The sequence below is a fragment of the Poeciliopsis prolifica genome, unplaced genomic scaffold, assembly GCF_027474105.1.
Source record: "Poeciliopsis prolifica strain line A6 unplaced genomic scaffold, Auburn_PproV2 SCAFFOLD016, whole genome shotgun sequence".
Lineage (NCBI taxonomy): Eukaryota > Metazoa > Chordata > Actinopteri > Cyprinodontiformes > Poeciliidae > Poeciliopsis > Poeciliopsis prolifica.
Genome location: NW_026562391.1, coordinates 8441 through 69388, shown reverse-complemented (window position 1 = coordinate 69388; position 60948 = coordinate 8441). Strand labels below are relative to the sequence as shown.

At 39.7% G+C, this 60948-nt stretch overlaps 1 protein-coding gene, 1 long non-coding RNA gene and 1 pseudogene across 2 annotated transcripts; 1 reads left to right on the top strand and 2 right to left on the bottom strand.

The window, feature by feature from the left end:
- Window positions 1-11414: 11414 nt before the first annotated feature.
- Window positions 11415-20909, bottom strand: LOC129366892 (uncharacterized; annotated as a pseudogene).
- A 6964-nt stretch (window positions 20910-27873) lies between these two features.
- LOC129367201 (uncharacterized) lies at window positions 27874-29087 on the bottom strand. The gene is made up of 3 exons (XR_008606685.1): window positions 28853-29087; window positions 28649-28773; window positions 27874-28278 (listed from the first exon to the last, which is right to left on the bottom strand). It is a non-coding gene; the product is annotated as an uncharacterized LOC129367201 (long non-coding RNA).
- A 9524-nt stretch (window positions 29088-38611) lies between these two features.
- On the top strand, window positions 38612-47451 carry LOC129367359 (protein FAM83F-like). Its single transcript, XM_055041733.1, has 5 exons — window positions 38612-39242; window positions 42275-42442; window positions 43379-43500; window positions 44577-45292; window positions 45871-47451. Exons 1-5 carry the CDS (start codon window positions 38769-38771, stop codon window positions 45915-45917), a joined length of 1527 nt encoding a protein of 508 aa, XP_054897708.1. The 5' UTR covers window positions 38612-38768; the 3' UTR covers window positions 45918-47451.
- The last annotated feature ends 13497 nt before the right edge of the window (window positions 47452-60948 follow it).

The window sequence follows — 60948 nt, the reverse complement described above, 5'->3', positions numbered from 1 at the left end:
ACGTGAGGCGACGGTTGCTAGTACCCCGCGGTGGCAATAGGCCGGAGCGGCGCTTGGCTGCGAGGGCCGTTCGAGGCTGCTTGCAGCTTTAATTAGGCCCGAGCAGCTAAGCGCTGCGAAGGCCTATTGTTTCTGTACTGTTTCTTATTATTATTATTATTCTTCCACCCAAATGAATTGGCTTTTTGAGGGCTTTATCATATTCAAAAAACTCACCAAACTTGGCGGACGCGTAAAGGGAGTTTCAAAATTTTGTATTTTAAGGTCATTGCAAAAATCCCATAAGAAATGACTCAATAGCGCCACCTAGAAATTTTCAAAGGACCCTTTGCTATTCACTTACTTTATCCTAGAGACATGAAATTTGGTACTCTTCTAGAGCTCCCCAGGACGCTCAAAATTTACAATTAATGTCATAGTGCAAGTATCACAGCAAGTCGGCCATTTTGGATTGAAGGTCCAATTTTGAGGCCATTTTTGCCGTTTACAGCCTTCGTATTTGATCGAACTCCTCCTAGGGATTTCGATTGATCGGCTTCAAATTCGGTCAGTCTGTTCATAAGGCATGTCCCATCTAAAGTTATCAAAACTGTGAGTTTTTGAGTATGCTGAAGGGGGTTTAGCAGGGGTCAAAGTTCACCTACTCGCCATAAAAACATAAACTGTTATATCTCCTACACAGAAACTCACAGAGGCACCAGAGTTACTGTGATTAATCATCATTGGCTGCCCTACAATACCCTGTGGTCGAATGATGACATCACTTAGACCACGCCCCCTGAGAACAGGAAGTGTCATGTTTTACTGAGAACGGTCGCTATCTGACCCTTTGACCTCATCAACATGAAACTGTGCCAAGACACAGAGAACATGTTGGTGTTGACGATTCCAACCCCGACCAGCTTTGATGGAGCAGATGGGCGTGGCGGCGTGGCGAAGTGACCTGTAACGCCATCGCCATACGTTTTGGCTCTCAATTCCACATTTTCAGGCCCAGCTGCTCCAAACTCACAAGGATGGTCCCTCATCTACTCCCCTACAGGAATCCATCACAATATTTGGTGGGCGTGGCCTAATTTTTCTATAGCGCCCCCTAGAAAACTTTAAATGATCAGCCCCAAGCCATGCTTTAACCTACAATTACGAAACTTTGTACACATTTGTATCATGTCAGGACTTAAAAGAAAGTCTCTTGGAGCCATGGTCTAAACCCCACAGGAAGTCAGCCATTTTGGATTGAAGTTCAGATTTTGACCCCATTTTTGCCGTTTACAGCCTTCCTATTTGATCGAACTCCTCCTAGAGATTTCGATTGATCGGCTTCAAACTCGGTCAGTCTGTTCATAAGGCATGTCCCATCTAAAGTTATCAAAACGGTGAGTTTTTGAGTGCTGAAGGGGGGTTAGCAGGGGTCAAAGTTCACCTACACGCCATAAAAACATAAACTGCTATATCTCCTACACAGAAACTCACAGAGGCACCAAAGTTTCTGGGATTGATCATCATCGGGTGTCCTACAATACCCTATGGTCAAATGATGACATCACTTAGGCCACGCCCCCTGAGAACAGGAAGTGTAATGTTTTACTGTCAATGGTCGCTATCTGACCCCTTTGACCTCATCAACATGAAACTGTGCCCAGACACAGAAGACATGTTGGTGTGTTAAGGATTCCAACCCCGACCAGCTTCGATGGAGCAGCTGGGCGTGGCGGCGTGGCGAAGTTACCTGTAACGCCATCGCCATACGTTTGGCTCTCAATTCCACATTTTTGGGCACAGCTGCTCCAAACTCACAAGGATGGATCTTCATCCACTCCTCTACAGGAATGCATCACAATATTTGTAGGGTGTGGCCTAATTTCTCTATAGCGCCCCCTAGAACATTTTAAATGATCAGCCCCAAGCCATGCTTTAACCTACAATTACGAAACTTTGTACACGTGTGTACCTTGTCAGGACTTACAAAAAGTCTCTTGGAGCCATGGTCTAAACCCCAGAGGAAGTCGGCCATTTTAGATTGAAGTTCACATTTTGATCCCATTTTTGGCGTTTATAAACCATTTCAGTAATTCGCCACTTGGGGTCAGTATTGCTCCACAAATGAAACAGCAGATAAACAGGATGAAGAACAATATCAGTATTTCGCCAGTAGGTGTCAGTGTTCCTCCACCAATGACAAACAGATCCACGGGCGGATGGGCGTGAAAACTTTGTGAGAGCGTTGCCATGTCATTTCTAAAGGATAGAAATGTCTCAGATAATTTTTGTTGAATTAAATCATGCAGTAAATGTAGCGTTTTCTTACTTCTTACAAACCATTTCGGTAATTCGCCACTCTAAGTATTACTCCAACAATGAAATAGAGTGCTTTAGAAACACAGCTGAAAATGATGAAAAATGACGAACTGTAGTACTTCGCCATGTGCATATGATCGGCTGTAAATGACACGTGGATCATCCGACTGACGCCAAATTGGATACGTATGACCTTTGTTGACATCTAAAGAGAACAACAGCATTGAAATATATTTTGACTACACTGCGCGTCCTACATTAATCCGCCAGCTATATTTCCTCGCTAAACCAATGAATCTGCACCACATTTTTTGCATCGTCAAGGAGCGACTCCGAACGCATAGATGCGTACCGCCTGGTGGACGGGCGCGGAAACTGCGCAACAACTTCTGTCTTAGCACGTGGCCAGCGTTGATGGAAACTGAGCAACAGCTTCCGCGGTGCGGGCGCAGGCGCTGAAAACTGCGTGAGAGCTTCTGTGGTGGCTGGCGTGAGGCGGCGGTTGCTCGTACCCCGCGGTGGCAATAGGCCGGAGCGGCGCTTGGCTGCGAGGGCCGTTCGAGGCTGCTTGCAGCTTTAATTAGGCCCGAGCAGCTAAGCGCTGCGAAGGCCTATTGTTTCTGTACTTATTATTATTATTATTCTTCCACCCAAATGAATTGGCTTTTTGGGGGCTTTATCATATTCAAAAACTCACCAGACTTGGCGGAGGCCTTAAGCCTGTTTAAAATTTACGTATTTTAAAGTCGTAGCAAAAATTGCAACAGAAATGTCTCTACGGCGCCACCTAGAAATTGGAAAAACACCCTTTTTTACCCTCTGCTATTCACTTACTTTATCGTAGACACATGAAATTTGGTACACTTGTAGAGCTCCCCAAGACGCTCAAAATTTACAATTAATGTCATAGTGCAAGTATCACAGGAAGTCAGCCATTTTTGATTGAAGTTCCCATTTTGACCCCATTTTTGCCGATTTTTGCCGTTTACAGCCTTTGTATTTGATCTATCTCCTCCTAGGGATTTTGATTGATCGACTTCAAACTCGGTCAGTCTGTTCATAAGGCATGTCCCATCTAAAGTTATCTAAACGGTGAGTTTTTGAGTATGCTGAAGGGGGGTTAGCAGGGGTCAAAGTTCACCTACTCGCCATAAAAAATAAAACTGCTATATCTCTTACACAGAAACTCACAGAAGCATCAAAGTTTCTGTGATTGATCATCATCGGGTCTTCTACAATACCCTATGGTCGAATGATGACATCACTTAGGCCACGCCCCCTGAGAACAGGAAGTGTAATGTTTTACTGTGAACTGTCGCTATCTGACCCTTTGACCTCATCAACATGAAACTGTGCCCAGACACAGAGAACATGTTGGTGTATTTGAGGATTCCAACCCCAACCAGCTTCGATGGAGCAGGTGGGCGTGGTGGCGTGGCGAAGTGACCTCTAACGCCATCGCCATACGTTTGGCTCTCAATTCCACATTTTCGGGCCCAGCTGCTGCAAACTCATAAGGATGGACCCTCATCCACTCCCCAACAGGAATCCATCAGAATATTTGGTGGGCGTGGCCTAATTTCTCTATAGCGCCCCCTAGAAAATTTTAAATGATCAGCCCCAAGCCATGCTTTAACCTACAAATACGAAACTTTGTACACATGTGTACCTTGTCAGGACGTACAAAAAAGTCTCTTGGAGCCATGGTCTAAACCCCACAGGAAGTCAGCCATTTTGGATTCAAGTTCGGTTTTTGACCCCATTTTTGCAGTTTACAGTCTTCATATTTGATCTATCTCCTCCTAGGGATTTCGATTGATCGGCTTCAAACTCGGTCAGTCTGTTCATAAGGCATGTCTCATCTAAAGTTATCTAAACGGTGAGTTTTTGAGTATGTTGAAGGGGGTTAGCAGGGGTCAAAGTTCACCTACTAGCTGTAAAAAATAAACTGCTATATCTCCTACACAGAAACTCACAGAGGCACCAAAGTTTCTGTCATTCATCATCATCGGATCTTCTACAATACCCTATGGTCGAATGATGACATCACTTAGACCACGCCCCCTGAGAACAGGAAGTGTCATGTTTTACTGTCAAAGGTCGCTATCTCACCCCTTTGACCTCATCAACATGAAACTGTGCCCAGACACAGAAAACATGTTGGTGTATTGAGGATTCCAACCCCGACCAGCTACGATGGAGGAGGTGGGTGTGGCAGCGTGGCGAAGTGACCTGTAACGCCATCGCCATACGTTTGGCTCTCAATTCCACATTTTCGGGCCCAGCTGCTGCAAACTCACAAGGATGGATCTTCATCCACTCCCCGACAGGAATCCATCACAATATTTGGTGGGCGTGACCTAATTTCTCTATAGCGCCCCCTAGAAAACTTTTAATGATCACCCCCAAGCCATGCTTTAACCTAAAATTACGAAACTTTGTACACATGTGTACCTTGTCAGGACGTACAAAAAAGTCTCTTGGAGCCATGGTCTAAACCCCACAGGAAGTCGGCCATTTTGGATTGAAGTTCAGATTTTGACCCATTTTTGCCGTTTACAGCCTTCGTATTTGATCGAACTCCTCCTAGGGATTTCGATTGATTGGCTTCAAACTCGGTCAGTCTGTTCATAACGCATGTCCCATCTAAAGTTATCTAAACGGTGAGTTTTTGAGTATGCTGAAGGGGGGTTAGCAGGGGTCAAAGTTCACCTACTAGCTGTAAAAAAATAAACTGCTATATCTCCTACACAGAAACTCACAGAGGCACCAAAGTTTCTGTGATTGATCATCATGGGGTCTTCTACAATACCCTATGGTCGAATGATGACATCACTTAGGCCACGCCCCCTGAGAACAGGAAGTGTAATGTTTTACTGTGAACTTTCACTATCTGACCACTTTGACCTCATCAACATGAAACTGTGCCCAGACACAGAAGACATGTTGGTGTATTGAGGATTCCAACCCCGACCAGCTTCGATGGAGCAGGTGGGCGTGGCGGCGTGGCCAAGTGACCTGTAACGCCATCGCCATACGTTTGGCTCTCAATTCCACATTTTCGGGCCCAGCTGCTCCAAACTCACAAGGATGGATCTTCATCCACTCCCCGACAGGAATCCATCACAATATTTGGGGCGTGGCCTAATTTCTCTATAGCGCCCCCTAGAAAACAGCAGTCCATGAAATATAGGTTTTGTGGGTGAGAGTACAAACGTTCATTCATTTTGGCTAAAAATACAAACGTGTGATTCAGAAGAACTGTTTATAAAGCATTTCAGTAATTCGCCACTTGGGGTCACTATTGCTCCACCAATGAAACAGCGGATAAACAGGATGAAGAACAATATCAGTATTTCGCCAGTAGGGGTCAGTGTTAATCCATCAATAATAAAGATTGAGGGAGAAGTGTAGTTTTTACAGAAATAACTTGATTCACACAGATAGCTATCGATCATGAATAACTACTACAGTAATTCACCAGTAGGTGGTCAGTATCACTGATTTACTTTTGTGAACCTTGACAGAATATAGCATTAAATTGCAATTTCAATCCACTGTGCCCCCTAGATCACTTCAACACTTGTATCTCCCTCATATAAACAGGTGTTATATTTCTTGGCTTTTTAGGGTTCATTGCGCCACAAATTTTTGTTTGGCGTGGAGTCGTCACATCACTAAAACTGTACAAACTCAGAAAATATTGAGATTATCGTCTTATTGCTTCTTTCTCACCATTTATATGATGACATTAAAATTGATTCAAATAACTTTTCATGACAACACTTTTTTCAAACACTGCAGGAAATCCTTGGTAATCCTTCAATACTAAACAGGAAATGAGAATAAAAGATCTCCTCGAAGTAAAATATGAAAGTTCTTTAACTTTTGGTTCAGCTTATACTGAATTGATAACTATTTGGAAGTCTTGCTTGTGTAGGAAGTTGCAAATATTTGTTATTCTTTCACACACAACTTTACGATATTGCATTTATTTCTAAATAATTATTAATGCTGCTTTATAGAACTGGAAGACATCTCTATCACATGAACTTCCTGAGGCTTAGCTTCATGGACTAAATACATAAAAGCCTTATGAGCAGCAAAGTCATGCATAGACATACATTTGTTTGATAAAAAAAAAATTTGTAATTTGTGGGCAACTTTAAATATGCCAGTTTGTGCAATGATTCAAACTCATTACATGACTTTAAGTACTATATCTAAATAAGGAAATAAATATGAAACCAAAAACTTGATAAAATGATTCATGCGTAAAAATTATTTTGGAAATTTTCCTTTAACAAAGAGAGGGAAAACAGTTTCAAGAACGAAGGAAGCAGAGAAAGAATATTTTCTTAATCTGTATTTATTCCAAGTCTCTACTCATTGATCGTCGTCTGGAGAAAGATTCTGGAGAAGAACACGCTTAAAGTTCTAAATGAATTGAAGGGAGACGTACATTTCATTAACCTAGTTTAATAATCTTTGTTACAGAACAGAGACCGAGCAGATGTGACGTTTTCTTTCACAAGAACCCATGACAGATAAAAACAACCCATTGACTTCATTGTAATGTTGGACCCACAGAAACTAAACTACTGAACAAGCCTGTTACGATTCACTAAATATCATTTAAAAAAGGGAGACCATGCAGTGGTTAAAGTGCATAAAAATAAATATTTATTAACAAAAACAAGAATCGATTGTTGATTTCACAAACAGTTGTGTAATTCTAATCCTTGGATGTGGTGCATCAGTGCAAAAACAGTCCGCAGGCGTCAAGCAGCAGAGTGGATGCCGAAGGTCACTCAGAAGGTGGAGATGGCCAGGTTCAAATACGGATGGGCAGCACCTGCAAAGAAGAGGAAAACAAAGCCAGAGAAAAGCAACACCTGCAGCCTAGCCCTTAATGTCCAGGGCCATAACAATAACTTTTTCTGAACTCATGCACCACACAAGAATCATAATACTGCTTCACTTAATAATTGAAGTAACCTTAAAATGTTTCCACTACTTTAAGTTTAACGTTTTAAACTTGTACCTTGAATTACCAGCACAGTTAAATGGCAGTCCAAGGACTTGAACCTCGTTCCACAAGTGGAGTTCCCACAACGACTGCCTTTGCTTTTTTTGTGCTGTTTTACAAGGTAAAGCAAACCTGCATCAAGAACAGCTTCAAAGATTTAACATGCATTTTGTTTGTTATTATTAAAATTCAAATATATTTTATGCATCCCAAAGGGAAACAAAATAATATCAATACAAATAAATAAGATTCCAGTTATTATTACTCTTGAATGTGTATCTACCAATTTAACTGTCCGACTTTCATCAAAGCTGTCTTAATGCAAGAAACGAAACCCCTAAATACATGATGAAATACATTTAAATAATTAAAAAGGTTTTGTTAACTTTTCACATAAAGCTGCATTAACAGCTAATAAGATACTTTTCATTAAATTGGAATACTACTTTTTACAATATAAAGGGATTTCATTCACATTTTACAAAAAATAGATTTTCATCTCTTAAAGCTTTAAATTAATTTTCATAAAGAAAGCAAAACCTTTTTTTAATGTTCGTAATGTCAATGTGAGTGCAAATTGTCGACGCATGATTGTAACAACTTAAAACCACACATTTCACCCTTATGATTACAAGGTAAAACCACACATTATACCCTCATGATCACTAAAATATGTAGGCACAACTATTGCCTCCACTTTATATGTCCTTGATTTGACATATACATGATCTATCAAAGTATCTTTTTCAGTGGTTGCTTCTCCAACCATTTGTAGATATCCTTTATCACAAACAAATTTTTTTATAGTTGATGACTTCAAAATATCATCATTAAAATCTCCAATCAGTGCTATTGTTTCACTTTGTTTCTCAAGCCAATCAAGTAACTTTCCCAAATTCTTTTTAAATAGTGAAAGAGGATATAGTGGTGGTCGGTAAATTACCCCAAGAACCATGTTAAGACTACTAAACCGATAAACTAAACACTCCAAATTCAGCTCTGGTTGCTGCAGTACATTAAATTCTACATTTTCTGCACAATAGATGCCAACACCACCATGCTGTTGGTCTTGCAACGCAATCAATTCGGGATGTCTGGTAGAATACGACAAACATCTTGGACGGTTAGTGAAACTGTAACCATCTATTTTTACTGTATCTGTATGGGTTGAAGAAATCCATGTTTCTGTAACAGCAATGCATGCAGGTTTCCAATGTTCAGTATAAGAGGCCAAATCTTTTACATGCCGATTTAAACTTTGCACATTCATGAGGAATACAGTAAAAACAGATGTGTTAAAGCGATCACATTGAATTGATCCACTTAAAAGAGGCGTCATACTCTGAAGTGCAACCAAAATGTCGTCCTTACAATATATCCTTTTTTCATCAAAATCTTGAATTGTCAACCCTGAAAGAGTTCTTACACGACTTATAGCAACATAAGCCTGTCCCGGTGAAAATATTTTACGAAAAGAAACAACTGCTTCATTAACAGTTAGTCCTTGAACTTTGTGTACTGTACATGCCCATGCCAATTTGAGAGGAAATTGTCGACGCAAGCCACCTTTAACAGTGGCTTTCTCCTCCTCAGGTCCAATGGGTGTGGACCCAGCCAAATCTGATGATGCATAGTGGCAGCTCTTCCTCTTCTGCACGCCTACACGATCATCATCAAATTTAACATAGACCACTTTAGGAAACTTGTCCTTTTCTGGTATTAATATTTCTGTAACAGTACCACAAACACCATTAACCAAACCATCAACAACATCCACATTTTTACACAACATAACACGTGCTCCTTTACCCAATAACAACACTTCTGCTAAACAAGTATTTGAAGCTCTCGCATGATGTCCTTCCAACAACCTCAATTTTCCTGTTTTTTTATCGTTTACATAATCCTGTGCCCCAATACTTACAAATTCAGGACAGGTCTCATATAAACGATGAATATTGTGCTCATTTACTTGTTTATTGGTAGCAAATATGTGCAAGGCTGAGCTGACCTCACCAGTTTCACAACGTTTTAAAATCTGTAAATCATCAGATAATAGTGGTGTGCCTTTAGAGCGTGTTCTCATCCGGTTTAGCAGTTGAGAAAACAGAGCATCTTTTTGTCTAACTATTTCAGTTAACTCTACAATTTTAAATAAATCTGACCATATATTTGTGGCAACACCATCACAATATAGTGCCTTCCCTTTAACGGGAGGAAGTTGATAGAAATCACCTACCAGAATTATACTAATATTTCCATATGATTTTACGTTTTGTTTTATCTGACGCAAACGACCATGAACATATGATAACAGATTGTGATCAACCATTGATATTTCATCTATAATAAGAAGCTGGAGATCACAATATTTGACACGCAAGGAATTTAGCTTTTCTTCGCCCAGAGGAGTGTACGGTAACCGAACATCTTTACCAATAGAAAATGTGGTGTGGATTGTGGTTGCTTGTAAATTATATGCAGCGATGCCGGTGGGAGCTGTCAGGAGTACGCATGTGTTGTCAGGATACTGACACACAGTGGACAATAATCGTTTTGATTCATATTCAATTGCCCTTATTAAATGACTTTTTCCTGTGCCAGCACCACCTGTAATAAAAACATGCAGCGGTTCAGGATTTTTCCCATTAACTTTAGCTAAACACCACTGCCTGATTTGATAAAAAACAGCGAGTTGTTTTTCATTCAAAGATCTAATCAATGAAAGGCCTTCATTTCTCGTAATTTTTTTCTTCTCAAATACTGAAGACTCTTTAAACTGCAAACTTAAATCTGGGATTTGTTCTTGATCAGTGTTTTCTATTTGTCTTTCTTTTGTAATTCCACACACTCCAATCGTTCCAATTCAACCTCAGGACAAAGTTCAGCCCATGCATCTTCAAGCATAACATCACCAGTAATATTGTCCACAGCCTCATAATGATCAGATTCCAACTCAAATTCACTTCTATTTAAATCCACAACAGCCTTTACTGAATGTGCTGTTCCATCAACAAACCTAATTACACCGGTTCTATAAAAGTCACCAAAGGTTTCAAAATGTGCAGGTTTCAGTTCATGATCAAAGCGATAAGGCATAAATAGCTGCATTATGCTTTGATGAAACTTTTCTGGCTCTTTTGTTTCAGAGAAACGCGCATATCGAACAACTGCTGGTTTTGTCCGAGTTCTTTTCACAACAAATCCAAAATCCTTATTCAATTTTACTGAATTTTTACACTTCTGACTTTTAGCCAAAACGCGATACTCTGAAGCAAACTTAGCCAGGCACATATCAGAAAACACACCATCATTTGGTCTATTTTTATAGCGGTCAACGATTCCAGTCATCCACATATCTTCTTGGGTAAGATCCTGTAATGCAGCTTTTTGTTTTAAAACAGAAATGGGCAAACTCATTTTCACGATATTATCACCCGTTGGAATAAAAACAACTTTCCGGGAACATTCCTTTAAATGCATGTTTGTGAGTCTATAAACTGCTTCCTGAGCACAAACATCACGATTATGCAAATAGACACTACCAAGTTTCTTTAAAGCCTCTTTAGCACTGAGATTACCGTCTTTTGCTGCTTCTCTCTGTGCATTTCCCAGAAGAAGACCAACTTCACGTTCACTTTTTGACATATAAGAAACAATATAAACACAACATGCATATGCATCAACACAATACTGGATATCAATATTTGCATTCCAAGCTTTTAACAGCGATCTACTATATTGATTAATCCAGACTTCGTTAATTTGCCTTTTCAACACCACATGTGTATTCCTACTAGATCGTTTATATGCCGTTTCAAATAAGCCTTGACTGATGCACAAGCCCTCAAACATTTCTTCCACAGTATTATATGGACAGTTTTCATCTGAAATGGCATTTTTTATCCTTGTTAAAATATTGCTTGCTGCATCACTGTCCATTTGTTCTGGACCTCTCTTATTGTTAAGACATTCACAATCTGCACTACCATCAGTTTTATCCAAATTGCATTTACAAGTCTTGACTGGATCTTGATATTTTTCGCCACGACAAATAAAAGTGCGACAAGATGCAGGCCGAGGGAAATTAAATCGGCAAACAGTTTTTTTTTTTTTTACAAGTTTTTGAATGTCGTTTTGAATGCTGTTGTACAGATGTAACTACTTCAGACAACGCATCTTCTTCAGATGGAATTTCACATGTAACATACTCATCAATAAATGCAATAACCTCTTCATCTGTATTTTTGTCCAAAATTGGAGCACCAGCAATCCAAAAAAGGCAATGGCAATGAGGAGACCCACGCTGCTGAAATTCGACCCGATAATAGTAGTCTTCAATTTTTCCAATGGGATTGGCAGGAGACATGAGGACTTCTCTTACAAAAACATGCCATCTAAAATCAAACATTCTAGCAGCAGTAACAGGGTTTCGACGCAACAATTCACACTTATCTGCCCATTGCAACTGTTCCAAAGTCTCCATTCGGCCTTCCTGCTTTAAGATGCTATAAAGCAGATTAGTCCATCTCATATCTGCAGAAGAAAACGAGGCAAACCATGTGGGTTTCCCCAACATTCTAACACAAGCTAGCAAGTCGCGTTGAGCCGTCTGCCAGAAAGCTGGTGTGCCTCGAATGGGTTTCAAGAAACGATACCCATCGTCAAACTCCAACAACTTATTTATAGACTGGTCATTCTTCAGAACCTCAGTCATATTTTGAGGTGTAGAACTTGATCCTTTACGTAAAGCTATTGAGACTTTAGAGACAACCTGCTCAAGTTCCGACATGTATTGAGCAAAGAATATATATTCCACATTACGTGCAAATCTACCATCAGCATGAAGAAGCCTGTTATTAAAATAACGACTCAAAGTTAAACGATACTGCCGCTTTTCATGGTATGTGTTAAAACCTGATGGGAACAATACAGGAAAACATTTTGCTTCATTAGTACAATCAGAAAGCAGTTTTATAGGGTTATTATTTTCACTCGGTGCTACATTCAACACGTTGTCAACATATAAATCCAACGCTTCTTGTCCTACATCTACGGGCATAAGACAAGTGTCCTGGAACATGCAGTGTTGCTGTCTGTCATGTAAAAGGTCATCATCATTGTCATCTATGGACACGTCATCTTCTTCTTTAACAATATTACTGTTTAAAACAGAATTATTATCTTCCTGAGAAAACTCATTGATCCAAGATTCATTGAACTCCACATTTTTATAATGCAAGTTACAATGTTTCAAGTACCAAAGAGCTTCCTGGACATGCATTGAGTCAACATATTGATAATCATAATGACCTTTATATGTTAATTTACGCTTTAACTTAACAGGTAACAAAGATCCTTCCATATTACTACGTGGTAGCAAACTGCAGGTTTCAGCAACATTTGCAGGGACACAAGTAACCGGACCATGCACGCCATTCTGGCCACCTTTGGGTAAAGCCAACATCTTCATAAATGGTATATGTAAAGCTATTAAATGTTGCTCCAAACTATTCAAACATGCCAACTGAGGTGGGATGTCATCAACAGTCAAATTATTGCATGAACTTTCTGGTGGCATTTGACCTTTCCTAATTTTGTAATGGCAACAGTAACAGATATATAACTTATTTCGACAGGTTTGGAGATTGCATGGTGATATGCAGGCATTACTACATATATGCAAATAATCATCACTTATACATTTATCTGCAATTAGAGACATTTCTTTAGTTTTTCTGTAGGAATCTTTGTGACAATTCAAGACTTGATGTTTGAATAACAACCGAAAGCACACGCAACACACAAAATTAGGCCCCTCTTTTACTTTGTCTATAAATTGCGCAACAACAAAATCAAATTCCTTCAACTTTATTTTAATGTCACGTCTTTTTCGCTCTATATTTGATATTATGTGGATCTTATGTTGTGGATCAAGGTATTGCTTTCTACTTAACTGTTTAACTTTTTTTCTGTGAGTCATGTCGTTTTTATACTTGGCAATGCTCATTTGCTTTAATTTTTCGCAATGAAAAATATCCGTTTTATATTTAGCAATGCTCATTTGCTTTAATTTTTCGCGATGAAAAATATCCGTATTATATTTAGCAATGCTCATTTGCTTTAATTTTTCGCGATGAAAAATATCCGTATTATATTTAGCAATGCTCATTTGCTTTAATTTTTCGCGATGAAAAATATCCGTATTATATTTAGCAATGCTCATTTGCTTTAATTTTTCGCGATGAAAAATATCCGTATTATATTTAGCAATGCTCATTTGCTTAATTTTTTCACGATGCCAGTTGTCTTTTTTATACTTAGTAATGCTCTTTTTCTGAAGCCGTTTTTGGTAAGTCTTATCTTCACAATACTATTTATATCCATTTTTTCTTTTGTTCCTTGTATAGCAAATTTTTTGCATATGTATTTCTTTTATTAAATTTTATTTTTTGCCTATATGCCAGTTTCGTTCTATATTTTACGGTATTTATTTGATTCTTTTTTTGTCTTAGATACATAGAAGAACTGTAATTGGCTTTACCGCTCAAAAGAGTTTGCTTTGCATTTTTCTCGACTTGTGAAGACCTCGTATGCCTGTGTTGTGTCTTTAACGAAAGATGTTCTTCACAAAGTTCAAAGCAAGAGGCTTTATGACCTTGCTTTGCACAAATAACGACATCAAAATGCTCATCAGAGTTCTGCAAATATAGAGCTTGATTAGTCAAATGACTACTTTTTGATTTATTTGGTCCACTGTGTGCCATTAAATACATATATATCCAGTCCTAACATATTGGCCGCAGATTTAAACTCAATTTCTGTAGCACAGTGACCCACATACTTCATCTGTGACTGGTTAATATATTCTGTCACAGAACAATCTTTTGCCAAAAATCTTTCGCATTCTTCTGCATTATTTGTCATGTGTGAAATAACAGCGAGTCTAATTTTACGGTGATTTTTCTCAGAACCACTAAGTGAATACGCTACAGCTGAAAAAACTATTACTGTCATTTATAATACTTTTAGTCTTGCACACATTTCCCAAAGGCCCACGCAATGTTACTTTTTGAAAATTATGTTCTTCAAAGTCTATTTTTAAATTTTTACACAGAGTTTTAGCAGTAACATCACAGATGGGCGTAAATACTAAGGTATTTTGGTTATCTTTTGAAAAATCGACGCACTTTTCTTTAATGGAGTGGTCAGTTTTCACTGTCTTTATACGTGTAACTTTTTGTTCTGTTGTAGCTTGCCGAGTTTTAAAATCACCAGAAACATCTGTATTCATGCAATAACCATGACATGTTTGTGACTGAGGCTGCTTTACACAAGTAACCGTCTCATAATGATTTCCGCCAATATTTTGCAAATAGAGACCATGATTGGACAAACTACTGAAAGAACCATATTCAAGCCATTTATCATTGCAAAATGTGAAAATATTAACACCAAAATAATCAGCTGCAGCTTTAATCTCTACTTCAGTTGCCCAACTGCCAACATATTGCATCCTTGAAATGGCAATATATTGTGATATGGAGGAATACTCACTTCTTAAAATACTATCATACATGTGAGAATTCCTTTGCAACTGATTTACAACAGCAAGCCTAATTTTGCGATGATATTTCTGGGTGCCACTGATGGCTTGACTAAGTGCTCTGAAAAAGCAGTTTCCATCCCCAACAATTTTTTCTGTCATACATGGCGCACCTAATTCCCCAAACACGCAAGATTTAGAATTTGCCCGTTGAAACTCTACATTCAACTTTCCACAAAGTGATCGTGCAATCTCGTCAGAGACAGGTTAAAATACAAAACCTTACTTTGGACATCAGTAACAACAACATCATCATCAACATCATCCGTATCTAACATGTGAAGTTGGGATGAATGTCCTCCGCAAGAATCGTCCTTCATCTCAACACTAGTAAAGGTGTGATCAACAACACCACTGCTCCCTGGTACAGCAACTGCATGTTCAGATACAAGTTTACTTGAGTCCATCTTAACGATATGAACTCCGCTGATTTCAAATAATTGGGAGAGTAATGGAGTTCACCAGAAAACCTTCTAATGTACAAAAACAGATCATCAAGAGTATTGAAGAAAAGGACAACACTCTTTCCATGTGCATCTACCATGCCGCCAGTGTTGCGTGCATGAGAGTCTACAACAGCGTAACGTCCATTATAACTGATAAGGGCACAAGTACTGCCACTTATTGTAATAAAGCTAGTTTCATATTTTGCACACATTTTACTGAGTGCATCCCAAAGACTAGTGTGCACACCTCATCAATAAACTCTCCTTCCAGTACATCGACATCCCCAGCAACATAGTCCCCATAAGAATACTCAAAACATTGTCCATCAACATGCATCTTTTTAGGCAAGTCTGGAACAGAGAGAAGCTGACTTCCACCACTGATTAAATTGTTATCGCGCAAAAATGTGTATAGCTCATCACCTAAAACAACTACATCATCCAATATGCCAGCATTCCATGAAAAAACGCGGTCCAGTGTGTGCTTTGTTAAAGCAACAGCACTTATGGCTGCACACTGAAAGTCCAGCATATTTAAACCGATCATCCCCCTGATGAAACGATCCACTGAGTGATGCAACATGGCTACTTGCACTATGGCATGCATTTGTAGCCTGTGTGTCAGCAGTTACTGCCGCACATGTGTCCACATTACTGTACACCTCTTGTACAGAAATAGGAAAGACTCCATACTCAGTTGCATTTAATTCCCTGAGGTTAATAAGGTGAATCATTAAATCATTTAAACACGTGTTAAACACGACTACAGAGGTACCGAATTCTGATGCTAAGCCCTGTGAATCCGTGTTCCACAGTCCACAACAACAAAATAGTCTCCATGCTGGATCACCAAGATAGTTGCCATGAAGATTAAGGATACACATTCCATCTCTTAACAAGTACGTATTTAATATTTTATACAGTTCCTCCTCCTGCTCAAACCAAATGTCCCAAACACCATGTCTCCAATTACAACTTTCCACTTTCGACCCAAAAATAGCCTGATCTTCAACCAATTTACACAACTCTGGCTTAGGGCCCCTGTTTGGTCTTTCTCGTGCAATATATTCCGCCAACTTCTGACCTTCTACACCGACTTCATCTACATCAGATGTCTGCCAGGTACAAATGGGTGAAATGTTGTGTTTTATTGCTGCTACAACACTACATGACATTAAGGAATGAGAACTACAGTGATTATTATCCAAAAATGTCCCTGGAACAAGAGACGATGGAGGCCCCTTTGAACACCTGCAAGGAACGGGGTTAACAGCCTGACCTTTGGGTGAGGTCTGCACGCGCTGTAAATCACCCATCTCCTCAGGCGTCTACAATGAAAATATGGAAAATAAGAAAAATGATATTTCTACATCCTCATTTGATAAAGGCTTTTCATTAAATGTAATATCATTAACAAAACTGCAACTTACAATTATCCAATATTTCTATAAAATTAGAAAAGAAAATATACACATTGTGCTAATGTTGTTTTATAATATGTAAACCAAATAAATTAAGACTATTGTAGTAAAATTCCAGCTAAAATATGTATTATTGTTGGCCTGTAATGGCTTTTAGCACAGGCTAATGGTTGCCTGACAAGAAACTTTAAATTTCTCTGTCTAAACTCTGCTGTAGCGAATCAAACGATTCTCTACCAAAAGCTTATGAAACACATTACAAAGCTAACAGAGAAATTATTCTTTTTATTGTTTTAGCTTAAATGGAAAAAATATTGATTTTCATACAATGCATCTTAAATTACTACTCCAAATGTTTTTACTTTACAGCAAATGGCCTTTTTTTACCCAAAATAGTCCAGTTAATGACTATTTACTAAATTTGTGAATTACTTCAGAAATTGATTCATTGTGAGCAATCGCTTGAGCCTTAATTATTATTTTTAGTACATGTCTTCGCAAAAAACATCAAACCATCCAGTTTCTTACGCTTATACGGAGTCTGCTCACAGGCTTAGCAGCTTCAGAAAGTAAGCCTTAAAAAATATCTACATTTAAAAGTTTGAATCTCTCCTGACTGCAAATTGATGCTTTTTTATTTATGCACAACAGATTTATTACATAACCCAATGGCAATAATTTGGAAGAGATTTGAATTATGTGATGAAACTTTTACAATGAAAAGAACAACACTGAGAGAACATTTTTTTATTAATACAAATAGCAGGACATTTCTATACAAACCTCCCGGCCAGCAGGAACCTCCAAAGGACAGGCAGCCCCCACTCCAGGACACTCAGACGCCACACGAGGAAAGGCAGAACGCGCGTCAGACAAACACACCCTGGGTCGCTTGAGTACGACCTACAAAAATGAAACAAAAAACAAAACATGAAGTTGATATTGCACAAAATCCATATATAATGTCATGTTTTCAATAAAACACTTCACACTGTTCAACATTCATTAACTACACATTTAACTTTAATGTGCAAAACACTTACAGTGTTTTCAGCCGGCACAAATTCCGCATCTATGGCAGGAGTTACAGGAGATGCAGCTGAAACCTAGAGAAAAAAATTAAATAAAGTCATGTGCACTAGAGATCATTAATTAACTTATGATTTTACATACCTTCTGTCTCACACGCCTGGGCTTTGAGACAGCTGGTTTTTTTGACTGTTCCACAGGCTTTGTCTGTAACATCGCAAACAACATTGCAGGTTTGTGTTATTTCTAAAAAGAAAAATAATAACACTGCTAATTGTTGCAGTATTCTGCAAATTACCTCGGTGTCTGTGTGAACATCTGAAAGGGCCGATGGAGAAACCGTTTCCATGGCAACCAAGATGGCGGGTGAGAAACGGACAGGATTGGACGGGATTGGACACTCCGCTACGGCCACAGGAGTGTGGTCCCTCTATAAGACCAAAATTTTAATTATTACCAAACCAATGACATTGACATTATACATAGCTGCAAGCCTCACGCACCTGGGAATGAACCACTCTTTTCTTGGGTGAACCAGAAAAAGAGTCTGATTCTCCCGAGTGGTTCCTCTGCAAAGGTAGATCACATATAACATTTTTAGGATGACTAGCTAAAGTTAAACATCTTTCTTCCACTGCAAGCAAAAACAAAATGTCATACCTTCCTGCCGGATCTCACAAGCATCCATTCAGTAGGGAGTGGAGAAGCAGGACGAGAACGCTCCTCTCCCTTCACAACCACACGGGGCACAAACCTTGGTTTATACGGAGGAGTTGCCTGACTTTGCACCAGTGGCTGTGGTGCTGACAACTCCATGAACTGATAGGAAAACACCCAAATCAGTTGCTTCAAGATGTGCATTCCGTGGTCATCACTGAGGTGGATCTGGACATATTAACAATAATCAGAGATAAGGTCAACATTTCATATAAATGCAAAATTGTTCCTTAGTGTGTTTGAAATGAAGAAGTACTCACGCCATCGCGGCACCACAGATGAAGACGGTTCAGAGAGAAGTAGTCAGCAAGAGGATAATACGGAATCCCTGAAAACATCATGAAAAAATTACATTACATTTTCAAATACTCATGAAAAGATAACATAAAAAGAGCTGCAATACATTTACCAAACAAGAACATAATAACAAATATTTTAATACCTACCTAGCTTTGCCGACCTGCGGTGGAATTCTTGTTGAAACAAGTTCTGCTTCTCTCTGGACTCGGTCAAACGAGGAACGAAGCCGGTACAAAAACCTATAAAAATAAATTTAGAAATTTACATTACGTACGAACCTATTAAGAAATTGATGTTTATATCACTGTTTCTCGATTACAGTCCTCAGTGACCATTGCTCTGCATGTTTTATGTATGTCTGAAGGGAAATACCTAAAACATGCAGAGCAGCAGTTTCTGTGAAACAGCATTGAGAACCTCTGGTTTTCATGAACCACAGTGATTACAGTACCTTCGGCCAACAGCTACAGACAGCCTTGAGGTATCTCTCAAATTCCTCTCCGGCTTCTTCTGGGTGACGGCTGGCCGTAAGGTTATTTGATGGAGCCATGACGCAGACAGCATCAGGCTCCCGCGGTACAACTGCATTTAACACCTCGAGACGCAAGTCAGCTGCGCAAGCAGGAGTGGACATGAACCCAAACTGGATGCAGCCGCTTGCCATCTCAACAATGTTGTCCGCAAACGATCTCAGATGGGATTCTCCGATCAGAAGAACGAACTAAAATAGAAAAAACACAGCAAAATAACTAAACCTATATATTCTATTTGAAACCATTGCTGATTTTACTTACTTTCTTATCGGGCAGTCCCTCTGGAATGACCAGCTTGTGACAGTGGTTGGTCACTTCACTAGCTGGCCACGGCCTCACAGTATGGCGCCAGCCGGTACCACGCCCTATTGAAATGCAAAAAAGAAAGAAAAATTATTTAAATATAGACTGTGAACTCTGGATATTTCATTTGAAATCCAAATAAGACATTCAATTTAAAGAAATGTAATTAAACTAAAAACTGACGTGGAACAAAGTCGTTGGAAGGCCTTGATGTCCCTAAACGCAGAGTCTGAGCGGCGGCCATTCGTTTCTTTCCAGCTTCAGACCGGCGATGGGACTTTTGACGAGGCATCTGGAAATCAGATAAATTCTGTGATTTAATGAGTCTATGCTTATTTTCAGGCCCAAACAAGTAACTTCACGTTCAAATACTAGACGAAAAATGAGCAATCCGCGACTTAATATTACATTTACAAGAGACTTTAAAAGAAATGAAAAGACTGTTACTGTTATATAGATAAATACCAATGAAATCTACAATGAAAAAGTGAATAAGCAGTTCTCTTTGAGATGTGTCTTGTTCTAATTTAGGAAAACAACATTTAAAACAACTACATACTCTCCGTTTTCTTTTAATTCAGATATTTTGTAAAAGCCGTAAAACACAGCAGCTAACAGCCTGAAGACTGTTCAGGCTGTTAGCTGCGAGCACGAGCTAACAGTCTGATGATCGTGCTAGCAGCTGCTAGTACGAGCTAACAACCTTAAGGAGCTAACCGCCTAAAGTCTGTGCAGAACTACGAGCACGAGCACGGAGCGATTTGAATACTTGAAGCACTAGAGGCCCCACAGAGAGAACTAACAGTAGAATAACGATTAACAATGAGAAAAAAGGCTATAAAAACCCCTGAACTTGTGATTAAAATTTAAAACTAGAAATTTGAACAAACCCGCCTGTGTCTGGAGCGCGCTCCCGACACAGATGAACAGAATTTAGCTCAAGACCCTCAATAACATCTCTGGTTGAAACCTAACCGACGTTTAGCACGTGTTCAAAACTTATATTTAATATCAGTAGAAGATATTAGGTACATAGCCTGAACTTACGTCATGTTATGCATTCGTTTAAATTAGTACCGCAATATAGCGCTATTTTAAGAAAGTCACATTCATAACATCTTTATCAGATATATGCAAAAACTTACGTCGAACGGAAAAGGCTTGACAGCAGTCAGTCTCCTGGTTTCAAACTTGATGTGAAATCTCTCACGAGCAATTCACTCCAACAGTTTGTGAAAGACTGATTGAAATCTCAGCGTACAGAACGTTCAAGATGTCAACCAACCAATCAGATTTAAAAAATTAAAACAAGCCAACCAATATTTGCTGACGTCACTGCGTATTACGTATTGAGACGTGCCATACAACATAAAAATAAATACGTATATGCTATGGCAGGCTGATTTAACATTTATTATCTATCGTTTGAGTATCCGTAATTGAACTCTAGATATCTAAAAATCTATGTTCAGTAAAGAAAACTAGATTTTTTATTTAAGATATCTCCAACCTACTACCAGCTACTTATTATTAAAATGTTAGAAATCTAATTCAAGGATGAAGTGTAACATCCTCTATGTTGAGCTCCCCAAAAAGTTGCCTGCAGAATGTAATATACACTAAGCAATTTTAACATCAATACAGATTAGTCCGCTGTCCGTAATTACATTATAATTATTTAAAAATGCATTCACTGAGAAAACTACATTTCAACTATTTTTAATGTAAATGAATTTATCTAAATGTACATTGTCTTTATTAAAAATAATCATTTATGACATCTTAAATTACATTTTGACGGCTGAAAGTTACTGTAAGATATATTAAATGATGTCACTGCATCTATTTGAGAGGATACACACGATTATCATAATTTAACGTATGTGAAGGTAATTAATTTAAAATATTTTAAGTGGTAAATGCATCTAATTAAAGATATCTCTAATTCATTTGGAGATATCTTAAAAGGAATTTTGAGTTGTTGTTGAAATAACTCAGAACATCCCACAAAAATGAATGTAGGGTATAAAATACCGACCTTTATAAAGCATTGTTATAAAAAGTATTATAACTTAATGTCTGTCATTCACACCCATATATATTTGGAGGAAAGTAAAGAAAGTAAAGTAACATCTCTAACTTTAACAATACTGTTGAAACTAAAGATAACTTTTCTAAATTTTGATGCAACTATTTAGTTGTAGAAAAGCACAGCATTTATATTTTACCTAACTAATTCTAATCACTCAATTTTATTAGCTATTTCAACAAGTCATAATTAATTAACATTACTCGATTTAAAAAAAAAAACGTTATAAAACCTAATAACAGCTTATAATCTTTTATTACTTTACTTGGTTAATTTAGTAACATAATTTTAAGGATTCTATGTTGAAATTCTATTACATTTTTTTCTTTAAATTTATACTACCTATGTTCATACATAATTGGAGGATCTCTAGCAGTGATACTTTTGTTAGGGATTTACAGTTAACAGGAAAAAATTGATAATTGATATAAAATTAGACATCACAGGTGAGTAAGAAAATTATTTCTACATATATAATTCATATATTTGAACTGGTTTAGTAAATAAGCAAGTATTTGTTGTACTGGCCAGTATATGTATGTTATCTTGGATGTATCCTTTCTATGTCAATTCTCAATCTTCCACTTGCTGAGAATGTTCCTGCAACGTAATACTCCTCCCTCTCTCCAACAGCTCCTTACTTAACCCAGTTAGTTCTTTGTGTTGTCCATACCACTCTTTACCTACCATCCATGTTAAAACGGTAAAACTAGAAACCAAATAAGTAAAATCTCACCTTACAACTGAGCTCCGTGAAAAACCACAAAACAGTTGTGTAAAATGAACATTTATACCAAACTCTATTAATATCCCACTTGGTCCTTCTCTAAAAATTTAACTCAACTTCACATTAAACTACATTTAACCCGAGAGGGGTAAATTTCTTTTATCATGAAAAAAAGTGAAATAAATGAATTGACAATACAATAACTTCTCTTTATTAATAAACTTTTGAAAAACAAAACAAAAATTTAAATCTTACAAATATGAACTCAACATATACTTATAAACTTATAAACTACTTATAACTTAAAAACACTTATAAACTTCAAAAAAGGAAATTAATCTTCAGTTGCATCATTTTCTTGCCAGCTCATGTGCTGTGCCTCATCTTCACTCTCCTCTGTTTGAGTGATGGCATCCCTTTTATCTGAAAGATTTTAACATAAAAAAAACATCAAAACATATACAAATTCAAAATATTTTTACAATTACAAACAAACATTAAACATTTAAAAAAAACAAAGAAATGTAATCCTTCTTTGAAATTAAAAATATTGTCTCTCAAATTGTGGTAGAAAATAGAGAAGACTATAATGCTGAAATAAGCAGCTTCACAGAAACAAATACAAACAAACTCTGCTTGAAACAAATATGAAGGGATACCTAGTACATGCTGATTAGAAGGGGGTAAAATTCATAAAATCGTTATTTAAAATCTAAATTAGTGAATGAATGTCCTTATATTGTGAAGCTCAATTTTAGTTTCAAATATAATTTTTTTAATCAAAAGTTGATCTTTTATTAACAATGTATTTGTAAGATGAACTAAATAATAAAGAATCCAACAACAAAAAAATACTTTCTGTATACACTACAAACACCTCATGAAATACCATTGTATCATATGTTAATTAAGATTACAATATAAAAGAGAAATAAAAGCTAAAATGAACATGATGTACTATAAATATGCCTACCATCACTATAAAACACAGCACAGTCTTCCAAGTCCTCTATTTTCTGCTGAGCAGCAGCAAGTTGGTCTTGGTAAAGCTTTTCTTTTTTTTTAGATTGATAATTTCTGTTTTTTCATCCTCCAATTGCTTTTGTAGGTATTTCAATTTTTGTTCAGCTGCCCTCAGCTGCCTCCCACGTTTTTCTATGGCCTCCAGAGATCCCTGGAAGGCCTCATGGACACTCCGTTCCAGAGCTTCCGAGATACAGAGGTATCTCTGCAATGGTACTGTAAGAAAAAAAAAGATGAACTATTAAAAATATTTTAAAATGAAAACTAATAATTAACTCAACAGCACAATAAATAATAAAAGCTATTAAAAATCTAATATGAAAACTATTCAATCACTGTAAATGGTTAATGCTACACATGCTTAGTTTGTGAACAAAAGTTTAAAATAAACAAAACATCTCAAGATAACTTAAAACTTGAGAAAAAAAAATTAAATCCTTTAAGAAGATAGTAACATATCAAATATGTGAAAACTGACTGTCGCTGATATTGTCACATTATATTGTCGGTCACACAACAAGGGACGTAGAGGGAAAACAATTAAATAATTGACCTGTCACGATAAACGATAAATCTATTAATCCCACAATACATTAAAATTATCAACCTTATTTCAATTATTGGCTATATCGTTTCTTCCTCTCTTTTTCTCTTACTGTTGATGACACTGAATGAAAAAAGGCTCAACTCCGGTGCTCTCCACTGACCCTCCCTTCCTTATTTCTTAGTGTAATGCCCAGCGCGTGCTGCACGATCTTATGTCGCCTATTGTCGGCCCTTTATCAAAACCTGAGACACATTAGCCGACAGAAATCCTCACTATAACGGTTTGATTGAAACCGTGTTGTGTCCAACAATGGACACAAAATGATAAGTCCAGTTCACTAACTTTGAAACCAGGCATTAATCAATTCCTTACTACAATCTTCCTGCAATGCATTTGGCTAGTGTCAGTCTGACTGAATGAAAATTATTAGAACCTATTTATGTCACGTTAACGAAGAACAGCTGAAAAGTTACCGGGTTTTCTGGTAGACATTTCGCTCCAACTACTGCCCTAGTTATTTATATTTTCTTTGCACGAAATGTTGCAGAAACATTCATGTTTCCACATATCATCTCCGATGTCTGCTGGACTTCGGGTTGCACCGTGTCAACTGTTTAGGATTCCCTCCGTGTTTCCTCTCAGAAAACAGGAGGAGAATTCGCACTTTAAGATTGGCTACCAGTCATATTAAACAGAATGTGTTAAGCTCCAAGTCTGGATAAATCACTGATTTACATCAAAGCAGGAACAACGATCTACCATAATACACAACACAAGTGAAAATCTCATAACGAATAATGTTCTAAGATTGTCGTTGAGGTTAAAAAATCTTGTAGTTTGAACTATTGCATCAGGCAGTCAGATTCTTCTCTATTTAAATCTAATTATTACTGAAGAGCAATAAACTATACAGACCTCAAAATCTGCACTCTTTTGGTTGAATGCAGTATTTATTTCCACTTTGGCTTCATGTTGTATAGTTTTTATTCAAATACATTTATTGTTAATGGAGACTGAGAATCTATTTTATATTTGGTTATGGTTGTTTTATTTATTTTGTGTATCAGTCCCAGTATGTCTTTTGAAAGTAAAGTGTATCTATCTTTGACAGGAAATCGCATGTATTATTATGTAATTTCCATTAAATCAATGTAAAAAGGTCTTCAAACAATATTATCGTTTATCACAATAATTTTTTTAGACAATTAATTGCCCAGCAAAATCTTTTATCATGAGAGGCCTATTAAATAACAAAAGAAGATAGTAACGCAAAGTGTTTTTGAAAAGTAACTGTAATCTGATTATTGGATTTGAAATACCAACGCGTTACATTACTTGTTACTGAAAAATGTGGTTCCACGTCGGTGATGCGTTACTTTAACGCATTATTGAGAACCCTGGCTGTGAAGCAACATTGTAATGCATTTAAATTAAACAAGAACACAAAAACCAGAATACCACAATGTGGTGAAAAATATGTATTCCAGGAATAACACCAAGAAATAAATGCATATCACATGAACAGCTACCCTCATTAAAATACACAATTAAAAATTGAGAACTAAAACATGTTAGTATTTTCTATTTAAATCACTCAAACAATTCTATGAATAAGAAGTCTTCATCAAAACAAACTATACAACTTGAACATCTTGAACATAATATTAATTAAATAAAATTATAAAAAAACAGAAAGTTAAAACAATATAAACTATTTAGAAATATTATTTATGACTACAACAATGTAAGAGTTTTAATATTGCCTTATCAATTCATAGGTCTTCTCTTTTGCTTCATTTTTAATAACAATTGTACCAAAACTTAAATAATTTATTAGATATCAATATTTATGTTCCCTTTATTGATGAATGTTAGGAAAGCAGAAATTGTGCACTTTTGAATGTCTTAAACAAAATGTTGAAATTGTATCTTTAATTAATATCAACAAAGAATGTAACTACTTCACTTCAAATGAAAACAGTCTTACATAAACATTTAAAGCTGTGTTATATCAACGCATGTGACGCCTGAAGTTAAAAAACTAGCCTATGCACAGAACACGCCGATGTTGTCAGGTTTACATTAAGTGTCGGACGCGCTGTAAGCATTGCACGCTATACACAGTTAAAATCGTGTAACGCTAACGAAAACAAACGTCCCTGAAAATTAAAACGCAACATTTATATTACCTACACAAATCCGCTACGCACTTAGCTCCTCGCACTTAGCTTTCTGGATTCCATCATGATTTATACCTTTTATGAACCCACCGCTTCGTTCCTGGTCCTACGCTCGCTCTCCCTGCCACATTGCGTACTTTCTTCATTCTGTATCCCCGTCTGTAAGGTAGTATAATGGCGCCCCCCCTCCCCCCTCTTTTTTTTCTCCATTTTACATTGTAGTTCACGAGTGCCCGCTCTGGCCGAAAGTTACTGTATTTTCTAAACTAAAACTTCACAACTATGCTTTTATATCCAAAAAAAATTAGCATAATTCCAACTACTTAAAACTATACAACCTCAGAGAGGAACTTCCAAACAAAATACTTTTTAAAATTAGTTACCAACTAATATACTTACACAAGCAAGCTGGGCCGCCTTCTGCAGGCCTTTCAGCTCAGGGTCGCTCAATTGAGGGAGCTTATGTGGGGAGTCTGCCATGTTCTACAAAGCACAAAACATATAGTTAACAACTTTATAAAGAGAAAACACAATTAAAAATCAATCAACAAATAGCATAAAATACCTACTTCTTTATCTCTGGTAGAGGAAGACAAAATGTCCGAAAAGCAACTGACTAGCCTATATATAAGAAAAAAGCTGAAATGGGCGGTACTAACAGAAATGCCCACCCTTCTTCAAAAATTTAACTGGATAAATGTGGTGATGGACGACAGAAGTTATTTTATTGATAACGCCCATTTAAGCGTTTATCCTTATAATTATAACAGTTATATTTTTACAAAATTATAAAACATATAAATTTAAAATTACTGACAAAAAAGAAACATTGATACTTTCTAATCAATAATTATATATGATTGGAAATCAAAAATTCTTACCTTTAAAAGAAGTATTTTACCACTTTTGCAGGTGACTCTTCATAATTCAGCAATTATATATATTCCAAAAGTACTACAATGTATATTACACACCACTTCTTATACATTGACCTGAAATAAATGAAACAAAACAAAATACATCTGCAGATTTTCTATGCCTACCTTCTGCATATCACCTGACTTCTTTATGCCTGAGATATGATGTTTACCTGCTACTGCAATATTGTGGCCAATATTACTCTGCCATCGTCATTCTGGGTTATAATACTAGTAAGATTGAATCTCTTTCATCCATGTTTTTCGAATGCATTACAGAGACATAAATATAGAGCCCTATATGAATGTTTTTTCGTTTTTTCTACACAGTAAAAATGTCAGTACTGAATTAGCAACCACAGTGTTAATTGTAACACTAACAAAGTATCTATATGTGTCCAAGTCAGCTGGTGTTAAAGTAACACTTTTCAAAATGTTAAAAGGTTGACAACCATTTTTTGTTAAATTAACACCAGATATTGTTAATATTCAACAATACTGAGGGTCACATTAACATTACAACAGTGTTAGTGTTAAAATATAATGTTAAAAGTAACACCAGTGTAGTGTTAACCTCAACACATTATGTCGTGTTAAAAAGGTAAATAATTGACCCCACAAAGTGTGAATATCAACCAAATTCACTGCTAAAAAATATTAAAAACAATACACAGAAATGGAAAGTTCAAATTTTATTAAACCCATTTAAGTATTACAGACCTTTAATGCACAGCTCATACAAAAGTTGAAGAATTCCTGTGCTGAACCTTATAAATGTTGCATGTTGGCATATTTAAGTGTTGTTAATTGTCACTCTGATTTCATTGACTCTGGGGCTCTCCTTTGTTGTTGATGCATCAATCCCATAAACTGTTGTTTGGATGAATGTGTAGAAGTTGAGAAGAGTTACATTGTAGGACACAGCAAACACAAAGTGCGCCTTAAAAAGTTCATCGAAGGCAGCCATTTGTCCCTCTGTACCACACAAGGAATGGGCTTCTTATCAAGGATGATGTAGAACTTCTGAATACAGCTCTTCTTCTCTCCAACGCAGAGGAGGAAGGGCTGTGCAGATCCAACTTTGTCAAGGAATGTCACCATGCTTGTCCCCACCTAATATTAAAAGACATCACATTAGAAATAATGGTGTTAGTCCCTCACTAGCAACAAATTAACATTTCCACCTTCCTTTAGCTGTGAGCATGCCACGAAAGAGGATGTGACTTGCAAGGAAACTCCTGTGAGCTTAAGTGAAAAGAGCAGTTCTAATGGCTCATACAATTCTTTGTGCCATTATTTTCCCATAACCAATTTTCTATTCTATGTTGTAATAAAATTAACCCTCATCTCACCCATAACTTTAAAAAATAACTATAAAATTATAATACAAATAATGCCAAATAACGACTTTACATTTACAGTCTTGTAAAAATGAGATCAATTTACGGTAAGTGAAGCCCATTAATTCATGTCAAAAACATACCTTCATGAGCCTCACAAAACGATCAGCTGCCTCAGTTGCACTAATTTTGACATGTTTCTTCCCTTTGGCGGTTGGAGGCAAGAGATGAACCAGCAGGAGAATGGCTGCTAAGTCGCTATCCCATTCTGATAAAATCAGAACAAGCCATGATTACAATGTAAATATAGAAAAGACAGTTGAACATATTTATATATTAATACATACCATAATCACTTGATTACTCCTGAGCAGACAGAAGGTCATCCAGGTGAATGCTCTGTCGAATGCTTTTGCTGACAGTAATGATCTTGGGTTTGTAGAACATTGGCCATCTTGCAATAAACTTCCCTGAGATGTCTTCTCCAAATAGCATGATGAAGTCCTGCTCAAACTAACAGAAGAAAAAATACCATCCAAAAACCATTTGCTAAGTTAGCTGTTTAGATACACACGTCACCAATATTTCAAATAATACAGATATAGAAGTCTTATCCATGGTTTAAAATAACAACTAGACCTTACCAAATATAACAGATTTCAAATTTACCATTCACCTAGATATGACAAAACGACGGGAGCTTGAATATGGTGGATTTCCCATTCAAAATGGGTTAAATATCGTACACTCTTTCAAGTCTCAAACTAAAAACCACATTTCCAACGAAACAATGTTTCACTACGAATATTTAACTCACCTTTAGGAAAGAATTGTGTCCTTCGTGTAAGAAATGTAGCCATACTGAGAGACTGACTGGTGGCGCGATGAAAGAAAGTAGCACGTGCTCTGCACCCGTTATGCGAAGGCGGGGCTTAAGCAACACCAACCAATTAACACTGGAATTTAACAACGCAAATATACGGAATTTATTCTGGCAATGTTCATTTAATGCTGTGTGGTGTCAAAACAACACTCACACTCTTTATTTGACACTACACCTGGCATTTTTACTGTGTACCAAGCTTCTTTACCTTTCTTTTTTCTCTATAAAGGACACTGAAAGAATTATTTCGAATATAAATTTCATTCTATTTTATTTTGAAATTGACAGGACTTGCTACTGAGAAAAATATAATTTGTTCCACACAGTTAAGAAGCGTATTTCAGTGAAATAAGCACAATGGAAATATTTCACTTATGTTTGAAGTTAATGTTATTGGTTTTTTGTTGTTGTACAAGTAAACTCTATGAAGAAATTAAGACGGCTTTGGATGTGTTTTAATACAAAGCACCACCAAGATTAATCGATGAGCTACATCTCCTGGATACATCAGCAGATCTGCATAAAATTTTTGATATATTGTGGGGAAGCACTGCAAAACGCATCGAAGCATATCGCCTGGTGGATAGGTGCAGAAACGGCATGAAAGCTTCTGCAATGGCGTGTGGCTGCTTAAGCATATGATGAATAACTATACTAGTATTTCGCCAGTAATGGAAAAGTGACCTGTAAGGCCATCGCCATACGTTTGGCTCTCAATTCCACATTTTCGGGCACAGCTGCTCCAAACTCACAAGGATGGATCCTCATCCACTCGCCAACAGAAATCCATCACAATATTTGAACGGCGTGGCCTAATTTCTGTCTAGCGCCCCATGGAAAACAGAAGCCCATTAAATATAGGTTGTTATGCCGTTTAACATATTAATTATTTAAATATACATAATTATAAGTTTTCTTTTTTTAGTTTTTTTTTTTGTGGGTTAGAGTACAAACATTCATTAATTTTGCCTAGAAATAAAAGAAAACGTAATTCTATAGAACTGTTCATAAACCATTTCAGTAATTCGCCACTTGGGGTCAGTATAGCTCCACCAACGAAACAGCGGATAAACAGGATGAAGAACAATATCAGTATTTCGCCAGTAGGGGTCAGTGTTAATCCACCAATGACAAAAACAGATCGACAGGGGGTGAAAACTTTACGAGAGCGTCTGCCGTGACATTTTCAAAAGGATAGCGGTTAAATATAACCTGAAATGTTATATGAAAGCCCCCAGATAATTTGTGTTGGCTTAAAACACGGAGTAAATGTAGCGTTTTGTTAATAACTGTTATTTACTACAGCAAGTAAATGCATCAATTCCCTCGTCTGTGCCTTACTCGTCAGTCAAGGGCAAAAACAAATTTAAGCAATTTGATTGGTTGTGAAGAACTGCACTGTACGTACTGGCAGTCGGCCGGAGACCGAGGTTCGGCGCATTACGCTGTGGACTGTACATTTTTTGCTAAACTGTTGGAGCAGCTAAGTTTTCATGAACATTTTGCATGGTTTATGGAGCCACAAAACCGGAGCACGCTAACGTTTTTGGAGCTGCAGACCCAGCACGTTCGTGAGCCGAAACGGACTGTTGGAGAGGAGTTTTATTGCTGTTCGTCTAAAAAGTGGTAACTGGAGATGCGGTGAGTGAAGCCAAGTTCACACTACACAATTTTAGAAAAGTGGGCCGATTCTTAAAACGTGACAGAACACACACTAGCCTATTTAAAATCGTAGGTGTAACGGGTTCGATCGTAGAGTGTGAGGTTTCACTCGAACACATTCTAATTCCAGCTACGAAATACCTTCAAATTAAAATTCTGCGCTACCACAGCTGAATTTGGAGTAAACAAACAAACATGGACAACGACGTTGAAGTGGTAACTTTAGTTTGCGGACTTATTTTAACCCAAAAAAGACGTAACCAAAAATCAAAGCTTTGGATTAAGATCTGGAGATATCGTAAGCAAGGATTATATTAGTTGAATCGCAACATGGAGGTGAGTTTTTTTTTTTTTTCATAAAAAATATTGTTTTTGAAGTTTTCGGTTTTTGTCATTTAATTAATCGTTTACGTACAATTTTATAATTTTTTGCTGTGTTTATGTTGTTGTAGAATCTATGCATTTAAAACAGAATAACTGAAACATCAGAGCAGTTTAAGGTAGTAGAAAGCATTTCCTGCATATTCATTTTTAGAAAATCAAATGGGAGTTATCCTTTTCCCCCCCAACTGACCGCGAAAGCTTAACGTAGCCTATTCCAGATCCTTTAATTGAAACTTATTATATTGTTTAAAATTGTATTATGACTGCAGAATAAAATCAAATGCGCCATTTCAACCAAAGATTGGAATGCGCTTTTCAACCAGATGTACTCTGTGCAATAATTTTATAATTATCTTTCATTAAAAGATAAAAAAAGTCGGAGGAACACCACAGAGATTGGATGAATGAGCAAAGATGATTAAAGACAGTCAATATCCCCGATTTTAGATGAAAGCGGTCCGACGTTCCACCGACTGAACTCGATCAGTCGTAACACACCACACACTACAGGATGATCGGTTACGATTGTTGGGAGCGACAATCTTACAACGTTCTGAGTTCTAAGACTGATCCATTGGGGTTGTAATATTTACTTGGACCACTTGCTGTGATTAATACCTAATTATTGAGAGGGATTAACCTGTGCTTTTGTTCTAATGTACTGAAAGTTAACTGTGCTCTCTGAATGTGCATTGCCCTTTGTTTATTACTGACCAGAAGGGTTTATTAAACTGATACATCTTAACCTTTACCATTTTCCTGACTCATTTTAGGAAAATGTTAAAGTTGCACTGCATTTAGATCTCAGTTGCAGTTAACATCAAAGCATGTGGGTGTGGCTTAGTGTAAAACTTTCACTATTTGCCATGAAACATAAACATTAAAAAAACTTCCAAATGCAAGATCACAGCTGCATCACACTTCCTGTGTTTCTCTATAGAACAGTCCTGAACACATTTCCATGGTAACTTAATGAAATCACCCTAGCCCCGCCCACTTTTCAAAGGCAATCACCAGTTTTTTCTCCTGTGAGTTTTACTGTTATTCTATCATATATATGGGTTTCATCATGTGAATACTTACTAAAAACGATAACATGATGAACTCTGTGAATGCTGGCAGCTGACCAAACCGCATTGGGGTGTAGAAATGACGAACTGCAGTTCTTCGCCACGTGCATATGATCGGCTCTAAATGATACGTTGATCATCCGACTGGCGCCAAATTGAATATGTATGACCTTTGTTGACCTCTAAACACCCAACAACATTGAAATGTATTTTGACTCCACTGCGCCAACTACATTAATACGCCAGCTATATCTCCTCGCTATATCAACGAATCTGCACCACATTTTTTGTGCGTCGTCAGGAAGTGCCGCCGAACGCATCGATGCGTACCGCCTGGTGGACGGGCGCGGAAACCGCGCAACGACTTCTGTGTTAGAACGTGGGGAGCGTTGATGGAAACGAAGCAACAGTTTCCGCGGTGCGGGCGGAGGTGCTGAAAACCGCGTGAGAGTATCTGTGGTGGCTGGCGTCAGGCGGCGGTTGCTAGTACCCTGCGGTGGCAATAGGCCGGAGCGGCGCTTGGCTGCGAGGGCCGCTCGAGGCTGCTTGCAGCTTTAATTTTTTCTTTTTTTTTTTGGAAACTAAAAAAACCCTAAACCATGAGAGGAGCCAGAGGTGGAGGTGGTAAAACCAAGGCAGCTCCATCAGACAAAGAAGTGCAAACAGAGCATGAAGGGTGTGGTGCAGTTTGTGAAGAGGAGGAAGTGGATGAAGAAGGGAAAGAGCCAACCATATCTGACTTGGCAGGAATCCTGCAGGCCTACATTGGGCAGATCGAGAGGCACAGTGGGAGCAAGAAATGTCACGTCAGGATTACAGGTTTAAGGCTCTCCAACACCAGTTCAGTTTATTTCAAGAGGAGTTTCAGGCCCAGTCTTCTGCAGGCCTGAAGCCTATTGTGCAAGACCACGCCTCCTCATCTGTTGGATTGAAGCCTGATGTGGATAGTTCACTTCCAGAACCTGCTCTGTCGGCTGTTAAATCAGGTGATTCAATTTCTACACATTTCTATAAAGAACCAAAACTGCAAAAGCTAAGTGAGGAGGATGATATTGAGCATTTCCTCATAACTTTTGAGAGGATAGCATGTGTTTGCAGATGGCCAAAAAGTGACTGGGCATTTCAATTGATTCCGCTATTGACTGGTAAAGCCAGGAGTGCATATGTACATATGGATATGGAGGAATCGATGAACTATGATAATGTTAAAGCTGCTATTTTACAGAAATATGAAATTAACAGCGAGACTTATCGTCAGAGGTTCCGTTCTCTTCATGTGGAACCGAATGAGTCTCCCAAGGAACTTTATGTGAGACTTAAAGAACTGTATGGCAAATGGGTTCAACCCCGAGGTAAGACTGTTGAAGAGATAAATGACGTCATAATTCTTGAACAGTATTTCCGAATGTTGTCCCCAGAACTCCAAGTTTGGATTAAGGAACGAAACCCCAAAAATGCAGCCGAGGCAGTTTCCCTCGCGGATGCCTTGTGGCCGCCCGTAGGAAGACTCAACCGTGGGCTTTTAGAACTGCAAAAAGGGAGTTTACTCCAACTTCAGGTAACTCCAGTCGAACTGAAAATGTGAGTAAGCAGTTTGGAATAGAAAAAGGTTTTTCCCCGGTCAAACAAAAACTTTGAAAAAACCCATCTGCTATCTATGTGGCCAGGAGGGCCACACAAAGCCTATGTGTCCTCAAAATCCTGCAAACCTCTCTCAGATGTGTTTTGTTCCCAGAGAGAACCATGTTTTGAACAGACAAAACCAGCCACTGATGGAGACTACAGTGGAGATAGAGGGGCAAAAGGTCAAAGCCCTGATTGACACAGGAAGCACCCAGACATTGGTACACCGCAGGTATGTCCCACCGCATATTATTTGCACCTCTGAAACCATACCCATCTGCTGTGTCCATGGGGATGAAAAACAATATCCAACAGCAGATATTTACATGAGAGTGCAAGGACATGTTTACCTGTTAAAGGTGGGTGTTATGGATGCATTACCCTTTCCTGTTGTCTTGGGAAATGATCTTCCAATTCTCCCTGACCTAGTGAATGGTTTTAAAATGTGTAATGTTGTATTGACACGATCCCAAGCAAAGACTTTTGGGGAAGATGAGTCCAGTCTAAGAGCCTTGCCATTTTTTGGGGCTGAGATTGAAGAAGGTCAAACTAAGGAACGCAAGTCTCGTGCACAGCGCAAGCGAGAAAAATTCAAACATACCACAGCCCTTCCTGTGTTACCTGAACCTGAGGTGCAGTTAGACTTTGAAATTCCTGATAATATTAGTGAGCTGCAGCACCAGGATGGAAGTCTGACTGACCTTATTAAGAGGGTTGAAGCAGCAGGTGGAGCTGCAGAGGAATTTCATATGCAAAATGGCATCCTCTATAGGAGACATGGAGATGTACAACAACTGGTGTTGCCCAGAAAGGTCAGAAAAACAGTATTAATTTTGGGCCATGCAATTCCCTGGGCTGGCCACCTGGGAAAACATAAAACCATAGCCCGAATCCAACGGTGTTTCTACTGGCCTGGATTACACAAAGATGTTGCCAGCTTTTGCAGGAGTTGTCCTCAATGTCAGAAAACATCCACCAGATTTGCAGCGAGAGCTCCTCTTCAACCCCTTCCTATTATAAATACACCATTTGACCGTTTGGGCATGGATGTTGTGGGTCCAGTGGAGAAGAGCAAATCAGGGACTGAGAACCACCCCATATCACCCGCTGGTACCTGGCAATGCAACCATTCCAGTTTGACGTTCATCACATCCCGGGGAAGCTGAACACGACTGCCGACTACCTGTCACACTGGCCCATGGAGTTTCCAGAAGAGGGGAGTGTGTGGAGGTTCCTCCATCTTCTCAGTTTAAGTGTTCTTTTCTTTAGTGTTAGTATTTAGTTAATGTTTTATATTGATAATATTTATATTGGTTATATCACTTTTTCTTTGGTGGGTTTTGGTATTAAGTTGTTTACTAGATTGGGTGCACATTTTAGTAAACGCTTGGTTTATTTAGAATATTAATTATTTTGTTTTTGGTTGAGTTGAAGGACTGGCTGGGAGGAGTTGATTGTCTCAAACCAGTAATTGGAACCAACCATCAGGCTGCGGGAAGCAGGGAATTTGATGTGGAAGACTCCTCCTCTCGCCCTATTGACATCTTCCTCTCACTCTATTGTTATAATATTTATGGTGTTAGGTTGTTTTGTTTTATAGTTGTGTTAAAGTAAAATGTTGTGATTTGAATTTATTTATGTTTATGTATTGGTTGTTTTGTTTGTTCCCCCACCCCTCCTTGTGTGTGTGTGTAGGCTAGCCTTTGTATATAAATTCCCCTGTGTGTTCATTGAGAAGAGTCAGTTAGTTTTGTTTGAGTTGGTATGCTTTAGTTGATTATTTTTTGGGCCCATTTTTCTTATATTTCTTTTTGAAATTTGTTGTAAAAAAATCTTTAACTCTTTGAAAAATTAAATAGTTATTTTTTTATGCCTTTGTCCTTGAGTTTGCTGGTCGGACCATCACACCTGTTGGGACTTAGCTTTATGATGTGATAAAACTGAACCTTTAATTGGCCCAAACCTATAAACATAGTAAATATTATGTCATGGATTCTTCTAACCAGATATAACAGAGCAGAATATGAGTAGTTACTCCTGCACAATTGGTGAATAACAATAAATTAATCTCTGGTACAGTTGTATGTCACCTTGGCAACTGCTACAAAAAGGTAGAATGTGCTACCATACAAAAGGGTACATGAGTCATTTTGTCAGTTCTCTGAGAAATTCTTTGGCGCAAGCTTTATTTGTTGGACCGTGTGTTCAGTCGGTTATATTTAGTTAGTTATTGAGTTGTAAAGCACATTTGCTTTTCAGCCTAGCCACAGGATAAAATCCCCACTGTACCCCACACTGCGATTCAAGCATTCATGCAAGACCGACCACTGAGACCGGCTGAGAATATCACAGGGAGTGACAGAAGAAGAAAGAAACAGGGGCTAATGGTGGTAGTGTGTTCATTTATGTTTTGCAATTCTAAATCCTCTCGTTTTCTTTCCGTCTCTGTGGGTGTTTTTTTTTTTTTGTCGCTCTGTAATTAGCTCTTTCATATATATATATATTTTTTTTTTTAAGCCGCCTGCTAATCTTCTACTCTCGTCCACCACAACTACTCACAAAAGTCACTATTAGGTGAGTTTGCATGTTAGATGTTTTTAGAAAGGGAGCAGCAAAGCAAAGATAAAGTCTGATTATGTTTCCCGTTTGAATTTAGAGTTTCAAGGGAAAAAAACAAAAAGAAAATCAATAATTATATTAATAGTCACACAAAGAACCAGAAGCAGCCAGCATAATAACCTCGGGTGTTTGTTAACTGCTGCTGGAAAGAATGAGGACGTCAAGAATAATGTTGTTTGATCAGGTGACATGCTATAGGCCTATTGGCGAGAATCCAACATTATTCCAGGGAAATGTTGGAATAATGTTGGTGAAGCTCCGTGGAGCAGGACGGGACATGAATCGTGCAGCAGGTTCCTCCTCACTACCAGAGAACCCACGATCAGTTCCAACAAATATCAGGTGGGCGGGGCTTGTGGGGGAAAAAAAATATATGTAGCCTATTTCCTTTAGCAAAGTGTAAAATGTGTCTAAAACTCAGACCAATAATGCGGGTATTTGCGAGACTATCGATTAGTCAATTAGATATTTCGTAAAGCTTTGGTATTGTTTAAAAGCCCAGTGTTGTGTGTGTTTGTGTGTGCTGTCTTTTTTTTATTTATTTATTGTATTTTATTTATTGAGCGCAAGTGTCACTGCGTGCTGCAGGTGAGGGTGTGTCTCCAACCAGCAAACAAAAAGCAGGAATTTGTCACTTCCCTTCAGACAGCTCTTGAAATGCATTTCAAACGCGCGCAGAAGAAAGTATGTTACGTCACGGCGTGACGCACGGTAAGCGATTCGGACACGACAGAAGGTCCAAATTCAATGAAACGTGAAGTCCGTCGCGGTTTGTGAAGCTATTATCGCCGCGCCTGTGAAAGCTCGCGTGAGCGTGTTTCTTTTAACACGTCACCACGTTTTGGTGACGCAGCCGTTCTCAGAAAACAAACGCTCACGGAGGGATTATACGCTCTGCACGAGCTCCTTCCAAATCATCCAGTTTTGAGTGGAATGTGGCGCGCGATCCAGTTAAAAAAATAACGTGGACAACGCGCGAAAAAAACCCACTGGGCTTGTTTGATGTGAGCCCCGCCCTCACCCAGTTCAACGCATTAAGAGTCAAACAAACTAAGTATTTGTCAGTATTTGTCAGTTCTCTCTGGGTTTGTTTGTTTTTTCCTGAAATGTAAGGTTAGTTTTGAGAAAAATATTTTGAAAGTACAAATGATATGGAACACTGCCCCAAATGTATGAACCACACACGTGCAGAGGAAACAACTTTTGCTTGCTTTGGCAATTCCCCGATAATAAAATGAATTTCCAAGCGGAACGAGCAGAGCACTCTTTGTTCTGTTTACACAGGATTTATGCTGTGAAACACTTCAAGTTGGTTATTATGCGTTGCGGTATAAATATATCCTTTTTGACGCACATAAATGCCGCCTTGTTATTTTAGCACAGAGGCGAGCTGGGCTGTTTTTTTGGGACAGGACCAGATCACGAGAGCAATATGTTCCCCCACGAAAAGGAAAGAAATAGACTCAAGGCTTTGGGCAACCCTCTTCAGGGACACCTGGTTCATTAAACTTTACGTCTTCAGGTACACCCACTCTTTTATCAGAGTAGCCTATAGAAATATATATATATATATATTATATATATATATATATATATATATATATATATATATATATATATATATATTATATATATATATATAAGCGAGAAAGTGTAGAACGAGGATAAGTAATACATATTTATCCTCGTTATATATCCTCTAATTATATTGATTTTTTAATCAATATAATTATTCCCAGTACAACACAACAGCAGTTTTTTAGACCATCCTAAAGAAGACGTATTTGACTCAAATAGTTGTACTGTAGGATAGTTCTCTTTTTTCCATTAGCACTTGAAAGCACCACAGTCCGCCCCACCTCTCACGCACGGGGTCAGGTAAGAAAACTTCCCAGCTTTATGTTTATTTATTTTTTTCACCTGTGCGGTCGCACGGGCGAGCACTCTGAAGACCCAGTCAGTGGAGCAGGGGCCTGGGGGAGGTAGTTTGACCTCCCTGGGGGTGTCAGGGCTTCCGTAGCCATGGCTGAGTCCCAGCTCATGTGCATGGAGGACGGGCACATCGGTGTCAAAGTCCCGGAGTCCAAGCCGGAGTTCTACTACAGCGAAGAGCAGCGTGCTGCGGTCGAGGAGCTGCTGAAGAATGGCGACGGCGCCTTCAAGACGCGGCTCAAGGAAGACAACGTCACAGACTTTTTATCCGCGAGGGAAGTTAAAGTTCTCGTGAGCACTTTCAAACAATATAACTGTAACGACACCAGCAGCAGCAGCAAGCCGGCGGAACAGGGAGCCGCTGGGACCGACGCAGACTCAGGGGTTCATTCCACCTACTGGCCAGTGATGTCGGACACCGAGGTCCCGACGCTGGACATCGGCTGGCCCAGCGGGGGGCTCTTCAAAGGGGTGACCCGGGTGGCCGTGCACACCCACCCACCCAAAGACAACGGACCGCACATCAAGGAGGTGGTGCGGCGGCTCATCCAGGAGGCGAGCAAGGTGAGGACCCGAACAAATGGGCTCGCATCGCCTGGTTATTTCATTTATGACAAGCGGATAATTCGTTTGACGTAATGACGCAAAGCAAAAAGAAAAAAAAATGCAGCTTTTTACATTCCCCATATACGTCAAGAAAAAGATGGAAACCCATTAGAAGCAGATGTGCAATGAACAGAACACAGATGCTGCAGTTTGAGCTTTAGTTCCCTCCGAACAAAAGTTTTGTTTGTCTTTCATATTGTTTTTGTTTTTATTTGTTGAAATAGTCTCATCCTCTAAACACTACCCCAAAAGTTAATGTATGGTGTGTTTTTGTTTGTTTGTTTTTGTGTTGTTTTTTCAGCATGGATCATGGACCTTGAAGCATTCTTCAGGTTTTAGTCACTTTTAAATAATGAAAGGCAAATTAATATTAACGAAATATTTCTTAGCTAATACATATATTACAAAGTAATTCATTAAGTGAGAGCAAATGCTTTTAATGCCAAAGTGTTAGAAATTAAGTCCAAACATGGGGGTGTCTTTAACAATAACAAGGAAACTTTTATATGATTTACAGGAAATGACATCACCTTTTTTACAACTTGAATCATGGGACTTTCTTATTCCTTTTGTGAGTCAGTGGGGCAAAAGAGAGTATTGTGTGACTGTCCTGGCACAAATAATCCAACGTCAAGCCTGAAACTTAAAGGGACTTAGAAATATAACACAGTCGAACATTGTATTCAAACAAACCTTGTAGCTCAGTTGACTGAACTCTTTTCCCAGTCATTTTTTTTCCCTAAAACATTTAGTTAGAATGGTAAGAGGAAAAATCCAGCAGGATACACCCATATCTGAAAATCGTACTGTCCTTCATATGTGTAGGTGTAAACTTTAGCTTTGAGTGATTGTAACATTGTAACTTTGGACCTGAATGAGCGTAACCATGCAACAGGCAGCTGTGGTGTTTGCTCATTCAGCGCCGGGTCCTGAGCTGAGTCATCCGTTCCTCTTCAGAGGCTGTGCCTCAGCTCTCCTCTGTAAAAGTGGGTCAGGAGAATGAAACCCTGATTTACGGTTTTTTAGTTTTTCTTGTTTTATTACCCAGCTTATCTCCACATTTTCACGGAACACTTTTGAGTTCCCCTCCCTGTCTTGTTTCCTTTGTCTTCATCCCCATTTCATCTGATGCGACGTCATGTGCCCGTTCGGCTTTCACTTTACTTGCCTCAGTGGTTCTGACTTGCTTGCTGACATTCTTACAATTGTTTCTTTGACAACTTCCTGGTTGAAAATAACAACATATTACTGGTTTTCTGAGTGGTAAGGCTTGATATATAGACAGTGACTGTTAATGTCATGTATTGTTCTGTAACAACTGATTCAAAGTTTTAATTATAACTTTTGGTTGTAACCTGGGAAGAATAATCTGGTGCGTTCTTACTGTTGCCAACCAAACGACGCTATGTGAATTCTGTTTGAAAAAGAAAAAGCTTGGCGCTGCTGCTGTATAAAATACGATGTTTTATTTTATAGATTTCTGTCACGATACAGGTCTTAAATTTAATCCATAATGGTATTAAAATGTTTTTCAACAGCCTTAAAGTTTACTAAGGCTTTTAGTAACACCATAAGGTGTTTGCTGTGAAAATACGTTTTCCCAATGAAAAATAGAGAAATAGAAACTTGTAAGTTTCTGTTGAAACCTGCCAAAAACTAAGCCAATCAGCATCATTTTGACCTAGCAACAGATAACACACACACTTAAAAGTGATATAGAATCAAAGTACGTATTTGTAAGAACTACATGAACATAACTTTATTCTATTTATTTCTCTTGTACGTGTTTTGTTTGTTTGATTGCAAACGATAAAGGGCAACTGTCTGCAGGCCGTAACTTGTTGCTCGACTTATTACCCTTAATGAAGCCTGCTCAGCATTTTTCCTTTGAGTTTCCTTTGAAACCAGCAGGCCTTTTCTCCCAAACAGAAAAAAAATAAATAAATCACTGGCATTTAAAGGGAAATCTTTTCAGTGACTTCACTTGTCTCCTGCTCTTTTCCTGCTAGCTTGTGCGGAGCATGTTCAAACATGCCTTAAAGCTACTTTTGCTTGTTTTTGAAGCTTTTATTTTAATGGATACTTGCTGCGTATTGTAACTTCTAACCATCTATGTACGATTTAGTGGGTGAACGCTAAACCTGTAGTTATTACAATCCTTATAGAAAAGAAGGCACATGGTTTTTACACAACAGATGGATTTAAGACTTCAAATAGTTTTGTTTATTCATCTTCAGCATTGGTATAAAAGAAACCAGCAGAAGGAAGTGTGCGGTTTAAATCTTTACTTTGAACAAATGAAATATCAGGGAAAATGAGAAAACAAAAAAAATTATATATCGCGATAATAATTATACATAAAAACAAAAACAAGACTTCAATATCAGATTCAAAACGGAGAAGGAAGAAGACGATTAAATCTCACCCTCAACTGTCTCATCCAAATATGTTCCACATTATACATATTTACGCATCTAATTTTTACTCATGTCACAATTTCTACTCTTGAGCTGTTTGGGGAAAAAAACAACTCGAAGGGTCTTTACAGCACTTTATCGAAGCAGGAAAAGCATCAGTGTGTTTCAGGGATTTTGGCTGAGAACCGTCAGCTTCACCACACGGTTTCTATGGCAGCCTCCCGTTGGTCACCATCCAGATCTTCAGTTTTTCCCTCTGTAGTCAGAAGGTGGGGTTCTGGATGTGGGCCGAAGAAGTGAGCAAAATTTAAGTCTGAATCTTTTGATTATTTTTTTTTTCTCTTTTTAAATCTTTTGGCAATGTGTCTGAAAGCTTATTAGGTTTTACAGTTTAATTAGAGCACAAATAGTAACCCCAGAAATCTTTGTTTCCTATTTAATTGTTGTTTTTTTTAACAGACTTAATCAAATGCAACACCCACCGATTTCACACTGGGTTTCTAGAGAAAATGTATCAGTTGCAACAACTCAGATCCACAGACTATTGGACTTTCTCTCTCTCTCTGTCTGCAGGTCATCGCCATAGTGATGGACATGCTGACAGACATCCACATCCTGCAGGACCTGATGGATGCAGCTTGCTGTCGGTCTGTGCCTGTTTACATTGTGTTGGACGACCAAGCTGTTCCTCACTTCCTGGACATGTGTTCCAGGCTTCAGATTGGCTCGCAGCACCTCCGGGTTAGTCAGCACTTTTACATAGGCATCATTTTAAATTAAAAAATAAATAAATAAAAAAATAGGTTTTGACTGATTTTTATAGAAATTCAACTTAATTTTGAAAGATGAAAGTGACGAGGTTAAATCAAACTTACCAAGGTGTTTGTTGATGTCACTGCCAAAACTCTGAGAACTTTCTGAGGAAATTTGGTGACTTCATTTCTACTTCACCAGAGCTGCTGCTGAGAATTCATAAGCACTGCTTTTGGTGGCCACAAGAGGCTGCTAATTGCTCGCAAAGGCAGACAAGAGTCATAACGTGTAAGAAAAAATGAAAAGGGTAGATTTTCAATAGGATGAGTGAGACAGGTATCTGGATTTAACTGTGAGAGCATCGAGAGGAAAAGAAGACAGAAAAAGAAACTGAATTTGTCTGTCATTCTGCTGCAAACTGAAACTAAAAACGCAGTTTCCTTCAAATGTTTATTACATTTTTGAACAATAGCAACTATTTTTTTGCCACCAAAAATACAGAAAAATAAGTTGTTGCATTTCTTTCTCAAATACAGAATAAAAACACACAAAGCATTCATATTTACCAGATCAGGCTAAAATAAAATTCTGTGAAACAATATGAAAGTCATGTTGGGCCCGCGCATTTCAAAAGAGTCGAGCCGAAAGAGCTGAATCTTTGAAAAAAATTCCCCAAAATATTTTACTTGCATTAGGTCCAGTAAGTCAGTTTATTTCTCTTTCATCCTTTTTGTTAATGTTTAACAAGTAAAACATGGAGTGGTTGTAAAAAAACATAAAGGAAATTCTAAAAGACTGAAGAAATCAACGCATCACTGAAATGAATGTCTTATTTTATTATGAATGATGCTTTATATTGTTCTATTTGCAGTTTGATTTTGCTTTAAAACGTCACGCATGTTATAACCATCTCTTAACTTGCAGTTCATCCGAGCACGATCGCTTCAAGGAGTTGGCTTCAATATGTCCTTCGGTAGACTCCCCGGATCGCTTTTTAGTAAATACATGCTGGTGGACGGAGACAAAGTAGCATTTGGCTCTTACAGGTAAGAGTGTTTGTTTTATACCGCACAATAAAAAAGTAAAAGATATTCAGTCTAAAGAAAGGCAGTCAGATCCAGATTTCTTTATGCTTTTAATTCATTGTGTCCTCTATAAACCAAAAATTGACAATGAAACACAATCATTTTTATTTAACCTATTTCAAATGTCTAAATACTTATCCTGAAATGTATTCCCAATACAAGTTAGGGCAATAAAACTTGCGTGAAGATTTTACAAATAACAAACTTTATTTTAACAAATTCCTGATGGGTGTAGAGTAATTTTTAATCTCAATCTCAATGCAAAAGGAGCATTAATAAAGTCCCTTTTTTGTTTTTTTTACCCATAATTTATGTTTCAAAAATCTCAAAATGTGCTTTAAAGTATCTCCACTGAGAACAGTAATCAAGTTGGATCAGTTCGAGTTGTTTAGATTTTGAAGTCGAGGTAATGAAATGCAGTCTTGATTCATTCCAGCTTTCGCATTAATATTTGACCACAGCTGATATCATACCTCGCTTGTTAATGTGTCCAAAACAAAATAAATGATTTCAAGGAGGGGTGACATTTCTTTCTGTGTTATTTATCAATGTCTGTTCAGCAATGTCAATTTGCACAAAGCACTGTGTCAACCTAACAAGGCAAGGCAGGTCAAAAAGTCTTTCTTTTATTGTTTCGGAAGGAGAACCAAAGGCTAAAAGATGCCAGCATAGAGCAGCTTTTTTCATATACAGAATTAAAAACATTGGCTTACATTGTACCACCTAATTATTATGAACCAAAAAATCTTTTTTGTAAGGTTTAATATGCCATGATATCTCTTTACAACCTCCAGGACTACCAATGTGCGCTCGCATTGTTCATTTTAGACGTTAGAAAAATAGTTGTTGCTATTAAAGTAACATCTTACTTGGTACCAATGTCTCACTTTGTTGTCTCTTCTTACTCTGAGCGTTTTAGGTAAAAGAAAGTCTTCTATCAGCAATGCTTGGTCCCATTAAACTTAACATTACCTAGTTCAAGCTACAGAGTTGATGAAGAGCATTGACGATTGTCTTCATTCTCATCTCGGTTCCAGTTTCTCTTGGTCTGCTTCCCGAATGGACCGAAACATGATCACTGTGATGACGGGGCAGGTGGTGGACGTCTTCGACAGAGACTTCCGTGAGCTGTACGCCATATCAGAGAAGTTGGACCTCTACAAGGAGTTTCACGTCAGTCCCTCTGCTGCCAAGGTGACCGCCACAATTCGCCCCAAACTGGAGCCCAAACGCCCCCCGTTACCAGCGACCACATCCCGTTTCCAGGTGAGCCTCGGAGACTCTCGGAACGTTGAAATCCAGGTTCCTGCCCACAAGTACTACAATCCCAAATACTCGCTGCTGTTCGGAGGTTCTCCACTTCCTGCAAGATCTCTGCATGACGAAAGAACGAAGCCGGATCTCGCAGATGTTCGCGAAGACGAGGGAAGGCCTCGAGTGGCCAGCAGTCTTAAGCTCGATGGGCAGAGTCCGTTGCCCTCAGAGGCCCCAAGTGAGAACTTCAAGATGCCAAACAAAGTATCTGTGGGGAAAAAGAGAGGCTTAACTTGGAAGTTTTCGAGGAAAAAATCTCTGGGTAAGCTTTCTGTTAGAAATACAGGGAGTCCGTCACCGACAGAGACTCATCCCAATGAATTGGAAGACGGTGCCTCGGTGGTTGTGGTAAACCCAACCAAAGGGAATAAGAAGCTTTCTAAACTGGACCAAAAAACATTGTCTCAGCAAACTGTCAACACGTCACATGACAAAGAAAGTAAGTGCCTAATGAAACAAAATCTAGTCCTGTTTCTTCACAAAACCCTTCTTTGAAGAGACAGGACTATATGTAGTCATAACATAACATATGTGAATGTAAGAAGGTTTGATTGAATTTTTAGCCTCATTTGGACGTAAGGCCTCATATTTTTCTCTGCTATACGGATAAATGGTCTTAAAATGCTAATATTCTTATTTTTCACTAAATATAGAAGATTTTTAAGTTATTGGTTGTCAAAGCAGGTATGATCCTCCTAAAAGGTATGAACTGCCATGTTTTTGGCATGAAATGGTTGAAGGTGTACAACAGTATTTTGTACTTTCTGCTTGGTTGTTTCTTACCCACCAAAACATAGAAAATGTACAAAATGGCAGAAAGATTTCCCTGCTGATTCAAGTCAAGAACAGAATAGAAGTATTCAGAAAAGCACAACAAAAACAGATTTAAAACTGGAGTACTTCTCTCTCTATTTGCATGTTATTGTTTGTTTTTATTTAATATTAAAGTGCTGTAGGTTCTGAATGAGTTTCATCTCACTAACTTTCAAATGATCTTTTATTTTCTTCTTTCCACAGGTTTGAAGAGTCGTCGTCATGGAAAATCAGGATGTAAAGCATCCTGAGCTGAACTTGTTTGACGCTTTCAACGGCGTATGTCTACATGTTCTTGAAACAGACGAGGAAATGACTTGAACAGAGCTGGGACACCTCAACATCACGCACGTTTTGAACGAAGACCAGATGAATGTCCAGACCTTCAGCTGTCGATCTACTGCTTTCACATCTGGAGCTGCTGATCTGACAGAACCCCTGGAATCACATATGTATGGAGGCCTTCTTGTTCTGGGTCTGGGTTTGGTTTTTATTTTTTATTTTTCTTGCAAACATGGGTGGATTTTTAAACTTGTTCAGGGAGTGTGTTTATGTGTCATACCTGTTTATCTAAATTGCAGAATAAGAAAAACCACATTTATTCCTAGAGAGAGGTTGTTTGGTTTCAAATTTAAATGAGATGAATTGGATCTGACAATGGGGTTTTTTTTTTTCAGACCTATTCAGCCACGCTGACTCTTCTAAATATATCAAGCATATATTTCTATGAGGAATCCTGGTTTGCAATGAAGTTCATGCACTACTGATATCGCTGCTAACAGACTACAGATTAGATTTGTATTTATTGAATCGGGTCATTATTACTTTTATTTTTCCCACATGTATGATCATGTACTGAATGATGATGCCTCTACAGTCTGCTTGCAGAATCAGTATCTGCCCAACCGACACATTAATTTTCCTAACAATGGGAAATAATTTAAAGTAGAGGTGTTTAAAGAGACAGAGACCTGCTTTTTAATGCTGAAGATGAGCTACTCTTGAGTTACCACACAAAATCAATACTTTGCAGAGGTTCCTGGACCTGATGCACTGAACCCACATATTGAGCACCACAAACGGTTAATAGCCGTTATTTGTCATCATCCTGTTATAACAACCACCAGAAGTGCGATTATAGCGTAAATGATACATTTCAAGTTTAATTTCACATTTTCACCCAGAATCCTCTGTCTTCTTTTCAGCAGCATGATCAACCTTTACGGTATCTTTCTTGATTCCGGATAGGGCTACAAAAAAACAAAAGTTTCCTTTCATTTGAAGTAGGCAGCCCTCGTCTGCATGGTGTGTGTTTACAGTGTGTGAAAGCATTTTTTTTTTTTTTTATGAGAGAGTTGCTCACCATCAGATTACTCTCATGTTGGTGACAGGAGGAGGCGATAGAGCAGCAGATGTCAGATAATAGAAAAGCCTGTGTGAAAATATACACAAATGCAACAACATGGTTGGTTTTATTTCTATGTACGTGAAATAAAACCACTGCATTAAGTTGTACTAAACTTAAAAAATGTAAACTGTGATGACCTTGAACAGACTTTTAACTCTTTATGCACAAGTAACTTTGAAACTTTTAGATTTTTTGTGCTGCATTTTGATTCACTCATAGTAAGACAACAAGAAATCCTCAAAGTCGTAACACTTAAATGAGCAGACATTGTGTTACCCATGTAGTGGCATGTTGGGTTGTTGGATGTAGGCAAAGGTTGGATGCCTGTCATTTATTGTTTCTGTATGTTTCAATAAATCTTTGGTGTTTTGTTCTTTGTCTTGTGTTCTACGTTTGAATTTTTCACGGATTCTCAACTGAAAGTTTTCCATCCAGTTCATCTTTAGCGCCACTTGTTGTGACAAATGTCGTCACAAAGCAGTTTGTCAAAAAAAAAATAAATATTTTAATTCAATCACATTCCAATTGATCCCAGTTATCAAACGGTACATTACTCTCAATGAATTATTGAAAGCAGTTTGAAAAGTGCAGAAGGAGACTCCTTGGTGATCTGTGTTGGTTTCTTGTAAAAAAGCCGCCCTTTATTGCAGAAGATTCAAAAACCATCCAATCAGACTCTTGTTGAAACTCAACTGCCCTGTTTAATAGTTTCCTGCTTCAGCGTTGACGAATTATATAACAGAAAAGAAACCTTTTTTTGTTTGTTTTGTTTAACAGTATTTTTCTGCAAACCGCAGCAAAAAGAAACAAAATTAAAGCTGCAAGCAGCCTCGAACGGCCCTCGCAGCCAAGCGCCGCTCCGGCCTATTGCCACCGCGGGGTACGAGCAACCGCCGCCTCACGCCAGCCACCACAGAAGCTCTCACGCAGTTTTCAGCTCCTCCGCCCGCACCGCGGAAGCTGTTGCTCAGATTCCATCAACGCTGGACACGTGCTAACACAGAAGTTGTTGCGCAGTTTCCGCGCCCGTCCACCAGGCGGTACGCACTGATGCGTTCGGAGGCGCTCCTTGACGATGCAAAAAATGTGGTGCAGATTCATTGGTTTAGCGAGGAAATATAGCTGGCGGATTAATGTAGGACGCGCAGTGGAGTCAAAATATATTTCAATGCTGTTGTTCTCTTTAGAGGTCAACAAAGGTCATACGTATCCAATTTGGCGTCAGTCGGATGATCCACGTGTCATTTACAGCCGATCATATGCACATGGCGAAGTACTACAGTTCGTCATTTTTCATCATTTTCAGCTGTGTTTCTAAAGCACTCTATTTCATTGTTGGAGTAATACTTACTCAGAGTGGCGAATTACTGAAATGGTTTGTAAGAAGTAAGAAAACGCTACATTTACTGCATGATTTAATTCAACAAAAATTATGTGAGACATTTATATCCTTTTAGAAATGTCACGGCAACGCTCTCACAAAGTTTTCACGCTCATCCGCCCGTGCATTGGTGGAGGAACACTGACACCTACTGGCGAAATATTGATATTGTTCTTCATCCTGTTTATCTGCTGTTTCATTTGTGGAGCAATACTCACCCCAAGTGGCGAATTACTGAAATGGTTTATAAACGCCAAAATGGGGTCAAAATTTGAACTTCAATCTAAAATGGCCGACTTCCTGTGGGGTTTAGACCATGGCTCCAAGAGACTTTTTTGTAAGTCCTGACATGGTACACATGTGTACAAAGTTTCGTAATTGTAGGTTAAAGCATGGTTTGGGGCTGATCATTTAAAAGTTTCTAGGGGGCGCTATAGAAAAATTATGCCACGCCCACCAAATATTGTGATGGATTCCTGTAAGGGAGTGGATGAGGATCCATCCTTGTGAGTTTGGAGCAGCTGAGCCTGAAATGTGGAATTGAGAGCCAAACGTATGGCGATGGCGTTAGAGGTCACTTTGCCACGCCACCACGCCCACCTGCTCCATCGTAGCTGGTCGGGATTAGAATCCTCAACACACCAACATGTCTTCTGTATCTGGGCACAGTTTCATGTTGATGAGGTCAAGGGGTGAGATAGTGACCGTTAACAGTAAAACATTACACTTCCTGTTCTCAGGGGGCGTGGCTTAAGTGATGTCATCATTCGACCATAGGGTATTGTAGGACACCCGATGATGATCAATCACAGTAACTTTGGTGCCTCTGTGAGTTTCTGTGTAGGAGATATAGCAGTTTATTTTTTATGGGGAGTAGGTGAACTTTGACCCCTGCCAGCCCCCCTTCAGCATACTGAAAAACTCACCGTTTTGATAACTTTAGATGAGACATGCCTTATGAACAGACTGACCGAGTTTGAAGCCGATCAATCGAAATCCCTGGGAGGAGTTCGATCAAATACGAAGGCTGCAAACTGCAAAAATGGGTCAAAATCCGAACTTCAATCCAAAATGGCCGACTTCCTGTGGGGTTTAGACCATGGCTCCAAGAGACTTTTTTGTAAGTCCTGACAAGGTACACACGTGTACAAAGTTTCGTAATTGTAGGTTAAAGCATGGCTTGGGGCTGATCATTTAAAGTTTTCTAGGGGCGCTATAGAGAAATTAGGCCACGCCCACCAAATATTGTGACGGATTCCTGTCGGGGAGTGGATGAAGATCCATACTTGTGAGTTTGGAGCAGTTGGGACCGAAACTGTGGAATTGAGAGCAAAACGTATGGCGATGGCGTTACAGGTCACTTCGCCATGCCGCCACGCCCACCTGCTCCATCGTAGCTGGTCGGGATTAGAATCCTCAATACACCAACATGTCTTCTGTGTCTGGGCACAGTTTCATGTTGATGAGGTCAAAGGGGTCAGATAGTGAAAGTTCACAGTAAAACATTACACTTCCTGTTCTCAGGGGAAGTGGCCAAAGTGATGTCATCATTCGACCATAGGGTATTGTAGGACACCCGATGATGATCAATCATAGAAACTTTGGTGCCTCTGTGAGTTTCTGTGTAGGAGATATAGCAGTTTATTTTTTTACGGCGAGTAGGTGAACTTTGACCCCTGCTAACGCCCCTTCAGCATATTGAAAAACTCACAATTTTGATAACTTTAGATGGGACATGCCTTATGAACAGACTGACCGAGTTTCAAGCCGATCAATCGAAATCCCTAGGAGGAGTTCGATCAAATACGGAGGCTGTAAACGGCAAAAATGGCCTCAAAATTGGACCTTCAATCCAAAATGGCCGACTTCCTGTGATACTTGCACTATGACATTAATTGTAAATTTTGAGCATCTTGGGGAGCTCTACAAGTGTACCAAATTTCATGTCTCTAGGATAAAGCAAGTGAATAGCAAAGGGTCCTTTGAAAATTTCTAGGTGGCGCTATTGAGCCATTTCTTATGGGATTTTTGCAATGACCTTAAAATACAAAATTTTGAAACTCCCTTTACGCGTCCGCCAAGTTTGGTGAGTTTTTGAATATGATAAAGCCCTCAAAAAGCCAATTCATTTGGGTGGAAGAATAATAATAATAATTAAAGCTGCAAGCAGCCTCGAACGGCCCTCGCAGCCAAGCGCCGCTCCGGCCTATTGCCACCGCGGGGTACGAGCAACCGCCGCCTCACGCCAGCCACCACAGAAGCTCTCACGCAGTTTTCAGCGCCTCCGCCCGCACCGCGGAAGCTGTTGCTCAGTTTAAACTTCTCCAACTCCGGTCCAACAGAGCCTTCTTGCTCAAAGCGTGGTTTGGATTTGCAACTCCAAAATCCAAGCAAAATGTTGAGCGTAGTCCAGTTCTGTGGCTCCAAAAAGCAGGCAAAATGTTCAGGAAAACTTCGCAGCTCCAGCTGTCGCCGGCTGACTGTTATTACGTAGCGTCGATCTGTTTTCTCATTGATGGAGTACCACTGCCTCCTGCTGGGGCAATACTGGTATTGCACTAGCAGTACCAGTATTTCTCCACAAGGTGCCAGTAGTACTCCATCAACACTGACCCCAGTGTGTTCTTACTTCGCTGTCATAAGTTTTGCTGAATGACTTTGTTTGTATTATTTCTAGCAAAAATGAATGAATGTTTGTACTTTAACCCACAAAATAAACTTATATATATATAAAAAGTTATAATAATGTATATTTAAATAATTAATAACAACATAACCTATGGGCTGCTGTTTTCTAGGGGGCGCTATAGAAATTAGGCCACGCCCACCAAATATTGTGATGGATTCCTGTCGGGGAGTTAATGGGAATCCATCCTTGTGAGTTTGGAGCAGGTGGGCCCAGAAATGTGGAATTGAGAGCCAAACGTATGGCGATGGCGTTACAGGTCACTTCGCCACGCCGCCACGCCCACCTGCTCCATCGTAGCTGGTCGGGGTTGAAATCCTCAACACACCAACATGTCTTCTGTGTCTGGGCACAGTTTCATGTTGATGAGGTCAAAGGGGTGAGATAGCGACCGTTCAGAGTAAAACATGACACCTTTTCTCAGGGGGCGTGGCCTAAGTGATGTCATCATTCGACCATAGGGTATTGTAGGACACCCGATGATGATCAATCACAGAAAGTCTGGTGCCTCTGTGAGTTTCTGTGTAGGAGATATAGCAGTTTATTTTTTTACGGCGAGTAGGTGAACTTTGACCCCTGCTAACCCCCCTTCAGCATTCTCAAAAACTCACCGTTTTGATAACTTTAGATGGGACATGCCTTATGAGCAGACTGACCGAGTTTGAAGCCGATCAATCGAAATCCCTAGGAGGAGTTCGATCAAATAGGAAGGCTGTAAACGGCAAAAATGGGATCAAAATTTGAACTTCAATCTAAAATGGCTGACTTCCTCTGGGGTTTAGACCGTGGCTCCAAGAGACTTTTTTGTAAGTCCTGACATGGTACACACGTGTACAAAGTTTCGTAGTTGTAGGTTAAAGCATGGCTTGGGGCTGATCATTTAAAATTTCTAGGGGGCGCTATAGAGAAATTAGGCCACACCCTGCAAATATTGTGATGGATTCCTGTCGGGGAGTGGATGAAGATCCATCTTTGTGAGTTTGGAGCAGCTGCGCCCAAAAATGTGGAATTGAGAGCCAAACGTATGGCTATGGCGTTACGGGTCACTTCGCCACGCCGCCACGCCCAGCTGCTCCATCGAAGCTGGTCGGGGTTGGAATCCTCAATACACCAACATGTTTTCTGTGTCTTGGCACAGTTTCATGTTGATGAGGTCATAGGGGTCAGATAGTGACAGTTGACAGTAAAACATTACACTTCCTGTTCTCAGGGGGCGTGGCCTAAGTGATGTCATCATTCGACCATAGGGTATTGTAGGGCAGCCGATGATGATCAATCACAGTAACTTTGGTGCCTCTGTGAGTTTCTGTGTAGGAGATATAGCAGTTTATTTTTTTACGGCGAGTAGGTGAACTTTGACCCCTGCTAACCCCCCTTCAGCATACTCAAAAACTCACCGTTTTGATAACTTTAGATGGGGCATGCCTTATGAACAGACTGACCGAGTTTGAAGCCGGTCAATGGAAATCCCTAGGAGGAGTTCGATCAAATATGAAGGCTGTAAACGGCAAAAATGGGCTCAAAATTGGACATTCAATCCAAAATGGCCGACTTCCTGTGATACTTGCACTATGACATTAATTGTAAATTGTGAGCATCTTGGGGAGCTCTACAAGTGTACCAAATTTCATGTCTCTAGGATAAAGTAAGTGAATAGCAAAGGGTCCTTAGAAAATTTCTAGGTGGCGCTATTGAGCCATTTCTTATGGGATTTTTGCATTGACCTTAAAATACAAAATTTTGAAACTCCCTTTACGCGTCCGCCAAGTTTGGTGAGTTTTTGAATATGATAAAGCCCTCAAAAAGCCAATTCATTTGGGTGGAAGAATAATAATAATAATAATAATAATAAGAAACAGTACAGAAACAATAGGCCTTCGCAGCGCTTAGCTGCTCGGGCCTAATTAAAGCTGCAAGCAGCCTCGAACGGCCCTCGCAGCCAAGCGCCGCTCCGGCCTATTGCCACCGCGGGGTACGAGCAACCGCCGCCTCACGCCAGCCACCACAGAAGCTCTCACGCAGTTTTCAGCGCCTCCGCCCGCACCGCGGAAGCTGTTGCTCAGTTTAAACTTCTCCAACTCCGGTCCAACAGAGCCTTCTTGCTCAAAAGCGTGGTTTGGATTTGCAACTCCAAAATCCAAGCAAAATGTTGAGCGTAGTCCAGTTCTGTGGCTCCAAAAAGCAGGCAAAATGTTCAGGAAAACTTCGCAGCTCCAGCTGTCGCCGGCTGACTGTTATTACGTAGCGTCGATCTGTTTTCTCATTGATGGAGTACCACTGCCTCCTGCTGGGGCAATACTGGTATTGCACTAGCAGTACCAGTATTTCTCCACAAGGTGCCAGTAGTACTCCATCAACACTGACCCCAGTGTGTTCTTACTTCGCTGTCATAAGTTTTGCTGAATGACTTTGTTTGTATTATTTCTAGCAAAAATGAATGAATGTTTGTACTTTAACCCACAAAATAAACTTATATATATATAAAAAGTTATAATAATGTATATTTAAATAATTAATAACAACATAACCTATGGGCTGCTGTTTTCTAGGGGCGCTATAGAGAAATTAGGCCACGCCCACCAAATATTGTGATGGATTCCTGTCGGGGAGTTAATGGGAATCCATCCTTGTGAGTTTGGAGCAGGTGGGCCCAGAAATGTGGAATTGAGAGCCAAACGTATGGCGATGGCGTTACAGGTCACTTCGCCACGCCGCCACGCCCACCTGCTCCATCGTAGCTGGTCGGGGTTGAAATCCTCAACACACCAACATGTCTTCTGTGTCTGGGCACAGTTTCATGTTGATGAGGTCAAAGGGGTGAGATAGCGACCGTTCAGAGTAAAACATGACACTTCCTTTTCTCAGGGGGCGTGGCCTAAGTGATGTCATCATTCGACCATAGGGTATTGTAGGACACCCGATGATGATCAATCACAGAAAGTCTGGTGCCTCTGTGAGTTTCTGTGTAGGAGATATAGCAGTTTATTTTTTTACGGCGAGTAGGTGAACTTTGACCCCTGCTAACCCCCCTTCAGCATTCTCAAAAACTCACCGTTTTGATAACTTTAGATGGGACATGCCTTATGAGCAGACTGACCGAGTTTGAAGCCGATCAATGGAAATCCCTAGGAGGAGTTCGATCAAATAGGAAGGCTGTAAACGGCAAAAATGGGATCAAAATTTGAACTTCAATCTAAAATGGCTGACTTCCTCTGGGGTTTAGACCGTGGCTCCAAGAGACTTTTTTGTAAGTCCTGACATGGTACACACGTGTACAAAGTTTCGTAGTTGTAGGTTAAAGCATGGCTTGGGGCTGATCATTTAAAATTTTCTAGGGGGCGCTATAGAGAAATTAGGCCACACCCTGCAAATATTGTGATGGATTCCTGTCGGGGAGTGGATGAAGATCCATCTTTGTGAGTTTGGAGCAGCTGCGCCCAAAAATGTGGAATTGAGAGCCAAACGTATGGCTATGGCGTTACGGGTCACTTCGCCACGCCGCCACGCCCAGCTGCTCCATCGAAGCTGGTCGGGGTTGGAATCCTCAACACACCAACATGTTTTCTGTGTCTGGGCACAGTTTCATGTTGATGAGGTCAAAGGGGTCAGATAGCGACAGTTCACAGTAAAACATGACACTTCCTGTTCTCAGGGGGCGTGGCCTAAGTGATGTCATCATTCGACCATATGGTATTGTAGGGCAGCGGATGATGATCAATCACAGTAACTTTGGTGCCTCTGTGAGTTTCTTTGTAGGAGATATAGCAGTTTATTTATTTACGGCGAGTAGGTGAACTTTGACCCCTGCTAACCCCCCTTCAGCATACTCAAAAACTCACCGTTTTGATAACTTTAGATGGGACATGCCTTATGAACAGACTGACCGAGTTTGAAGCCGGTCAATGGAAATCCCTAGGAGGAGTTCGATCAAATACGGAGGCTGTAAACGGCAAAAATGGGCTCAAAATTGGACCTTCAATCCAAAATGGCCGACTTCCTGTGATACTTGCACTATGACATTAATTGTAAATTTTGAGCATCTTGGGGAGCTCTACAAGTGTACCAAATTTCATGTCTCTACGATGAAGAAAGTGAATAGCAAAGGGTCCTTTGAAAATTTCTAGGTGGCGCTATTGAGCCATTTCTTATGGGATTTTTGCGATGACCTTAAAATACAAAATTTTGAAACTCCCTTTACGGGTCTGCCAAGTTTGGTGAGTTTTTGAATATGATAAAGCCCCAAAAAGCCAATTCATTTGGGTGGAAGAATAATAATAATTAAAGCTGCAAGCAGCCTCGAACGGCCCTCGCAGCCAAGCGCCGCTCCGGCCTATTGTCCACCGCGGGGTACGAGCAACCGCCGCCTCACGCCAGCCACCACAGAAGCTCTCACGCAGTTTTCAGCTCCTCCGCCCGCACCGCAGAAGCTGTTGCTCAGTTTCCATCAACGCTGGCCACGTGCTAAGACAGAAGTTGTTGCGCAGTTTCCACGCCCGTCCACCAGGCGGTACGCACTGATGCGTTCGGAGTCGCTCCTTGACGATGCAAAAAATGTGGTGCAGATTCATTGGTTTAGCGAGGAAATATAGCTGGCGGATTAATGTAGGACGCGCAGTGGAGTCAAAATATATTTCAATGCTGTTGTTCTTTTTAGAGGTCAACAAAGGTCATACGTGTCCAATTTGGCGTCAGTCGGATGATCCACGTGTCATTTACAGCCGATCGTATGCACATGGCGAAGTACTACAGTTCGTCATTTTTCATCATTTTCAGCTGTGTTTCTAAAGCACTCTATTTCATTGTTGGAGTAATACTTACTCAGAGTGGCGAATTACTGAAATGGTTTGGAAGAAGTAAGAAAACGCTACATTTACTGCATGATTTAATTGAACAAAAATTATCTGAGACATTTCTATCCTTTTAGAAATTTCATGGCAACGCTCTCACAAAGTTTTCGCGCCCATCCGCCCGTGGATCTGTTTGTCATTGGTGGAGGAACACTGACACCTACTGGCGAAATACTGATATTGTTTTTCATCCTGTTTATCTGCTGTTTCATTTGTGGAGCAATACTTACCCCAAGTGGCGAATTACTGAAATGGTTTATAAACGCCAAAAATGGGATCAAAATCTGAACTTCAATCTAAAATGGCCGACTTCCTCTGGGGTTTAGACCATGGGTCCAAGAGACATTTTTGTAAGTCCTGACATGGTACACATGTGTACAAAGTTTCGTAATTGTAGGTTAAAGCATGGCTCGGGGCTGATCATTTAAAATTTTCTAGGGGGCGCTATAGAGAAATTAGGCCACACCTACAAATATTGTGATGGATTCCTGTCGGGGAGTGGATGAAGATCCATCCTTGTGAGTTTGGAGCAGCTGCGCCCAAAAATGTGGAATTGAGAGCCAAACGTAAGGCGATGGCGTTACAGGTCACTTCGCCACGCCGCCACGCCCAGCTGCTCCATTGAAGCTGGTCGGGGTTGGAATCCTCAACACACCAACATGTCTTCTGTGTCTGGGCACAGTTTCATGTTGATGAGGTCAAAGGGGTCAGATAGCGACCGTTCAAAGTAAAACATGACACTTCCTTTTCTCAGGGGGCGTGGCCTAAGTGATGTCATCATTCGACCATAGGGTATTGTAGGACACCCGATGATGATCAATCACAGTAACTTTGGTGCCTCTGTGAGTTTCTGTGTAGGAGATATAGCAGTTTATTTTTTTACGGCGAGTAGGTGAACTTTGACCCTGCTAGCCCCCCTTCAGCATTCTCAAAAACTCACCGTTTTGATAACTTTAGATGGGACATGCCTTATGAGCAGACTGACCGAGTTTGAAGCCGATCAATCGAAATCCCTAGGAGGAGTTCGATCAAATACGGAGGCTGTAAACGGCAAAAATGGGGTTAAAATCTGAACTTCAATCTAAAATGGCCGACTTCCTGTGGGGTTTAGACCATGGCTCCAAGAGACTTTTTTGTAAGTCCTGACATGATACACATGTGTACAAAGTTTCGTATTTGTAGGTTAAAGCATGGCTTGGGGCTGATCATTTAAAGTTTTCTAGGGGGCGCTATAGAGAAATTAGGCCACGCCCACCAAATATTGTGATGGATTCCTGTCGGGGAGTCGATGAGGATCCATCCTTGTGAGTTTGGAGCAGCTGGGCCTGAAATTGGGGAATTGAGAGCCAAACGTATGGCAATGGCGTTAGAGGTCACTTCGCCACGCCGCCACGCCCACCTGCTCCATCGAATCTGGTCGGGGTTGGAATCCTCAATACACCAACATGTCTTCTGTGTCTGGGCACAGTTTCATGTTGATGAGGTGAAAGGGGTCAGATAGCGACCATCCACAGTAAAACATTACACTTCCTGTTCTCATGGGGCGTGGCCTAAGTGATGTCATCATTCGACCATAGGTATTGTAGGACACCCGATGATGATCAATCACAGAAACTTTGGTGCCTCTGTGAGTTTCTGTGTAGGAGATATAGCAGTTTATTTTTTTATGGCGATTAGGTGAACTTTGACCCCTGCTAACTCCCCTTCAGCATTCTCAAAAACTCACAGTTTTGATAACTTTAGATGAGACATGCCTTCTGAACAGACTGACCGAGTTTGAAGCCGATCAATCGAAATCCCTAGGAGGAGTTCGATCAAATACGGAGGCTGTAAACGGCAAAAATGGCCTCAAAATTGGACCTTCAATCCAAAATGGCTGACTTCCTGTGATACTTGCACTATGACATTAATTGTAAATTTTGAGCATCTTGGGGAGCTCTACAAGTGTACCAAATTTCATGTCTCTAGGTAAGTGATAGCAAAGGGTCCTTTGAAAATTTCTAGGTGGCGCTATTGAGCCATTTCTTGTGGAATTTTTGTGATGACTTTAAAATACGTAAATTTTAAAGAGGCTTAAGGCCTCCGCCAAGTTTGGTGAGTTTTTGAATATGATAAAGCCCCCAAAAAGCCAATTCATTTGGAGGGAGAATCATAATTAAAGCTGCAAGCAGCCTCGAACGGCCCTCGCAGCCAAGCGCCGCTCCGGCCTATTGCCACCGCGGGGTATGAGCAACCGCCGCCTCACGCCAGCCACCACAGATGCTCTCACGCAGTTTTCAGCGCCTCCGCCCGCACCGCGGAAGCTGTTGCTCAGTTTAAACTTCTCCAACTCCGGTCCAACAGAGCCTTCTTGCTCAAAAGCGTGGTTTGGATTTGCAACTCCAAAATCCAAGCAAAATGTTGAGCGTAGTCCAGTTCTGTGGCTCCAAAAAGCAGGCAAAATGTTCAGGAAAACTTCGCAGCTCCAGCTGTCGCCGGCTGACTGTTATTACGTAGCGTCGATCTGTTTTCTCATTGATGGAGTACCACTGCCTCCTGCTGGGGCAATACTGGTATTGCACTAGCAGTACCAGTATTTCTCCACAAGGTGCCAGTAGTACTCCATCAACACTGACCCCAGTGTGTTCTTACTTCGCTGTCATAAGTTTTGCTGAATGACTTTGTTTGTATTATTTCTAGCAAAAATGAATGAATGTTTGTACTTTAACCCACAAAATAAACTTATATATATATAAAAGTTATAATAATGTATATTTAAATAATTAATAACAACATAACCTATGGGCTGCTGTTTTCTAGGGGGCGCTATAGAGAAATTAGGCCACGCCCTACAAATATTGTGATGGATTCCTGTCGGGGAGTTGATGGGAATCCATCCTTGTGAGTTTGGAGCAGGTGGGCCCAGAAATGTGGAATTGAGAGCCAAACGTATGGCGATGGCGTTACAGGTCACTTCGCCACGCCGCCACGCCCACCTGCTCCATCGTAGCTGGTCGGGGTTGAAATCCTCAACACACCAACATGTCTTCTGTGTCTGGGCACAGTTTCATGTTGATGAGGTCAAAGGGGTGAGATAGCGACCGTTCAGAGTAAAACATGACACTTCCTTTTCTCAGGGGGCGTGGCCTAAGTGATGTCATCATTCGACCATAGGGTATTGTAGGACACCCGATGATGATCAATCACAGAAAGTCTGGTGCCTCTGTGAGTTTCTGTGTAGGAGATATAGCAGTTTATTTTTTTACGGCGAGTAGGTGAACTTTGACCCCTGCTAACCCCCCTTCAGCATTCTCAAAAACTCACCGTTTTGATAACTTTAGATGGGACATGCCTTATGAGCAGACTGACCGAGTTTGAAGCCGATCAATCGAAATCCCTAGGAGGAGTTCGATCAAATAGGAAGGCTGTAAACGGCAAAAATGGGATCAAAATTTGAACTTCAATCTAAAATGCCTGACTTCCTCTGGGGTTTAGACCGTGGCTCCAAGAGACTTTTTTGTAAGTCCTGACATGGTACACACGTGTACAAAGTTTCGTAGTTGTAGGTTAAAGCATGGCTTGGGGCTGATCATTTAAAATTTTCTAGGGGGCGCTATAGAGAAATTAGGCCACACCCTGCAAATATTGTGATGGATTCCTGTCGGGGAGTGGATGAAGATCCATCTTTGTGAGTTTGGAGCAGCTGCGCCCAAAAATGTGGAATTGAGAGCCAAACGTATGGCTATGGCGTTACGGGTCACTTCGCCACGCCGCCACGCCCAGCTGCTCCATCGAAGCTGGTCGGGGTTGGAATCCTCAACACACCAACATGTTTTCTGTGTCTGGGCACAGTTTCATGTTGATGAGGTCAAAGGGGTCGATAGCGACAGTTCACAGTAAAACATGACACTTCCTGTTCTCAGGGGGCGTGGCCTAAGTGATGTCATCATTCGACCATAGGGTATTGTAGGGCAGCCGATGATGATCAATCAAAGTAACTTTGGTGCCTCTGTGAGTTTCTGTGTAGGAGATATAGCAGTTTATTTATTTACGGCGAGTAGGTGAACTTTGACCCCTGCTAACCCCCCTTCAGCATACTCAAAAACTCACCGTTTTGATAACTTTAGATGGGACATGCCTTATGAACAGACTGACCGAGTTTGAAGCCGGTCAATGGAAATCCCTAGGAGGAGTTCGATCAAATACGGAGGCTGTAAACGGCAAAAATGGGCTCAAAATTGGACCTTCAATCCAAAATGGCCGACTTCCTGTGATACTTGCACTATGACATTAATTGTAAATTTTGAGCATCTTGGGGAGCTCTACAAGTGTACCAAATTTCATGTCTCTACGATAAGAAAGTGAATAGCAAAGGGTCCTTTGAAAATTCTAGGTGGCGCTATTGAGCCATTTCTTATGGGATTTTTGCGATGACCTTAAAATACAAAATTTTGAAACTCCCTTTACGGGTCTGCCAAGTTTGGTGAGTTTTTGAATATGATAAAGCCCCCAAAAAGCCAATTCATTTGGGTGGAAGAATAATAATAATAATAATAATAAGAAACAGTACAGAAACAATAGGCCTTCGCAGCGCTTAGCTGCTCGGGCCTAATAATAATAATAATAATAATAAACAATAGGAAAACAATAGGCCTTCGCAGCGCTTAGCTGCTCGGGCCTAATAATAATAATAAGAAACAGTACAGAAACAATAGGCCTTCGCAGCGCTTAGCTGCTCGGGCCTAATTAAAGCTGCAAGCAGCCTCGAACGGCCCTCGCAGCCAAGCGCCGCTCCGGCCTATTGTCAACCGCGGGGTACGAGCAACCGCCGCCTCACGCCAGCCACCACAGAAGCTCTCACGCAGTTTTCAGGTCCTCCGCCCGCACCGCAGAAGCTGTTGCTCAGTTTCCATCAACGCTGGCCACGTGCTAAGACAGAAGTTGTTGCGCAGTTTCCGTGCCCGTCCACCAGGCAGTACGC

Excerpts from the sequence above, each read along its gene's own strand:
- LOC129367359 (XM_055041733.1), top strand. The coding sequence starts at position 38,769 with ATGGCTGAGTCCCAGCTCATGTGCATGGAGGACGGGCACATCGGTGTC. Across the intron at positions 39,243-42,274 it reads TCATCCAGGAGGCGAGCAAG|GTCATCGCCATAGTGATGGA; the intron begins GTGAGGACCCGA and ends CTCTGTCTGCAG. Across the intron at positions 45,293-45,870 it reads CACGTCACATGACAAAGAAA|GTTTGAAGAGTCGTCGTCAT; the intron begins GTAAGTGCCTAA and ends TTCTTTCCACAG.